Source organism: Coffea eugenioides, chromosome 3 (genome assembly GCF_003713205.1).
Source record: "Coffea eugenioides isolate CCC68of chromosome 3, Ceug_1.0, whole genome shotgun sequence".
Taxonomy (NCBI): Eukaryota; Viridiplantae; Streptophyta; class Magnoliopsida; order Gentianales; family Rubiaceae; genus Coffea; species Coffea eugenioides.
The window spans coordinates 43,751,441-43,823,529 of record NC_040037.1 but is presented as its reverse complement, the minus strand read 5'-3'; the positions used below and the strand labels follow the sequence as shown (position 1 = coordinate 43,823,529).

The 72,089-nt window shown below is 37.9% G+C and overlaps 4 protein-coding genes across 4 annotated transcripts; all 4 read left to right on the top strand.

Annotated features, from left to right (window-relative positions):
* The first annotated feature begins 19,702 nt into the window (after positions 1 to 19,702).
* Positions 19,703 to 20,131, top strand: LOC113766707. Its single transcript, XM_027310872.1, has one exon. The coding sequence runs from the start codon at positions 19,703 to 19,705 to the stop codon at positions 20,129 to 20,131; it is 429 nt and encodes a 142-aa protein (XP_027166673.1).
* A 1,659-nt stretch (positions 20,132 to 21,790) lies between these two features.
* LOC113766706 (uncharacterized mitochondrial protein AtMg00310-like) lies at positions 21,791 to 22,234 on the top strand. Its single transcript, XM_027310871.1, has one exon. The coding sequence runs from the start codon at positions 21,791 to 21,793 to the stop codon at positions 22,232 to 22,234; it is 444 nt and encodes a 147-aa protein (XP_027166672.1).
* Positions 22,235 to 35,658: 13,424 nt separating this feature from the next.
* Positions 35,659 to 36,228, top strand: LOC113766705. Its single transcript, XM_027310870.1, has one exon. It carries the CDS (start codon positions 35,659 to 35,661, stop codon positions 36,226 to 36,228), a length of 570 nt encoding a protein of 189 aa, XP_027166671.1.
* Positions 36,229 to 36,357: 129 nt separating this feature from the next.
* On the top strand, positions 36,358 to 36,717 carry LOC113766704. The gene has a single exon (XM_027310869.1). The coding sequence runs from the start codon at positions 36,358 to 36,360 to the stop codon at positions 36,715 to 36,717; it is 360 nt and encodes a 119-aa protein (XP_027166670.1).
* Positions 36,718 to 72,089: the final 35,372 nt, after the last annotated feature.

Sequence of the window (72,089 nt, the reverse complement as noted above, 5' to 3'; positions counted from 1 at the left end):
TTGTTATTTCGTATAAAATTTTTGCTATATCTCAGTATTGACAATGATACCTCTTGCGAAAACAATGGTTGGAGAAAAAGTAGCAACCATAGTCACAAAGCTTTTGGCAACTTTCTTGCAAGAAAATCATCTAGCTGCATTTGATGGTCTTTGGTGAGGGTTTGATGGCTTCTAATCAGAGAAGAAACTTTCCTAGCCAAAAATGTCTTATTGGTTTGGGGGATTGCAATTTTGTCAGAAGATTCCTTGCCAATTCTATATTATTGGTGAGGATGTGCTATCTTTCCTCGCCAAACACCTTGACCAGTTGCAAGGAATTGCTGATTTTTGTGAGGAGTTTTTGAGTTAAATGGAGAGAAAAGTTTTCCTCGCTATAGTATTCGAGCCATTAGCAAGGAGGTTCTACCCTTGCTATTGATCTGTTTCATTAGCGAGGAAGGTAGCAGCATCCTCGCTAATGACTTTTAGCGACGAGCCTTTAGCGAGAAACTTGGCGAGGAAGCATTTTTCTCGCTAAAACTAATTGGCGAGGAAATCAAAGCTTTTGGCGGGAACTTTTGTTCCTCGCCAAATCCCTTTTTTGTTGTAGTGACACCACCCATTCAATTTTTTCGTACATCTTATACCACATTCGCAGCCAACGTAAGAGCAAGAGTGGTGATTGGGAGACTGGTGAGCTAATTAGACATATTGTCAGGTAATACTTACAATTTCGAATTTAGGGTTTATGAAATGGATGCATTTAATTATTTTAAAAGAAAAAAAGCAAATCTGAGATGATTCTTTGGTGCTTATTGACAGAGGAAGATACCGTGCAAAGGGCAAGAATATTTGACAAAGCAAGAGATTCTGGAAAGAGGACTTACAAAAGCACGAGCAGCAATTAGAGAAGCCGCAACTTCTCATCGAAATTTTTCTGCAACCGCTTTCTCTGCCCATATTTACCACAATCTTGCTGCTTTTTTCCAGTGCGTTTCCTTTGCTTTTTTGTTTAACTTAAATGTATTAATTATTCATTTGCTAACCGGTGAATATATACAGTGGTTTCCTTTTCTTTTTTGTTTAACTTAAATGCATTAAAATGCATTAATTATTCCTTTATTAGCAATCCCATCGCAATCCTTTTCCCTATCATTGCTTTCCCGACCCCTTTACTTTAATCCAAATATATAAAATTATTATCATTTATTTCTTTCCTAACCAGTGGATATATACAAATTGAATGTAGTAACTAGCAATGAAGTTGGGGGATGATGTAATCCATGATCATACAATTAATTGCTTGGTAAATTATTCTAAAACATGGGGATTTTTTTTTTCAAAAAAAAGAATATGTTGAAGTATTCGGGCACATAGCATAAGCACTTTAAGCGAATTCAAAATCTAAAGTTTTAAAATATAGTTCCATATTAAATTGAAAAATATTTGGAAAGTTATACATATATATATATATATATATCCATATTAAGGTGGACAATATTTGCAAAAGTTAGAAGAGGAGCAGGGGATTTTCTTAATCAGTCCAACAACTTGCCTTCTAAGTCACCCACCAAAATCATACCTAGCAAAATACTACTGCTACTACGATGCAATGCAATACATATTGCATGTGTTGTGTGCATTCCGACTTAGATACATGCAAGACTTTAGATACAAAATGTAACAGCATATGACATTCAAGACTTTAGATACATGTATGTCTACTCTTTTTCAGTTATTGCTAGGTGGTTCTTGAAATCTTTTCTTATTCTTTATTGGTTGTTGGCGAATATGAATGCTGGATCTATAGATATTAATCTAAATTCATGTATGGTCATGTCAAAATGAAAAGAAATCAGAGATTGCTATAGACTTTTATTTTTGAAAGATTCTTTTACAGTATAGAACGTAATACCTGTGGGCAGCCTAGAAGTTTAGGAGTTACCTACACTTACAAGATATGACTGGTTTTAAAATATACTTTTTATTTATAGTATTTTTCATCATTCGAGATGAATTGACTGCAGTTTACATTGCATTTGAAGGCTTGTTAGCATATGTTTTAATGGATCTTCAACATCCATTGAAGCTTGCTTTATATTGGGATGGTCATATCCAATATTATCCTGAATTGGGATTTATCGGTCCAATTGGCAAGGTAGTTACGATCAACCACAGGATAAGATTTGGAGACTTACTAAGTAATATACACTCATATATTGGAGTGGATAAATTAACTGTAGATTTGAAGCTCATTTGCAAATATTCTGATCATGGGCCATTACTAATAATAAACGAAGAGGGAATGTATATGATATTTTCTTTAGCAGCTGAGTACCCAAATACTATGGTTCACATATATATGAAATTAGATGTGACATTATATCGCCTTATGACATATTTGAATATGCAAGTGTTTGCTTAACAGGTGATATAAATAGTTGAAAATGAGGGAAAATTCTGTCCATTTATTTATGTTTATTAAATGTGGTTTAATCCACAAATGATTATATTACTACAAAAATCAAATTACTTTTCCATAATACAATTGAAAACACTTTTGCTTAGATACGAAGCCTTTTTATTGACATATACAGGTTTTACATAATTATATTTTAACTTCTTATATCACTTTGTACCTTCATCCAACATCTATATTTCAATGTATATTCACCTCAATATTTGGATTAGGGATAATTGCAAAAACCTTCCCTAAGGTATCTAAAACTAGCACTCACCTCTTTTATGATTTAAGAAATAGCACTACCCTCCCCTAGAAGGAAATTGGGGCCTATTGCGAATAAAAGAATGTGAAAATTTACCTTTATACTCTAATTATTTGGAGAAACTTAATGAATAAATTTTGCAAAAGAAACTTGTTTCTTGTCAACAAATTAAGTAACTAATTAAATAATTAAATTACTTGTGAGTGTCACTTTCATATAATTAATTTATGTTAAATACAGTACCTATTAGTTTCCCTTTCGTAAAAATATGAGAGTAACACTTTTTGAATTTTACTTATAACCATTTGTATATTTAAGATAATTTAAATGATTCAGAATAAAATACTCATAAATAGCTAGTACTTTGTTCATGTAATAGAGGAAACCTCTAAAGAGCTGGTATGTTATGGGCAATTTCTTTTTTTTTTACTTTCACATATTTAATTTATGTTAAATACAAAACCTACTAGTTTTCCTTTCGTAAAAATGTTAATATAGCACTTTTTAAATTTTACTTACAAACATTTATATATTTAACATAAATTATATGATTCATAGTAAAATGCCTACCCCCATAGCTAGTACTTTATTCATGTAATAAAAGAAACCCGTAAAGAGCTGGTAAAAAGTGGGTAATTTCTTTTTTTACTTTCACGTATTTAATTTTTATTAAATATTAAACCTACTAGTTTCCCTTTCGTAATAATATTAGTGTAACACTTTTTGAAGTTTACTTTTAAATATTTATAAATTTAACATAAATTAAATGATTCAGAGTAAAATGCTTATAAATAGCTAGTACTTTATTCATATAATGGAAGAAACCAATAAAGAACTGGTATGTTGTGGGTAATTTTTTTTTCACTTTCAAATACTTAATTTATATTAAATACAAAAGCTACTAGCTTCCCTTTTGTAAAAATATTTGTGTAACGCATTTTTAATTTTATTTACAAATAGGTGAGTGCTAGTGTCAGCAACCTCAGAGGAGTTCCGCAATTTTCCCTTTGATTAAAATTTTCAAGATATGTGATTATTCTAACTCATTTTCGGCCATCATATTTTTACACTAAACATTTAGGATTAACTTTTTATGAATCGTAAAATTTTCTTTAGAAAAAGTGTTACGGTTTTTAAGACAAATTACCAACATTTAAGATATAAAATATGTGCATGCATATGTAAAATCCAAAGTTCAAAAACCTTTAAGCCTTTTGCAAACTTGAAATGAAATCTATACCAGATAAATTAATAACAACTATGAAATAACAAATTTTTTGGATCTTGACTTGTGTTAGTGAGCTAAATTAATAATAACTTCGATAAAATAATAATATAATATTTTTTTTTTTTTATAAAAACCTTACATAACCCAAGTCAAGATCAAAGAAATGAAAAAAAATGGTACATATTGATAAACGAAAAACGCATTCATCTAATGCATTTCTTAAACAATAGCGCATTGCCGAAATGCATTTGCTGGTGTATCAAAAAACGCATTCCAATAATGCATTATTTAACCAATTTTTCCTATTTAAAAAAATTTATGAAAATTAAAATAACGTATTTGAAGATTACGTTTTTATTTGAAAAAGCGCATTTCTTGGATGCGTTTTTCATCCTTTGGGAAGAGACTAAAAAATCGCCACCCTTTGGGAAGTTAGTTTAAAAAGTCCCTCTTTTGGGAATTTACTCTACATATTGATAAATGAAAAACGCATTTATCTAATGCATTTCTTAAACAATAGCGCATTGCCGAAATGCGTTTGCTGGTGTATCAAAAAACGCATTCCATTAATGCATTATTTAACCAATTTTTCCTATTTAAATAAATTTATGAAAATTAAAATAACGTATTTGAAGATTACGTTTTTATTTGAAAAAACGCATTTCTTGGATGCGTTTTTCATCCTTTGGGAAGAGACTAAAAAATCGCCACTCATTGGGAAGTTAGTTTAAAAAGTCCCTCTTTTTGGGAATTTACTTCTCTAAAAACTCCTCTAAACTTCCATCTTAATCTAGACTAACTAGATCATTGGAGGTAAATCGGGGGATTTTACTCCACCTCTGATAATTTGAGATAATTTGAGCAGGTGACTTCTAAGGAGCCGTACTCATCTCAGGAGGCTACTCCAGCAAGTTTGGTACTGCTAGTCTAACCAAAAATCACCTCTTCAGTGGTGTTGGTCAATCGTAGGAGGCCATTGTCGGTGACTTTGGCTAATCTATCCAGGCTTAGTTTGATGATTGAAATCCTTGAAAGATGAACCCAACATCTATAGAAGTTGCTGCACCAGTTGCGGTGTGAACTAGAAAATAGGCTAAGGTTGCTATTACTAGTTTGAAAGACATGACTGGATCATGCATGCTATAATGACCGAGTCGGAAACCTTTATGATAGGAAGCCTTTGACCCTTCCTACCGTAAGCAGCTCCTCAGAGCATGACACGTGTATTTGTGAAATGAGGAGTTCACGGACCATTATGTTGCAGTGGTAACGCGTGTGGAGATAAACCAAACAAGACATATCCGGATGCAGCCTTTTTTCCCCTCCAATTCCTCCGTTCACTGTGCATTGTTTCCCCACTGCTTTATTACATTTAAAAAATTGTGAAACTATAATTTTCTGCACCTAATATACCAAACAATTTAATAAAATTAATAACAACATACCAACAATATATACCCATGACATAAATGTACTAGCAATTATAAAAATTATTAGGATTATATAGTTACTTTAGAAGTTGCTCCCAAACACCGTGCAACTAAATTTTTCATTGAAACTAACGATAGTACGAAAAAAAGACTAATTAATGAAAATACGATCTCGAAAAATTTTTAATTCACAGTCACAATATGTGAAATCGTGATAAATACAAAAAAGTATGGTACTTTGATCATATAATGAAGGAAAGCCATAAGAGCAGGCCATTTACGGGAAAAGTTTTGATTAATAAAAATACTAGCTCTTCACGGCTTTCTTACCAGTCCTCCAACGTATGAGCAAAGTGCCAATAATTAAATTAGTAATTTTTTTTATTTATACATAATTAATTTTTTTTTGCATTTCCACAAAAAACTAATGAAAATTTTTAATTAGAAAGCACAAAAGTCAAAATGATTGGTCTAAAAGGGAAAGGAATAGCAGATATGTACAGTACTTGTATTTCACATTCGAAATGCTACAGTGTTGGTTTTGAAAACACCCCCAAAAACATCTAATCCAAACGGAACCAATCTTCATTATTTAAAATACCAAATTTGTGAATGTGTTTTAACTGTTATCCATTGGTACCTAAAGTATCATTTTTCCATCAAATACCAGCTCTTTAACACCCATTTTCCCATAAACAAATTTATTTATCCGATAAAATAAAAATATACCCGTTTTCCAATAAATAGTTTATTTCCAATAAATAGCTGGTGTTTTATTGAAAAACAGATTTATTTTTATTTTATCCGATAAATAAATTTGTTTATGGAAAAATGGGTACTCTGTTCTTATAATAAAGGAAAGCCATAAAGAACTAGTGTTTTATGAAAAAATGGGCACTCTGTTCTTATAATGGGGGAAAACCATAAAGAACTGGTATTTTATTGAAAAACGGGTTTATTTTTATTTTATCCGATAAATAAATTTTTTTTATGAAAAAATTGGTGTTAAAGAGCTAGTGTTTGATGGAAAATGATACTTTAGGATACCAATGGATAACAGTTAAAACACATTCACAGATTTGGTATTTTAAATCATAGTTTTCATTATTTAAAATACCAAATCTATGAATGTGTTTTGACTGTTATCCATTGGTATCCATTGGTATCCTAAAGTATTATTTTTCATCAAATACCAGCTATTTTCCCATAAACAAATTTATTTATCGGATAAAATAAAAATAAACCCGTTTTTCAATAAAACACCAGTTCTTTATGACTTTCCTCTATTATAAGAATAGAGTACCCATTTTTCCGTAAAACACCAACTTTTTATGGCTTTCCTCTATTATAAGAACAGAGTACCCATTTTTGCATAAACAAATTTATTTATCAGATAAAATAAAAATAAACCCGTTTTCTAATAAAACACCAGCTATTTATTGGAAAACGGGTACATTTTTATTTTATCCGATAAATAAATTTATTTATGCAAAAATGGGTGTTAAAGAGCTGGTATTTGATGGAAAAATGATACTTTAAGATACCAATGGATAACAGTTAAAACACATTCACAGATTTGGTATTTTAAATAAGGAAAAATCGTTCAAAACGTCCCTCACATTTTGCAAAATAACTTTTTTCGTCCCTCGCTTTTAAAAATGTAATTTTACATCCCTTACAAATTCACATTGGTCAAATTTGGTCCCTACTTAGGTTTCTAACTAGTTTTTTATCGAAATTCACCACGTGCCTTGAACGTGATCATATTTTAAGGGCAAATTTATCAAATCAAATTTTATATAATTCGATTCATAATCCCTCACATTTCATAAAATAAATTATTTCGTCCTTCACATTTTTCAAAATGAATTTTTTCATCTTTTATTGATCATGTGTGTGAATAATTTTTTTTTAAATCCATCTGTTGTGGGGTTGCCCAGCAGGAGGAGCAGCGAACAAAGGTGGAGCAACATGGCGGGGTGCTGTTGCAGATGGGTGATGGCCATAGGGTGGCTGCGGGTAACACACAGTTGGCAGTGCGGACACACCAGCCCCAGCAGGAGTCTCTCACCCCAGGTGGCCTTCCCAGGCAGCTTGTGGAGCAGGAGGAGCATCGTGCAAATGAGGTTCAGCAGGGTGGTACGTTGACAGAGTTGGGGGTTGGCCATGGGGTGGCTGTGGAGGCTGGCGCCGAGAAGGTGTGCGCTCAGCAGACCCAACAGGATACGCTTCTCCTGGAAGGGCTTCCCATGCAGGCTGTGGAGATGATGGTGGAGGAAGCTATTGCCTAGGCTGCTGAGGGTATTCTTGAAGAAATGGCGGATAGGGCTTTGATGGAGGAAGGGCGACAAGGGGAAGAGGGTGAGGGGCAGCAAGAGAATGCGCAGCTGGTGGAGTGTGCGCTAGGCGTGGGTGGTAGGCAGGTGCATGCCGAGGTGCAGGAGATGGAGAAGGGTGGGGGTGTAGATGAGGGGCAAGACAAGGAGAGGAAGCAGAGCATGGGTCTGGAGATGGACAGGGAGTTTAAGGAGGATCTTCGGGAGTTCCAGGGGAGGTTTGGAGATGTTTCTCCACGGGGTAACGGAGCGGAACAGCCCCTTAGAAGCAGGACATCGATATCAGATATGCTGCACCTTGATTCGATTTCGGTTGCAGGGAACTCCCTATGTTATGTGAATCTGGAAACAAGCCCCTCAGGAGCCGAGCAACCCAAGCCATGTGGTGTACGGGCTCGGTTCCCCTCGGACCGTACCTTATGCTCAAGTAAGTCAGGGTCACAAAATTCTTTCTCTCTCTTATCTGATGTTTAAAGCGCTCTTTTGGAATATACGTGGTGTTACCCGGGTCCCAAACCTAAGACGACTTAAAAAACTAGTTAAAATCCATTCTCTCCAGTTGGTGGCAATTTGTGAACCCAAGGTAGACTTAGGTAATATGGATAGTGTTCGGCTGAAGTTGGCTATGGACCTTAGTATCTCTAACCAATTGGGGACTATTTGGGTTTTCTATAAATTGCCACTTTCCTGTGTCAAAGTGGGCGAGTCGTGTCAGCATGTCTCGTTGAATTTTCATTGTCCTTTGTTTCCGTCTGCCGTTTGTTTCTTTTTCGTTCATGCCAGATGCACTATTCAAGAACGTGAGGGGTTATGGGTGAGCTTGGCGGCGGGCAAGCCAGTCGCCGTCCCTTGGTTCTTAGTTGGGGATTTTAATGTAATAGTTAATGAGGGTGAGAAGCGAGGGAGGCAGCCGTTCCGCTTGTCAGAAGGGATGGATTTTTTGCATTTCATGATGGAGTCTGGAGTTCTCGACGCAGGGTTCACTGGGTCAAACTTTACCTGGTGCAACAATAGGCAGGGGCGGGCTCGGATATGGAAGCGCCTAGATCGAATGCTCCTCAATTTGGAAGCGCTCCATACGGGTTCTGATATTCAGGCGCAGCACTTGGCGAGAGATCCTTCTGATCATGCCCCACTACTACTGACTGCTTCTACGAGGTTAAACAACAAGCCTAAGCCATTCCGTTTCTTAAATGTGTGGACCACCAGAGAGGGGTTGCTCGATGTCATCCGGAAGGGGTGGCCAAGCGAGTCGTCTGGGCCTCCCCTAGGGGTGCTGGCGTCTATGTTACGTGCGATCAAACAGGTTCTTAAGGGCTGGTCCAGGGGGTCCTTTGGTGATATATTTCAGGCAGTAAAAGAGGCGGAGAGGGCGGTGATGAAAGCAGAAGTGGTTCACGAGCAGGATCCGTCAAAACATGCCCTAGTTCGGTTGCATGAAGCCTGCGCGCGATTGAGGAACAAGCTAGCCGTTGAGGAAGGTTTTTTTGGAGACAGAAGGCGAGGATTAAAGTGGCTGAGGGACGGGGATCATAATTCCAAGTTTTTCCACGCGGTGGTGGCGGAGCGCAAGCACAGATCGATTATTCATCGGATCCGAGCCTCCAATGGAGAGTGGGTGGAGTCTGAAGAGCTCATTGGTAAGGAGGCAGTTTCCTTCTTCCAACAGCTCTTCACGGCAAAGTCAGATCCTTCTTGTTCGTATGGGTTCTTGGACGCTATTCCCAAGCTAGTGACGGACCTCGATAACTCTAAACTGATGGAACCCCCCATCATGGATGAGGTTAAAGAGGCGGTATTCTCCATGGACGGGGAGAGCGTGGCGGGGCCGGATGGGTTTACAGGCAGGTTCTTCATCTTTGCATGGGAAGTAGTGGCAGAGGATGTTCACAGGGCCGTTTTGTGCTTTTTCGCTGGGGCAGAGTTGCCCCATAGTATTACCGCAACGTCCATAGTCCTGATTCCTAAGGTGCCCGCGCCTCAGGATTTCACGCAGTTCCGACCGATTAGCCTGTGTAACTTTATCAATAAAGTGATTTCTCGGATTCTTTCGAGTCGACTAGCTCATCTCCTACCCCGAATCATCTCTCCCCAATAGAGTGGGTTAGTTAAAGGGCGTCAGATATCTGAGAATTTCCTACTTGCGTAGGAACTGGTGACGGACATCGGGAAAGCATCTCGTGGGGGGAATGTGGTCCTCAAGCTGGACATGATGAAGGCCTATGACAGGGTGTCCTGGTGTTTCCTCTTACAGGTGTTGAGGCATTTTGGATTTTCTGAGACCTGGATTGATGCTATATGGCGATTGGTCTCAAACGTCTGATTCTCTGTCTTGGTCAACGGAGCGCCTCAGGGCTTCTTCCACTCCACGCGGGGATTGCGGCAGGGGGATCCTCTTTCTCTGGCCTTATTCGTAATCGGTGCTGATGCTCTCTCTAGGACCTTGAATGCCTTAGTTGGTCAAGGCTGGTTCCAACCTTTCAAGGTTCCTCTTGGATGCCCGGCCGTTACTCATCTGTCTTTTATGGATGATGTGGTCATATTTACGAGTGGGTTGAAGTCTTCTTTGTGATCTATTATGGGGGCTCTAGAGAGATACTGTGCAGTGTCGGGACAAAAGATTAACCAACAGAAAAGTTGTTTCTTAGTGCACCCACGACTAGGGTCACATCGTTGTAGGATTATCGAGCAGGTGACAGGGTTTCGGAAGCAGGAGTTCCCAGTCAGGTACCTCGAGTGTCCATTAGTGTTAGGCAGATGGAAGAAGGAGCACTTTGTGGAGCTGTGTAAGAATGTGGTTCACAGGATCCTATCTTGGAAGCACCGTATCCTATCGCCAAGGGGAGGGTGGTCTTTCTCAAGCACGTTCTATCCTCCATGCCAATACACCTATTGGCAGCAGCGGCGCCCCCAAAGGGGGTCCTGTGGAAGCTGGAGAGATCTATGACGGATTTCTTGTGGGGCGAGTCAGAGCATGGTTCACAGTTTCATTGGATGAAGTGGGAGGCTTTGTGTCGGCCGCAAGAAGAAGGAGGTCTGGGCCTCCGGTCCCTGTCGGAGATGTTCTAGGCCTTTTCCATGAAGTTGTGGTGAAGGTTTAGGTAGGGGCTCTCCCTTTGGGCTTCGTTCATGGCTTCCAAATACTGTAAGGGTAGGCATCCTTGTTTGGCAGAGGAGAGATTGGGTCCTTCCTCCATATGAAGACGGATGTGTGAGGTCCAGGAGATCACGAAGGGTCACATTGGGTGGATTGTAAGGGCAGGAGCTATGGACTTCTGGCACTATAACTGGTTGGGGTCTGGCCCGCTTTGCAGAAGTGTGGAGGAATTTCAGGATCATCGGGTGGCGGATTTTGTGACGGGAGGGGAGTGGGACGGCCGATCTCTCTCACAGGTGTTGCAACCGGAGCTTGTACGGTTGGTTATGTCCTGTAGGCCGCCATCCCTGCTGGGGGAGGACAGGATGGTTTGGAGTTTAACCCCCAGTGGGGAGTTCATAGTTTCTTCAGCCATGGCGGTCGTTCGGGGCCACTCGCTTAGATCATTCGGGGTCGCCTCCGTTTGGCATGAGTCTCTGCCTATCATGATTTCGTTATTTATTCTCCAGTTGCTATCGAGTAGGTTGCCTCTAGTGGACCAATTGCGACGGTTAGGTATCCACGGGCCATCCCGATGCTTTTACTGCACGAATCCCCAGGAGGAACACTTGAATCACCTCTTTTGCACGGGGGATACCGCCCGGCAGGCATGGAGGATCTTTGAGATTCAAGCGGGGGCTTCGGACCGTATCAGCTCGGTCCGTCACATGGCGATGTCGTGGTGGAGGCAAGGTTTGTAAAATCGGGATCCTACGTAGGATCGATTTTAGTTTCACAGGATCGGATCGTAGGATCGGATCGTAGAATCGTAAGATCCTACCAAAAGCTCTTAATTGCAATTAAAGGTTGCAATTCTTTGATAAATTACAAATATACCACAAATATTTCCATTTATTTGCAAAATGGAGCTTCGTATTTCACAAATTTACAAAAAAATTGTAGGATCGTACGATCCTACGATCCTATACGATCCTGAACGATCCTGCACGATCCTGCTACGATTCTATGCGATCCTGCAAAAAATTAATATGATTTGCGACTCTGCATACGATCCGGATCGATTTTGGTTATCCGGATCGTAGGATCGTACGATCCTACGATCCGAATCGCGATTTTGACAACTATGGGTGGAGGCGGCCGGCACAGCAGCGGTATGTGTCCTTCGGGTATCGTGTGCTGCCTTCGGTCATCTGTTGGGAATTGTGGTGTGTAAGAAATAGGACACTAATGAATGAGGAAGGACAACAGGAGGAGGTGTGGCAGGCCGTGCTTTGGTCAGGATGCGGGAGTTACTCGAGGTTCAATTCCCAACTATAGCGTGGCCAGGTGGCTCGTGGGAGAGGTTGCACTCAGCCCTAGTGGCTCGTCCGACAACAGTCTCCGTTCTGCAAGTTAAGTGGGTGGCCTCGGGTGGGGGATATAAGCTCAATACCGATGGGTGTTTTCTGGGGAATCTAGGGGTGAGTGGAGGAGGGGGAGTGCTTCGGGATTCTCAGGGAGATTTTGTTCTGGCATTTTCGTGTTTCTTGGGGGTCATGACAAGCCTCCACGCAGAGTTGAAGGCGTTAGCTCATAGGGTGCAACAATGCATTGCTAGGGGGTATTTAGAGTTGCATCTGGAGATGGACTCGTTATCCTTGGTTTGAATCATATCAAGCGCTCAGGCATGTCCCTGGTGGATGCAGAGGGAAGTGGAGGATCTGATGCGGCATAGGCGGCTGTTCCGGTCGATTACACATTGCTATAGAGATGCTAACAAGCTTTTAGATAGGCTGGCCAAATTGGGGGCAGTCAGCGGAGCGGACTCTGTGTTTACATCCTTTGACATGGTACCTCCCTTGGTTCGTGGTGAAATACGTCTGGATAGATTAGGATTCCCTAGCTTCCGCAAGAGGCGATGCTAGCCCATGTGATTGTACGCATGAATTTTCCAAGATAAATAAAATTATTTGTTAAAAAAAAAAGAAAAAAAAATTATTTCACCTGAACAGTACGAATAGCACGTGAAATCAAATAGAGATATATTACACACTACTCGTATTGCTCAAGTGAAATCAAATAGATATATACATGGGTTTAAAAAATTTGTTAATTTTTTACTTATATTTATTTTCTTTTACTCGAAATTTGAAAATAAAGAATACATTTAATCCTAAATATTATCGAGTGTTTATATCGAATTAAATTTGGATAGAAAAAGTAAACAAAAGAAAAGTATGACAAAAAGAAATAAGTGATTGGCACTTTCAAATTTTAACACAATCACAAGGCAAGTAATTCAACTGTTGGTCTTAAAAGTGTCGAGTAGAAAATTTCAGATTTAAACTGAAATTTGTTAGCACAATTATAGAATTCGAATTAGGACCCATTAATTAGATGACCTTATTATACAACTCAATAAATAAATTATTACCAAAAAAGAAATGTCACAAATATTGAATAGGTTCAAATGGTGAAATCATATAAATATATACATGAGTTTCAAACAAAATTATTAGTTTAAAACCCCTATATATTATTCGTTTAAAACCCCTATTGAATAGCATGTGTATAACTACGATTAACATGTTTAGATAAAATCCAATAGAGATAAATTACATGTTATTCATACTGTTCAGATAAAATCAAATAGACATATACGTGGATTTATAGAAAAAAAAAACTATTCGTATACATGATCAATGAGGGATGAAAAAATTCATTTTAAAAAATATGAGGGATGGAAAAATTCATTTTTTGAAATATGAGGAACGAAGCAACTCATTTTGTAAAATGTTAGGGACGAAAAAATTCATTTTGTGAAATGTGAGGGACTATGAATCAGATTATGTAAAAATTTGATTTGACAATTTTGCCCTTAAAAATGATCACATGCAAGTCACGTAGTGGATTCCGGCAAAAACTAGTCGGAAACCTAGGTAGGGACCAAATTTGGCCAATGTGAATTTGTAAGGGACGTAAAATTACATTTTTAAAAGTGAGGGATGAAAAAAGTCATCTTGTAAAATGTGAGGGACGTTTTGAACGATTTTTCCTTTAAATAATGAAGATTGGTTCCATTTGGATTAGATGTTTTTGGGGGTGTTTTTCAAAAACAACATTGTAGCATTTCGAACGTGAAATACAAGTACTGTACATATCTGCTATTCCTTTCCCTTTTAAACCAATCATTTTGACTTTTGTGCTTTTTGATAAAAAATTTTCATTTGTTTTTTGTGGAAATGCAAAAAAAAAAATTAATTATCTATAAATCGAAAAAATTACTAATTTAATTATTGGCAGTTTGCTCATACGTTGGAGGACTAGTAAGAAAACAGTGAAGAACTGGTGTTTTTATTAATGAAAACTTTTCCCCTAAATGGCCTGCTCTTTATGGCTTTCCTTTATTATATGATCAAAGTACCATACTTTTTGTATTTATCACGAATTCACATATTGTGATTGTGAATTAAAAATTTTTCGAGATCGTATTTTCATTAATTAGTCTTTTTTTCGTACTATCGTTAGTTTGAATGAAAAATTTAGTTGCACGGTGTTTGGGAGCAACTTCTAAAGTAACTATATAATCCTAATAATTTTTATAATTGCTTAGTATATTTATGTCATGGGTATATATTGTTGATATGTTGTTATTAATTTTATTAAATTGTTTGGTATATTAGGTGCAGAAAATTATAGTTTCACAATTTTTTAAATGTAATAAAGCAGTGGGGAAACAATGCACAGTGAACGGAGGAATTAGAGGGGAAAAAAGACTGCATCCGGACATGTCTTGTTTGGTTTATCTCCACGCGCGTTACCACTGCAACATAACGGTCCGTGAGCTCCTCATTTTACAAATACACGTATCATACTTTGAGGAGTTGCCTATAGTAGGAAGGGTCAAAGGCTTCCTACCATAAAGGTTACCATGACGAGCCGCCCTTAGGTGACATGTTATTATGTTTCGAATAAAATACTGATACAGCTGTTCAATAGTGGCCCCCACAACATAAATTGATAACCTTTCGTGACCATTCTTTCATTGTTCATTCAGGTTTATGGTGGTTCAAACAGTTAGTGGTAACATAAAAACTCAACATGATAAGTTTAAGATTATTTTTTAAAAAAGAAAACACTAGGAGTTGTAGATCTTTTGGTTGTAGTACTAATATTTCTTGTCTACCGATCATAGTAGCAGAAGCAGCTTGTCGCATGATTGTGTGGGTTGGGTTTGCAAATGAGCTGAATCACCTGTCTGGTAGCGAGTAAGAAAAGCATTTCTACAGAAAAGGCCATTTTGACGTGAAAATTTTATTATAGTATTTTTTTATGTGATATGTGTGAAATAAAAAAATAATATTTTTTTGATATAATATATATATAAAAAAAATAATTCAAAATATATTAATGATGCAATTAAATAAATTGGACAGATAATCTCTATTCAAACAAAGTTATTGATTTTACTGTTCAATCCTTTCTTCTGCGCATGATTTGTTGTGAAGCTTTTTAAAAAATTAAATATTGCTCGGAGTTGATGGGAAAACACAATATGAGATAATCACTTCTAAATTATAGTGCTTTTGGCGATATATTTTATTAAGGAAAGGAAAATAGCAACATGATGGTCCGTAACTTGATGCTAACTTATGAACAAATGCTGATCATTCATCCATGTTGAAGGGAAAAAGGCTCTTAATCGAAAATGATATAAGCCACATACATCCGCAAGACATCCCCCGTGCCCTTAATCGAACTACTAGGGGCGAAACTAGGAGGCCAACTATTTAGATTCTAATTTTAGTAAAGGTAAGAAGGAACGGTATTGAAATCAGAATTTACCAAATTCCGAATTGGATTTGGAATTAAATTCAAAATCGGAACTGGTGAATTCGAAATCGAATTCGATCGGTAATTCTAATGCCAAAATTTCAAAAAACTCCAACTTCAAACTTCCAATTTACTGATTTCGAATTTTTTGCACACCCCTAACTACTCCTAAAAGAAATAAATGAATTCCAAAGATCTGAGGCAAATCCAAAAAAGGTTTTCCTGTACGTTCATCGCTTGGGGAGGCTTCCGATCGAAGCGATAATCACATTGTGTTGTTACTCTTCAAAGGAAGGTACAAGCTAAGCTTGCTTAGCAATCCCACTTTGAATAGATAGGCGAGAGGTGTAAGCACCGCGAGGTGTGAAGCGATCTCGTACTAAACGAAACGACTTCCTCACCCTAAGGCAGGAATTAGATAAAAGCTCAGTCCAATGCACGAATTTGGGACTTGCTTAGTAGTGGGGGAAGGGATATTTTAGTATACATCAATTGCCTTGATCAATCCAAGCTCGGCTCGTTTAGCTCGAGAAAAAATCCGATGAGCCCGACTTTTTAGTGAGTCAGTTGAGTTTGAACCTAAAAATTAGACCTGAGTTAAATATGAGCCGAGCTCAACTCTCATTAGACTCAAACCCGATATAGACCCGATGCTTAAATTACCTATATATAATATTTATATTTTGATATTATATATAATTATGTATCTAAATATGTTATTACTAAATACTAAATATATACAAATTACAAAATACAAAATTATATTTGAAGACTCCTCTACTAACTTTCTTAAGAGCCAATATTGATAATGCATAATTGAAATTCTAACTTTTCTTATTTGTTGAGTAAATTTTTGTGTTGGCATAATATTGGTTGATTTTTTTTGATCTAGAAACACAAATCATCAAGCATGTTTGGATTCAAGTTACAAAGTTATGAAGATGTTTCAATCTTTAAAGATGTATTGGTTTATAACTACATATTTTATTACTATTTTTATGTACTTTGAATGAATTAAATATAAATATTGTTGAAAAATTCTTGGTTTATATACTTTTTAAAAACTATTACTTGTTTATGTTTAGTTCTAATGTTGTAATCCTTTGAATGTTAAATTAGTTTTATAACTCAATAGTTATAGTAATTATATTAAAAAAATTGAGGAGTAGTTAGTGAGTTTGGACTAATCCCCTATAAGGCTCAAAAGCCGAATAATTTATGAGTTGAATATGATGATCGCATTTATTAATTCGAAACTCGTAATCCAAAGTTTAAAAGTGTTGCAAATTAAATGAATTGAATCTGAATTTATGAAAGTGCGCTAGCTAATATGACCCGATTGATAGGCCTAGCAATCCATCGTTGCATCACAAATCACAATCTCCTGCTCCGTGCTCACTCACTGGTCTCCCTTCAACATGGATGAATGGTCAAATCAGTCAAATTACACTTAAGCCTCTCCCTGCAACCCATCACATCATTCATCACCTCCCCTCCCCCTCCCCTTCTCCGTCATTCTTCAACAACCAATAAAATCCTCTGCCACATGAAAAAATTGAATGCTTAAAAAGAAGGTAACTAGGTAAGTTCTACAAAATGGTTAAGAAGTTTCTAACATTTTTGAGGTAAAGTTAAGACTAATCAATGATAAGACGACACATAGGAAAATATTGAAATTGAGAAGAGTTTGAATAGAAAGTCTCTCTCTTTGGGAGCTTCTCTCTCTAGAACAGAGAGCTTTCTCTCCTCAAGGTAGGAGCTTTTAAAAAATTTTCAAAACTGAACCAACCTCCAAACTGCTCCAAAGTTCCCGCTACACCAATTCTTATACTTTCACCGATCCAATAGTGAGGCACCATAGTTAAGAGGGATCACAAATTAGATCCATTTTTTTCATTAAATAATCTCTGAACACATAGGTAGTGTCGAAAGCATTGCGAGGAAACATTTGAGCTGCATTAAAGGAGAGTCATTTATAGGGCAACTCCAAAACTCGCTCGATCGGACAGCAAGCTTGGGCATTTATGGCTTGATAGCATTAATACTAAGTCTACCTCAATTTTTTAGGGTTATGCTGATAGTACTCTCTTATGCCTTTTCTTTCTCATGCAATGGGTTTCTCATCACTTTCTTTAGCTATTTTATTTCTTTTTCCTTCTAACTGTTATCTCTAGTTGTTAACTGAAAATCTATGATTTTTGACTATGTAATCCATAGGTTGGATTTCATCTTCAGACATTACTGGAAATTGGTGTGGAAACACCTAAAAGAGCTCAGCAATGGCGGACGATCTCACTTTTGCCTTCAAAAGATTTGACCTGAACCCAGAGGAAGAGGAAGGAGTTGATCTGAGCTTCGAGGATATCCAACAAAGTGTAGAGGAGTGCCAACTAAGTCTGCTGGGAAAAGTTATTGGGGAGAAGGTCATAAATTTCACAGGGATTAAGAACTTCACAGCTCATGTGTGAGGTTATCCAAAGAATTTGAAGGTCACGGAACTTAAAGCCAATCTTTTTCGGTTCTATTTTGAATCTGAACAAGAAATGGAAAAAGCTCTTTATGGTGGTCCATGGGTCATAGACAACCAATTACTGGTTATCAAGAAATGGGAAGCTGGGATAGAGAGGAAGATGGAAGTGTTTAATAGAGCATACTTGTGGGTCCAAATCTGGAACTTGCTGATCCACTGGATGAGTAAGGTTGTGGGTTTTAAGATAGGAGATGTCTTCAAATCTGTAAGCGAAGTCATTATCCCTTCCAGTGGGGGAAAAGCAAGAAGACACATGAAAATTTTGGCTGAAATAGACATAGCAAAACTGTTGGCAAGAGGCTGAATGGGGTACAGTAATGGATTGAATTTAAGTATGAAAAGTGTCCGGATTTTTGCTACAGGTGTGAAATTATTGGTCATGGTGATAAGAACTGTAATAATGAAGGATTAAATCAGTACAACTTAAGAGAAGACCAATATGGAGCTTGGATGAAGGCTGGGAATATTATGGCTTCACCTCTGAGGACCAGGACAATGGAGCCTAGGGAGAGAATTCATGTGAGTGGAACACAACTGATCCGAGGAAATAAGGAGACAAGAGCAAAGGAAGGAAACAATGACACTGAGGAAAATAGTAAGGAAGGGAATCAAGTTGCTGTTATACCAACATTGGGTAGAGGGAAACCTGAACTTGTTGATACCTGTGGAGTACGAAGTGCAGATACAAAAGCAACGGAAAAGGAAGGGAAAAAGTATAAAGAGGGCCAAATGGAAACCAGAAAGGACAGTGAAAAACAGGAAAGGGTAGGGGATAAATTTAAAATAGATTCAGAACCACAGGGGCAACATGAAGGGAAAGGGTTGGAAAGAACTGAGAAGATAGTCATGGATGTAACAGCATCTCTGGAGGGAAAGAAGGAAAGAGTAGGAAATCAGGAAATGATGAAGAATGTAGGAAATAAGGAAAACATGGGGATGTAGGAGCAGGTGATCAAGGGTGGACATGAGCCAAAAAAAAGAAAGTTCACAAGAAGGACAAGAGCACTATTGGGAAGTATAAACAACACACCTGTGGTTAAAATGTAGGAGGGAAAAGGAAAACCAGTGAGTGGAATGAAGATGTTGAAAAACAAAATACTAAGGGTAGAAGTGCACACCTGTGACCAGACGGGGAAATTGGAGGCTATTCCCTTAATAACTCCACAGTCTAAATGAAGGTAGCGGTGTGGAACTGCCGAGGTGCAGGAGGCATCTTGGCAGTTCCCCAACTGAATGAGGTAATCAACCTCCACTTTCCTAATTTAATTTTTCTCTGTGAAACCAAAAATAAAAAAAGGTCATGGAAAAGTTTAGTAAAAGAATAAACTATGAGAAATGCTTTGTTGTTGATGCTTTGGGCAAGGCCGGGGGTCTAACGTTAATGTGGAACAGTGAGTTGGATGTGGTGTATGTCAATAGTAGGGATTTTTATATTGAAGCTAAGATTTTGGATAAGGAGAAACAGATCAGTTGGTGGTTCATTGGTGTGTATGCAAGCACTAATGACAAAATAAGGAGGGAATAGTGGAGAATTATCAACCAAGTAAAAGGAAAGTGGGGAGAAATGTGGATGATGGCTGGAGATTTAAATGATATACCATCAAATGAGGAGAAATGGGGTGGGAGGAGTAGACCTGATAGCAGTTTCAAAGATTTTAGAGAGTTCATAGAAAGCAATGCACTGATAGACCTTGGGTTTGAAGGAGTGCCATGGACTTGGTCTAACCAATGGGAGGGAGGTGGACTGATTCAGCAAAGACTAGATCGATGCCTAGCAAATCAAGGATGGATCCAACAGTTCAAGGATGCAAGGTGTACACATGTGCATAAGGAAGCATCCGATCATTGTATTGTTCTAATGGATACTGAACCTGCTAAGAAGAAATACAAGAGGAGATTTCACTTTGACCAGAGGTGGACCTATGAGGAGGAAACTAATACTGTGATTTCGAATGCTTGGAAGGAACACCAGCAAGGATCTAGGTTTTTTTAAAGTGACAAGAAAGATCAAAGCATGCAGATTGGCATTGATGGAATGGAATAGAAAGAAAATGAACAACTCAGGAGAGGTAATACAGAGTTTGAAAAAACAAATCGAAGAAGCCAAGCAGACTAATGCTAGTCAAAGGAGGGACATTCTAGATGCACTGAAATGCAAATTGGGCCAGGCATATAGGGATGAGGAAATCTACTGGTCCCAAAAGGCACGAAGCAAATGGCTAATGCATGGTGATAAAAACACTGCCTTCTTTCATGCCTCCGTGTGAATAAGAAGAAGACATAAAAGGATTTCAGGTTTGCAAAGAGAGAATGGAAGCTGGTGTGAAACAAAGGAAGAATTGGTGGAAGAGATTGATAATCACTACAGCAACATCTTCAACACATCACAACTTGATAACATTGATGAGGTTCTCGATGTTGTCCCCCATACAATCTCTCAGCAGATGAATGAAAATTTGATCAAACCTGTGGAGGAAAAGGAAGTCAAAGCTGCTGTATTTTCTGCGCATCCAAATAAAGCGCCAGGTCCTGATGGTATGTCACCTCTTTTTTTTTCCAGAAATATTGGCATATCATAAATTTGGATGTAGTAAATGCTATAAAGAGTTTTTTTCATAGTGGGTATATGCTGAAGGCAGTCAATGAAACCCTGATAACTCTAATCCCAAAAGTGTCTGCTCCCACTAATATTAACCACTACAGGCCAATCAGTCTGTGTAATGTCCTCTTTAAAATTGTTTTCAAAATCCTGGCAAATAGGCTGAAAAAGTTCCTGTCTAAGTGCATTATTGAAGCTCAATCTGCCTTTGTTCCAGGCAGACAGATTCTAGACAATGTTTTCCTAGCTCATGAGGTTATGCATTTCCTAAAACATAAAAGAACATGTAGAATAGGTTATATGGCTATCAAGCTTGACATGTCCAAAGCTTATGACAGAGTGGAATGGCAATTTTTGGGAAGAATAATGCTAAAAATGGGATTTTTCCCCATTTGGGTTAGATGGATTATGAATTGCCTCTCTACTATATCCTATTCTTTTAATCTTAATGGAGAAAAAGTAGGATATGTCCAACCTAAGCGGGGTATAAGACAGGGAGACCCGTTATCCCCCTACCTATTTTTGTTGGTTGCGGAGGCACTCTCAAACTTGATAAACAAAGCTGCTGCTAGTAAGTTGTGGACAGGTGTCCAAGTGGGAAGAAAGTGCCCTCCCATTACACATCTTTTTTTTGTAGATGATGCCTTGCTATGCTGCAAGGCCACAAACCAGGAAGCGTGGAAGGTTAAAAAGCTGCTGAACAAATATGCAAGAGCATCTGGACAGCTAATCAACTTTGAAAAGTCTGCTATCTACTATAGCAAGAACACTAACTTGGACACAAGACAGGAAGTATGCAATATACTTGGAAATCTAAGAGAAGCATTCAGTGGGAAGTATCTTGGCCTTCCAATGGTGATAAGGAGAACAAAGAATAAAGTGTTTGGGGAAGTAAAAGCAAGTGTAACACAGAGACTATAAGGCTGGAAAAGAAATCTATTGAGCCTTGCTGGAAAGGAAGTATTGCTGAAATCAGTGATAATGGCACTCCCAAATTACACAATGTCGTGTTTTAGAATCCCAAAAGGAATGTGTAGAGACATTAGTAAACAAATGGCACGGTTCTGGTGGGGAGCAGATAAGAATCAAAGGAAAATACATTGGACCAATTGGAATGCACTAACTGAGGTTAAAGGAAAGGGAGGTTTAGGCTTTCGAGATCTGGAAATGTTCAACACAGCTTTGCTAGCAAAACAACTCTGGAGAATCATTGTTATGCCTAACAGGCTTGTTAGTAGAGTTATGAGAGCTAAATATATGAAAAGAGAATTGGACTGGATAAGGCAAGCCCCTACTTCAGCATCATACCTATGGAAGAGTCTTTTGAGTGCCAGATTCCTATTGATAAATGGAATAAGAAAACAAGTTGGGGATGGAAGTACCATCAAGGTGTGGCAAGACAAATGGATACCAGGTTCAAGAGATGGTAGAGTGGAAAAAGATAGAGCAGCATTGGGAAGCATCCAATATGTCAAAGACCTGATTAAACAAGGATAGTGGGATAAGGAGCTAATAAATCAAATTTTCATAAGAGAGACGGCCCAAATGATTGCAAGAATACCACTCAGTATATACCAAAGGAGAGACAGGCTCATCTGGCATCACTCAAAGAATGGAGTGTGACGCCCCCACTTCTCCCTAAGGCGCACCAAAGGGTATCCGCGGGACGCCTGCCTAACTCTCGCCAGGACTCAAGCAATAAATGTTCAAACTTAAAGTGATACTAGATACCACAATCAAATTAGTACAAATACATATAATGCGGAAGCGTTCATGCTTAACAATATCCATCCATTATCCAACCCGCACGTCGGGTGTTCATAATACAACTTAAATTCCAAAATATACATCACATATATCCGAATGATACATTAAACTTCCAAAAGTACAATCATAAAGGGGTCAAGCCAAAATACACTTGAAACCTTAAAACAAAATATATCCAAAAGGAGATTTCTCCGCGTTTACTCCATTTCCAGTCCTGTTAAGGAAAACAAATCTACAGGGTGAGCAAAACGCTCGTGAGGCCAAGGACACACATGCAAGCACGTAGTTCAAGTAACAATCCCAATTATAAGCCAAGCAATAATATGTTTCAATAATTAACAATTTACCGAAAAGTAAACGGAAACAATTTAAGGATATAGGAGCTCTCAGGAGCTATATTCCACTTGCACGATCAATAACCTTCACGAATTGACACTCCGTCAATCGGGTAGGTTTTGTCCGTAGAACTCCACTAACCTATCCCCTTTCACCTTACATACCCCTGTATCGGGCCCGCCTGTCATTTGTTTGTGGCGATACTACTCGAGTATGCCAAGCAAGACCTCTCATTAGGTCAAGCTTATATATCTCATGACTCGCCAAGGTTCCCGACCAAGCCCATGCCGGCTCGAGTCCAAGGTCGGCCAATGAGATGTGGGCGTCCCCATGTGCAATTGTGTGTCGAGAAGATTCACTCCAACGACGTATGCAGCCATAGCATACCATATCATGTATCAAGCATTGATAGGTACAAGCAATCGATGTATCCAAGCAATCGATATATTCAAGCAATTTGAGTATGAATTAAATCATTTCGAATGAGAACGAGTGAGATAAAGTACACACTCGGCTCCATTTCCCAAAATCTCAAGTATCAATAACAAGTAATCACGTATCGAATTCACAGGAGTTCAAGTGACACACACTTGACCCTCACCAAGAAAAACGAGAAGAAAAGGGCACTCAAAGTTTAAGCGTCCACCGTGGGATCCTCTTGAGGGTCCTCGTATGCGCCTGAGCAAATAATAGTGAAGCATCACTCATATATCCCAATTATCAAGGAAGATTGTACACTAGTACAATCTAAAGAAATTTCATGAAATCGAACCTCAATTACTCGTAAATCGAGGTTCAATTAGAGTTTCTTAAAGTACAAGAGCGATCGAGTTTTCATTTTGAAAAATCAAGTATAACACGTTCAAGTAATATCGAAGGAATAAGGAGTGCTTGAAAACTCCTTTCCTTTGGAATTTGGAAAATTTCAGTTTTGATACGATATTTTGAAAAATCGTATCTCACATTCTACATGTCAAAAATTGGAAAACTTGATACCGTTGGAAACCTCTTTGAAAGTACTAAAATTTCTTAGAAGACACTTTTCCATGAATCTAAGTGAAAGGTATTCAAAAATGGGCTTAAAGTTGCTGTTCCAGAACACTCAAAATTGAGTCGGGGTTGGTTTTTCGCTAACTTTGGAAATTCGGCAAGATTCATACGTTGCGAGCTAGCCTCTAAAATTTGTAACTCAATTAGAGTTGCAAGTAAGGTTTATAACAGAAAAAGCGGATCAAGGATCGGAGTTTCGAGCACCGAGATACGGTAGCTCGAAGTTTGGGAAAAATTCAAAACTGGTGAACAAATTTCCAGATTTGAGCTTCCAACTTTGGGACTTTAGTTAGGTATCAAAATGAACTTGGATTGGTACAAACTTTTGGTAGTATAATACTCCTATATAAAGAGTATCCCTCTATCAAATTTCATGAAAAAATACCTTCGGGAAGGTAGTCAATCAAACAACCAAAGTTTCGAAAATCCTAAGACAAAACTGCCTTGAGGCTTTTGTTTTCCATTCCAAACATTTGGCTAAGGAAAATCCTTCAAACATGGTTCAGTAGTGTAGGCAAAGCCTAAGGAACATTCATGAAACATTTGGTAGGTGTTTAACGCCAAGAAATTCAATTAGCAAGTCTACACCAAGCCTTGCATCAAATCTGTCCAAAAGTGAGGGTTTTCAAGAGCAGGGCAGGTTCTGTATTTTGATCACAAATCCCTCAAATTAACTCGGAATTGAGCATGGTTTATGGCGTTGGAAAATAAATTCATAGAGCTATAATTTCACAGAAGAAATCATTTTGAAATTCGGCACACAACTAGCTCGAATTCGAGCCACAAGTTGCAGCCTCAGCATTTTGTTCCAGGAAAATAGAGAAGCAGGACAGCCGACTTTAAGTGGTTGGTTCGGCTCACATACATGGAACCAGAATGTGAATTTTATACCGTCGGAAAGGTGGGAATGTCTAGTTTCAAATTCCACTGACAGAACTTGATTTCAACATTGGAGTACAGAGTTATGGCCAAAACACGAAATCTGGTCAGAGCATTATGGAAACAGTTCCAGATTTACTAGCTTTGTGAAATCGATTCATTTGACCAGCCAAACCTCAATATTTTTCAATGAAATTTTATACACCATCAATACAACATATAAACATCATATATAAGTCATTACAACCTCAAAATTCCACAGGAATAGGTACGTTCAAAGCAGGGGCAGAATCAGAACTTTTCACCCCATGCATTTCTTGAAATTCATACTACTAATACACCATTAATCTACCATTTTGAGCACTAAACTAACATTAAATTCATCATCAATCATCACATCAGCCATCAAGACAAGGGTGGGAGTTCATAGAGCCCACCTTCCAAATTTTCCAACAATAACAACCACCCATATGAATATTCAAGCTCATAAGTGTAAATTAACTTCCATAGGACAAGAATTTGAGAGTGGATCATTACCTACATTGGTTGATGAACCTAGCAGAATTTCAGCCCTTTTCTCAGCTCAGAAAAACCGTGGAAAGCTTCTTTTTTTTGAAGCTAAATGAACTTCCCAAGTGTTGAGATAAGTGTAGTTAAATTTTGGTTGAATTTGGTGAAGGTTTGAGCAAGATTTGGAGATGGAATTTGCAAAACTTTGAGTTGTTTTGTTACAGCTGATGGTTCAGCCAAATGAGAAGGAAAGAGGCGTGTGATATGCTGAAATAAAGCTTCTAAAGTAAGCTTAAATGTGTGGCCTCAATTCGCCGAAAGTCAACTCTTTCTCGCGCGTGTACGCTCGCATTTTGGGCTCGATTCCTTTCGAGTTTATTTTACTAGTGCACTAAACCTCTAATGCACTTATATTCATATAAATATTATTCACTCTTAATTATTCCAAAATAATGGTCTAAAGTCCCTCGATTAATCGCACTCGTGAAAACGCGTATTTCCAATTTAGGCGCGATAAAGTGAAACCTTCGAGAAATTCTTATAACGATCGTACCACTAACTTTCACTTGAGTATTTAAACCTAAATTTACCTATTTTAAGACCATTGTACATGTCTCCAATCTTCCAGACTTAATGTACTCCCAATTGGTTAAATTTTTCAAACGCGTTTTCACTTTTTCACTAAACAAACTTCTAAGAAAAATAATTTTTGAAACGAGACACTTTAAAAATATAACGAAACTATAATACCATGTACTTAAGTCTAATAAGGTTAGTAAAGAATAATCGGAGCAAATATTCAGATAAATAATTAAATAAGTAAAATAGGAGTCGAAAATAATAATTTTTACGAGTCCTCACATCCTCTCCCCCTTAAGAAAATTTCGTCCTCGAAATTTACCTTGATTGGTGAACAGGCCTGGATACTTTTCTCGAATTGCTTCTTCGACCTCCCAAGTTGCTTCCTCCAACCCATGGTTCTTCCAGAGGACTTTTACTAATGGTATCTGTTTATTCCTCAATTCCTTCACCTTCCTATCCAGAAATTTAACCGGTTTCTCCTCATAAGTTAAGGTCTCATCAATCTCAATACTCTCCAGTTGCAAGACATGTGAAGGGTCTGGGTGGTATTTCTTAAGTATAGACACATGGAATACATTATGGATTCGAGATAAACTCGGCGGCAATTCCAATTTGTATGCTACGTTCCCCACACGCTGAATAACCTTATAAGGTCCTACAAACCTTGGTTGTAACTTCTTTCCCTTTCCAGACAGCAAACTTGCTTTCAACGGTGTGATCTTGAGAAATACTAGATCTCCAACCGCGAATTCTAAATCCTTTCTCCGATTATCGGCATAGCTCTTTTGACGACTCTGGACAGTCTGGATTCTCTGGCGTACCAACTTTACCTTCTCATTAGCTTCCTCAATCCATGACACTGCGGTCGGATCTAAGATCTTCGCTCACCTACTTCCTCCCAACAAATCGGAGACCTACATTTTCGACCATAAAGCGCTTCATACGGTGCCATCTGAATAGAAGAGTGGAAACTATTGTTATAGGCAAATTCTACTAAAGTCAAAAACTTACTCCAATTCTCTCCAAAGTCCAGAACACAAGTCCTTAACATGTCCTCAAGGGTTTGAATTGTCCTTTCAGATTGTCCATCGGTCTGGGGATGATAAGTAGTACTAAAATTCAATTTAGTCCCTAACACTTCTTGCATCTTTTGCCAGAATCTCGAGACAAATCTTGGATCTCTATCAGACACAATACTGACAGGGATTCCATGTAACCTAATGATCTCATCCAAATACAACCTGGCCAGCTTCTCTAACGGGTATTTCATATTAATCGGTAGAAAATGGGTCGATTTGGTCAATCTATCCACTATTACCCAAATCGCATCATGGCCTCTCTGTGTCCTTGGTAATCCCGATACAAAATTCATGGTGATATTCTCCCATTTCCACTCAGGTATTTCTAGAGGTTGCAAAAGTCCTGATGGTTTCTGATGTTCGGTTTTAACCTGTTGACAAATTAAGCATGTTTGGACAAATTTAGCAATCTCCTTCTTCATGTTCTCCCACCAATACAGACTCTTTAAGTCTTGGTACATTTTATTCCTTTCTGGGTGTACCGTAAACTTTGATCGGTGTGCCTCTTCTAAAACTTCCTTTTTAAGCCCTTCATCCTTTGGCACAACTACCCGATTCCGAAATCTCAATACACCATTCGATCCCAAGTTAAAATCCGACTTGTCCCCCTTTTTAACCTTTTCCAACCACTTCTGCACTTCAGTGTCCTTTCCTTGAGATTCCTTGATACGTTCCATCAAAGTGGAATTCAATACAATATTCCCCAAAATTACTTTCCTCAGTTCCAGTCGAAGATTCCAATAACTAACTTCTTCCAACAATTGGAATTCCTTAATCATCAATCCAACCATCTGTACTTGACCACTCAAAGCGTCAGCCACTACATTAGTTTTCCCTGGATGGTACTTAATCGTACAATCATAATCTTCCAGAAATTCCATCCATCTACGTTGCCTCAAATTCAATTCCTTCTGGGAAAATAAGTACTTAAGGCTTTTGTGATCAGTAAAGACTTCAAACGTTACTCCATACAAGTAATGTCTCTATTTCTTCAAAGCAAAGACCACAGCAGTTAACTCCAAGTCATGAGTCGGGTAATTCCCTTCATGCGGTTTCAATTTTCTAGAGGCATATGCTATCACTTTGTCATTTTGCATCAACACACATCCCAAACCTTCTTTAGATGCATCTGTGTAAACCACAAAACTATCCTTCCTATTTGGTAGAGCTAATACTGGGGCTTTGGTTAAGCGTATTTTTAATTCCTGGAAACTCTCTTCGCACTTAGGACTCCAAATAAACTTCCCACTTTTCTTAGTCAGCTCGGTCATTGGTCCAGCAATTCTAGAAAAATCTTTGATAAATCTTCGGTAATACCCTGCTAATCCAATAAAACTCCGAATCTCGGTAGGATTTTCCGGTCGTTTCCATTTCAAAATAGCTTCAACTTTAGGTGGATCCACTTTAATTCCATCCTTAGAAATTATATGTCCCAAGAAAGTCACTTCTTTTAACCAGAACTCACACTTGCTAAACTTAACATATACTTGATGTTCCCTCAAAGATTGTAAAATGATTCTCAAATGCTTCTCATGATCTTTCACATTCTTAGAATACACCAAAATATCATCAATGAACAGTACCACAAATTAGTCCAAATAAGGCTTAAAAACCCTATGCATTAAATCCATAAAAGCAGCAGGAGAATTCGTTAATCCAAATGGCATCACGACAAACTCAAAATGCCCATATCTCGAATTAAAAGCAGTCTTGGGTATGTCTTTCTCCAGGATCCTCAATTGATAGTAACCCTGTCTCAAATCTAACTTCGAGAATACTACCGCCCCTTGCAATTGGTCAAACAACTCATCAATGTGGGGTAGTGGGTATTTATTCTTAATGGTGACCTCATTCAAGCCTCTATAGTCTATACATAGCCTCAAACTCCCGTCCTTTTTCTTAACGAACAAAACTGTGGCACCCCACGGAGAATCACTCTCTTTTATAAAACCCCTTTCCAGCAAGTCTTGCAGTTGCAATTTCAACTCCTTCAATTCTGCTGGAGCCATCCGATATGGCGTTTTAGAGATAGGGGTCACTCCCGGAGTTACATCAATTTTAAAAGATATTTCCCGTTCTGGAGGTAGAGACACTAACTCTTCGGGAAAAACATCTGAAAAGTCTTTCACTACAGGCATGTCCTTCAAATTCACCTTATCACTTGGGGTGTTAATAAGAAAAACCAAATACCCTTGAGCTCCTTTACTTAATAATTTTCTAGCCCGAATTTCTGAAATAAGTGCAGATGAAACCAATTTGCCCCTTACATCCACCTTCAGGGTTACCTCCCCTGGGATACACGATTCTACAACCTTGGTCCTACAATTCAACTGGGCATTATAATGGGCTAGTCAATCCATCCCTAGAATCACATCATATCCCTTAATCGCTAAGCTTATCAAGTTGGCCAACAGTTTTCGTTCCCCAACACAGATTTCACAATCCCTATACACCAGGTTAGTAATTAAACTTTTGTCTCCAGTGGGCATTTTAACCTCCAAGTCATACGATAATTTAATTGGTTTCAAGTCTATTTCACTCATGAAATTAGGATTTACAAAAGAATGGGTTGCACCCGGATCAATTAAAACCCTAGCTAAACGGTGAAAATTTGGAATTGTACCTTCTACCACCTCAGTTGCCTCAGGAACCTGTTGATAGTCCAGTGCATAAACCCTAGCCGGTACTTTCGATCGACTTCCTCCGGCACTGGTTTGCTTAGAGGTTGACTTTTCTGGCCTCTAAGGGTTTCCTCCTGTCTTTGGCGATTTTGGACAATTGGCGACTTGATGTTCAGTACTACCACAAAATAAACATTTCCCCAACTTTCTCCAGCAATCGTTCTCAGAGTGATTGGATTTACCACAGTATCCACATGTAACTTGAGGGGTCACAGCCGATCCAGTAGAAGGTGCTCCCCTAATTTGAATCGTCCTACTACGATCCCCTCTAGATAGAGCTCCCCTAGAAGCTCCAACAGACTTCATTCCTCCTGCTTCTCTTCCCATCTTGGAAGGTTGTGCACTCTTACTTGCTTGTCCAGAAGTATGGTTAGAAAAGTTTCTTTTCCTATTGTGGAAGTCTCTCACTTGCATCCTTGCATTTTCTACCCTTTGAGCTTTCTCTAGTGCCTCAGTAAATGTAGAGATTTGGGCTGCAGCCAAGCCCTCTTGTATCTCTATATTAAGTCCCTGAACAAACCGTCTAATCCTTTTTCGTTGATTGGCCACCAATTCGGGAGCGTACTTTGAAAGCTTAGTAAACTTTCCTTCATACTCAGCTACACTAAGAGCTCCCTGTTTCAGTTTGATAAATTCATCCTCCCTCTTCTCTTGGATTAAGGGCGGAAGAAACTTTTCGTTTAATTTCCTTGTGAAATTCTCCCAAGTCCAAGGGGTTTGAGTTCTCTCCCATTTTCCTTTCATCAAATCCCACCAAGCACGGGCTACTCCCTCAAATTGGAAAGCAGCGAAATTCACTCGCCTATCTTCAGTGTAGTCTAAAGCAGCGAATATGTTGGTCATCCTTTCTAACCAATTCTCCGCTACTTCAGGATCAGGTTCGCCAAGGAACTTAGGCGGATTAAATTTTAAGAACCTCTCTAGGGCTCTATCCTCTCCTCTTTCCTGACTCCCAGGTTGGTTGAACGGTCCAGAGCCTTGTCTATCAGCTAAGCGCTCTAGGATATCAGTCATCCTGTTAATGGCAGTAGCCACTTGATTACCCTCTATATTTTCCTGGTCCTGGGTCGGTCCAATTGCCGATCCCTGGTCATTCCCCTGAGGTTGGGCCGGTCTAGTCCCTCGCCCACGGCCTCGACCCCTTCTTAGCCCTTCCATAATCTAGGCGTGCCTAGTGTAAGAAATAAATAAATTATGTGATGCAAAGTGGAGAGCAGGAACCAATCAAGAAAACATTGGAAATAACAATAATTTACATTCATTAGCATATCAAGTTCATACAATCAGTAAGTCATGGGATAGTCGCAAAAATATAGCACACAAGTGCCACAAGAGTACTTTTAGTCACAGAAGACTAAAGTAAAGCAAGTGCCTCAAAAATAGACCACACAGTCATGCAAAATACAATTGCCTCAGCACTTAGCATCACCCCTGCTAATACTAGCTATACTAGTCAAAAGGGTCAAAAGAAAGGTCAATCAATCTAGACCTAGTCCGCAGCAGGACTATCAGGAGGAACCTCCTCCTCAGAGTCCTGAGCTACACCCATCGCCTCATCCACTAGCCTAGTGGCATCAGCTACGATATCGGAAGCCCGACTACGGACCTCCTCTCTCAACCTAGTAAGCTGAGCCCTAGCACTCTGAAGCTCATCACGAACCACTGCAGATGTGGCCACCTCACCCTCGATCACCTCCTCGAGCTCGGCAATCCGCTCACCCTGAGCGCTAACCATCTGCCTAAACTCGTTCACCTTTGTCTGAAGATCCCTGTTAAGATCCACTAGCTGACGACGCTCGTCGTCCACAGCAAGCACAAGGTGGTTCGGGTAAGCAAAGGTAACCCTACACGCACATTGGGGATATCTGTCAGATGGGAAATAGCGTACTCGATCTCCCCCAACTAGAGCTCGGTAGTATATAGGCCTAGGAGGCATTATATGGCCATTCGCATGGCCATTTCCGTCAGCTGCCGAAACTCCATTTCCGTTTTCCATCCCCACAAAATAATAGCACTTTTTGGGTTAGAAATTTAAATCACTATCTAGTTCGGATGTCGTTTATGCATGCCTAACCCAATCACTAGTATGCCCCAAATACCTCTTAAGGTAGAACTTAATTATCCAGTCTCAGGTGTTAAGGGTAGAGTATCTAATATGTCTCCCATATAGATCTCTAACCTAGCGCTAACCTAGCGCTCTGATACCAACTGTGACGCCTCCACTTCTCCCTAAGGCGCACCAAAGGGTATCCGCGGGACGCCTGCCTAACTCTCGCCAGGACTCAAGCAATAAACGTTCAAGCTTAAAGTGATACTAGATACCACAATCAAATTAGTACAAATACATATAGTGCGGAAACGTTCATGCTTAACAATATCCATCTATTATCCAACCCGCACGTCGGGTGTTCATAATACAACTTAAATTCCAAAATATACATCACATCTATCCGAATGATACATTAAACTTCCAAAAGTACAATCATAAAGGGGTCAAGCCAAAATACACTTGAAACCTTAAACAAAATATATCCAAAAGGAGATTTCTCCGCGTTTACTCCATTTCCAGTCCTGTTAAGGAAAACAAATCTACAGGGTGAGCAAAACGCTCGTGAGGCCAAGGACACACATGCAAGCACGTAGTTCAAGTAACAATCCCAATTATAAGCCAAGCAATAATATATTTCAATAATTAACAATTTACCGAAAAGTAAACGGAAACAATTCAAGGATATAGGAGCTCTCAGGAGCTATATTCCACTTACACGATCAATAACCTCCACGAATTGACACTCCGTCAATCGGGTAGGTTTTGTCCATAGAACTCCACTTAACCTGTCCCCTTTCACCTTACATACCCATGTATCGAGCCCGCCTGTCATTTGTTTGTGGGGATACTACTCGAGTATGCCAAGCAAGACCTTTCATTAGGTCAAGCTTATATATCTCATGGCTCGCCAAGGTTCCCGACCAAACCCATGCCGGCTCGAGTCCAAGGTCGGTCAATGAGATATGGGCGTCTCCATGTGCAATTGGTGTCGAGGAGATTCACTCCAATGACGTATGCAGCCATAGTATACCATATCATGTATCAAGCATTGATAGGTACAAGCAATCGATGTATCCAAGGAATCGATATATTCAAGCAATTTGAGCATGAATTAAATCATTTCGAATGAGAACGAGTACGATAAAGTACACACTCGGCTCCATTTCCCAAAATCTCAAGTATTAATAACAAGTAATCACGTATCGAATTCACAGGAGTTCAAGTAACACACACTTGACACTCACCAAGTAAAACGAGAAGAAAAGGGCACTCAAAGTTTAAGCGTCCACCGTGGGATCCTCTTGAGGGTCCTCGTGTGCGCCTGAGCAAATAATAGTGAAGCATCACTCATATATTCCAATTATCAAGGAAGATTGTACACTAGTACAATCTAAGGAAATTTCATGAAATCGAACCTCAATTACTCGTAAATCGAGATTCAATTAGAGTTTCTTAAAGTACAAGAGCGATCGAGTTTTTATTTTGAAAAATCAAGTATAACACATTCAAGTAATATCGAAGGAATAAGGAGTGCTTGAAAACTCCCTTCCTTTGGAATTCAGAAAATTTCAGTTTTGATACGATATTTTGAAAAATCGTATCTCACATTCTACATGTCAAAAATCAGAAAACTTGGTACCGTTGGAAACCTCTTTGAAAGTACTAAAATTTCTTAGAAGACACTTTTCCATGAATCTAAGTGGAACGTATTCAAAAATGGGCTTAAAGTTGCTGTTCCAGGACACTCAGAATTGAGCCGGGGTTGATTTTTCGCTAACTTTGGAAATTCGGCAAGATTCATACGTTGCGAGCTAGCCTCTGAAATTTGTAATTCAATTAGAGTTGAAAGTAAGGTTTATAACAGAAAAAGTGGATCAAGGATCGGAGTTTCGAGCACCGAGATACGGTAGCTCGAAGTTTGGGAAAAATTCAAAACTGGTGAACAAATTTCCAGATTTGAGCTTCCAACTTTGGGACTTTAGTTAGGTATCGAAATGAACTTGGATTGGTACAAAATTTGGTAGTATAATACTCCTATATAAATAGTATCCCTCTATCAAATTTCATGGAAAAATACCTTCGGGAAGGTAGTCAATCAGACAAACAAAGTTTCGAAAATCCTAAGACAAAACTGCCTTGAGCCTTTTGTTTTCCATTCCGAACATTTGGCTAAGGAAAATCCTTCAAACATGGTTCAGTAGTGTAGGCAAAGCCTAAGGAACATTCATGGAACATTTGGTAGGTGTTTAACGCCAAGAAATTCAATTAGCAAGTCTACACCAAGCCTTGCATCAAATCTGTCCAAAAGTGAGGGTTTTCAAGAGCAGGGCAGGTTCCGTATTTTGATCACAAATCCCTCAAATTAACTCGGAATTGAGCATGGTTTATGTAGTTGGAAAATACATTCATAGAGCTATAATTTCACAGAAGAAATCATTTTGAAATTCGGCACACAACTAGCTCGAATTCGAGCCACAAGTTGCAGCCTCAGCATTTCGTTCCAAGAAAACAGAGAAACCGGTCAGCCGACTTTAAGTGGTTGGTTCGGCTCACAAACATGGAACCAGAATATACATTTTATACCGTCGGAAAGGTGGGAATGTCTAGTTTCAAAACCCACTGACGGAACTTGATTTTGACGTTGGAATACAGAGTTATGGCCAAAACACGAAAGCTGGTCCGAGCATTACGGGAACAGTTCCAGATTTACTAGCTTTGTGAAATCGATTCATTTGACCAGCCAAACCTCAATATTTTTCAATGAAAATTTATACACCATCAATACAATATATAAACATCATATATAAGTCATTACAACCTCAAAATTCCATAGGAATAGGTACGTTCAAAGCAGGGGCAGAATCGGAACTTTTCACCCCATGCATTTCTTGAAGTTCATACTACTAATACACCATTAATCTACCATTTTGAGCACTAAACCAACATTAAATTCATCATCAATCATCACATCAGCCATCAAGACAAGGGTGGGAGTTCATAGAGCCCACCTTCCAAATTTTCCAACAATAACAACCACCCATATGAATATTCAAGCTCATAAGTGTAAATTAACTTCCATAGGACAAGAATTTGAGAGTGGATCATTACCTACATTGGTTGATGAACCTAGCAGAATTTCGGCCCTTTTCTCAGCTCAGAAAAACCGTGGAAAGCTCCTCTTTTTTGTAGCTAAATGAACTTCCCAAGTGTTGAGCTAAGTGTAGTTAAATTTTGGTTGAATTTGGTGAAGGTTTGAGCAAGATTTGGAGATGGAATTTGCAAAACTTGGAGTTGTTTTGTTGCAGCTGATGGTTCGGCCAAATGAGAAGGAAAGAGGCGTGTGATATGCTGAAATAATGCTTCTAAAGTAAGCTTAAATGTGTGGCCTCAATTCGCTGAAAGTCAACTCTCTCTCGCGCGTGTACGCACGCATTTTTGGGCTCGATTCCTTTCGAGTTTATTTCACTAGTGCACTAAACCTCTAATGCACTTATGTTCATATAAATATTATTCACTCTTAATTATCCCAAAATAATGATCTAAAGTCCCTCGATTAATCGTACGCGTGAAAACGCGTATTTTCAATTTAGGCGCAATAAAGTGAAACCTTCGAGAAATTTTTATAACGATCGTACCACTAACTATCACTTGAGTACTTAAACCTAAATTTACCTATTTTAAGACCATTGTACATGTCTCTAATCTTCCAGGCTTAATGTACTCCCAATTGGTTAAATTTTCCTAACGCGTTTTCACTTTTTCACTAAACAAGCTTCAAAGAAAAATAATTTTTGAAACGAGACACTTTAAAAATATAACGAAGCTATAATACCATGTACTTAAGTCTAATAAGGTTAGAAAATAATAATCGGAGCAAATATTCAGATAAATAATTAAATAAGCAAAATAGGAGTCGAAAATAATAATTTTTACGAGTCCTCACATGGAGAATATACAGTGGGGTCAGGGTATACTCTAGCAAAGGAAATGGAGGCACAGGCAACTAAAACAGTGCAGCTCAAGGAGAAGACAAGTAGCCATAATAGGAAGGAAAGTATGTGGAAAAAGGTGTGGGGAACAAATGTCAAGCACAAACTAAAGCATTTTATTTGGAGATGTCTACATAACTGTCTTCCAGTCAATAACTTGGCGCACGGCAGAAAAGGAAAGTGGAACAACATATGCAAAAGCTGTGGAGATGGGATTGAAACTATTGAGCATCTGTTCTTTGATTGTGAATATGCAAAGAAGATCTGGAAACTCAGTCCAATCAATTGGGATGGATTAATAGATCTGCAGGCTTGCTTTTGGAGATGGAGGGAAGGACTCTTAGAAGCAACTCAAAGAGTCAATGGCAAGGAGCATATAGCATTAACAATTAATCTCCTCTGGCAAATATGGAAGGCAAGGAACCAGATTGCTTTCAATAACGTAAAAGGGGAGGAAATTTCAGGGGTAAGGAAAGCTCAACGAGAATGGATGGAATTCAAGGAAGCTGTGGAACTAGAAAATAGAGCTGGCATTGATGAAGCGACTCCAAATCAGTATGATAGATGATGGAAACCTCCAATGGAAGGTGTGTACAAGATAAACACTGATGCTGCAATCTCAGCACAGTCGATCAGAACGGGTAAAGGAATTGTGGCTAGGAACTGGAAATGAGAGGTGCTGAAAGTTTGGGCCATAATGGAGGAGAAGTTGGGGGAACCAGAACTTGAGGAAGCTGCAGCAATTAGAGCAGCAATGCAATTGGGAAAGGCAGCAGGCTGGAGAAGAATCGAAATACAATCAAATTGCAAGAATGTGATAGACTGCATCCTAATAGTCTCATGCAACAACTACAACTGTGCTGTGATACTGGAGGACATACAAAAGCTGAGAGAGTTTTTTTATCAATGCAACTTCTCTTTTATACATAGGGAAGGAAATGAAGTGTGTCATAGGCTAGCAAAGTTTGCCTTGAAGCTAGTTAATGATGTATATTGGGAATCATGTTTCCCTGGTTGGATTAAAGATCTAGCAAGAATAGATTGTGAGGGCAATTAGCTCCTTTTGTAAAGTATTCTTGTATTATCAAGTTTAAATCAATACAAATGTTATCGTTTTGACAAAAAAAAAAAGAATAGAAACTTGATGATAGAAGTTGCCGGTGGGCTGGTGGGTAAGTATAGGTTACTTGAAATTGTGGGGTCCATGTTTAAATAAATATTTTTAAAAAAAAAGTATAAATCAATAGGACAAGACATGTATTGAATGTTCCAAAAGCAAGGGTCAGTCCAAGAATAGGGATTTAATACTTAGGAGCTACAAAATGGACCCTTATAAAATGTGACTACAAAGAGGGGATCTTTGAAACGGTATGGTAGTTCAAGGCATTAATGGAGGCATTAAAATTGTGTTAATAATGCTATCAACCAGAAGGGAAAGGGGAAGCAAATGCTTGGTATCCCATTCCAATAGGCCAAGAAATAAAACCGATAAAGACCCCATAGGCATTGTATATTGCAATGCAATTTGTTAAAAAAAAAAAACCATAGGATATGGATAGGGACGGGGGAGGTGCAAAGAAGCGAAAGAATTGAATTGAATGAGAGCAAATCAGAAGGGATAGAACGAATTTGAAGATGAAAGCACTTGTTTCCTCAAATGCAATGTGACAATGGTATGCAATTGGTGGTTGTAAATGTGGGAAAAAATTGGTTTATGTGTTTGTAGTAATGTGCATGAAAGTGTCTTAGAAATGATATATACGTGGAATGGAATATTACGGAGAGCGAAAAATGACAATACGTATATTTCCATGTAGCTTGGACATTATATGCAATACCCCTAAAAAGTTTGTAGGTGGGATATGACTAGATACATATTGGTTAAATAGGCCCATATTTATTTATGTTTCAAGCCTTTTTCTTTTTGGATATCATAGTTTGAATTGGTTGTAAGGGACATCTGCACAACCCTTGAGAAGATTGTGGGTCACACATGTCTAGAAACACGCTGATAAACTTGGCCCATTTTTATTTGTGTTTGAAGCCTTTTTCTTTTTGGGTTTCGTAATTTGATGGGATATTCTTTGTCACAGGTTTAGAAGTGCTACTACAATATTAAAGATCACTAGTTGAGATTCGCTGTGCTACGCGCAACCAGTGCCTACCCAAAAGCATTTAATTACGATCATATTTTTGGGACAATATAATGAACTATTTGTGACCTTTTATTTTTACATTTAGCATATAAATAGTTTTATAATTTTGGAGTTGATAATATAGTTAGTGTTTATAAGTAAAAAGAACAATGCGTATAATCCAATGATGAAAATGGCCAAACTATTCTGATTTGTTAGAAGTTAGAATAAAAATTTTAAATTAACTTTTTGCATTCTTGATAGGTGCCATTTAATATTTGGAAATAGATATCCGTTAAAGATTCAACAATAAGTTATGGTTGTTCAGAGAAACTTAGAAAATAAAGTAAAGTGCTTCTTCTAAAATATCTCCAAGAAAAAAGGTGAAAAAACGTTTAAATTCCATGTTAAGAAGAAAAAAGAATATAATTCAGAAAAGTAGTACTACCTTTGGTTGGGCTCACATATTCCTCACCTCAAAGGATCGAATATAGAAGTAAATTTTGTGTCTATTTCAAATTGAAAATTTTGTATAATTGTTAAAAGTGAAAAATCAAATTAAAAAAATGTACTGAGTTGAATGTTCAACTCATGATGTTATGAAATAGAAAATAATCCAACTCCTTTCAGAAACCTTGTCGATTATAACTTGCACAAAAACCTGCAATTGAGGGGAAAAAAAGATATCCAGTATATTCATGGCCAAAATTTGTCGCACTCATAAGGAAAATACAAATACATATACCCACAATTTATAAAAAAAAAAGAAAGAAATTTGTATCAATTTCTATGATGGCTGAAGAAATTGCAAGCTAACCAGAGCTACTTTTTTTGTCCATTAATAAGAACTACTCTTTTTTTTTTCCCATTAAGAGCTAGACTACCATTTGAAGACATTCTATGATGCCTAGAGCAAAATATATCGAAGCAAAGTAATTTCTAGTTGGAAAAAAATTATAGAAAGAATTTCACCAGAGAGATGGAGACATGCATGACAAGAATCGAGCGAAGAAGGTGAGTTGCAATGGTTGCAATTCCTGCATCAATCTATTTCTTAGCTACAGGCAAGTAGGTGGTTCAAACTGAAACAACAACTAATAACTAAAGAATTAAAAAACAACAGAGAGAGAAAGAAAACAGTAGGCATAGCTATCTCAAAATCATAAAAAATCAACTCATCTACGAAAATAAATAAATAAAAGACCCAACTTATAGAGCAATTTGGTAGAAATCAAATATAAGAATGTCATAAAAGAAAACAATTTTGTTGTTTCACATAAAAATCACAAAAAGGAAAAACCAAAAAAGGGAAAGATATCACAACAAATCTGATTCCTCAAGCATGCAAATAAAAGAGTTAAACATAAAATATATGTCAATTACTTCTTTAGTTTCAAAATAAGAAAAAGCAGGAAGACTGAGAGCTTACTGAAACAAAAGCACTAAGAAGAACCAAATCACTCAAATAATTGGGCATTCTCTCTTATATATAAGAAATATTTTGAATAAAAAAAGTAAACATCACATCATGATGAATTTTTGGAAAAAAAATGGATGGCTTGAGACAATTGAGACACAAAGTCGTCCATGACCATGCTGGTTAGATAGACAAACATGGGTTTAGGTAGAGAAAACATGTGGAAACAATAAACTACACTATTCCCGTCCCTACATAAAACTTGAATTGTGTCTCCTCAGACAATAATTCAGGACTTCACCTACCCTTTACGTTGTAGCCCACTTGCATTTCCATCCGTTCCCATCCATAATAAGGGAACAACATTCAAGATAGCAAAACAAACGCAAGCTTCTCTTTCCAACAGCCACGTGGCAGCATGGAAGGCAACTACAGCAACAAGCAGATATGCCATCTTCCTTATGCTTTGTTAATGTTGAAGCATCCATTTATTATGAACTTAATTCTTGATTTTAAATTTTGTCATACATTAAATTTAAAAATGTTGTTACCTTACAAAATATTATAATTTTTTTTATGTGTGAGACCATAAAATTGCAAGTGAATCAAATATTCCTATGAAAATTTGATCTTGCACTTTAATGAAAATCCTATATATATGGAAATGCATATCATGTAATGTAAAACTAAAATTATTACACAAATTTGTCGAGCATTTAAATTTCAAAGAATTGGCATTCAAAGATGATTAAGTAATGCAAATGAGCATTTAAATTGACAAACAATTTTTCATGTATTTGGTGGAACAAGAAGACTTGGCGTTCAAAGATGATTAAATAATGCAAGTATGTATTGTAGAATTGTAAGCAACGTTTTATTTAAGTGTTGTAACGAGTGCCATATTTGTACTTTAAGGGTTTGTTTGATTCATAAAATGGCATGGGATTGGATTAATCATTCTGTGTCCATACCATATTTGGTTGCATTTTGTATATGGGATGACACATCCCAACTAACCGAATTAATTTTCTACTCATGAGATAAATTAATCCCATGAGGGACGTGGTATTAGTCATCTGGGGATGACTAATAGATAGAATAATAAAATTTCAGACTAACTTATCCTTATAAATGTGATAATAAATGGACTAATTAGCCCCTACTAATTATATTAAAATTGTTGATTAATTTGTCCCTATTCATTATTTTAAAATTTTTGACTAATTTTCCCGTTTTACTACTGTAATCTTATTAATATCATAATAATGCAACTACATTGCCCTTGGACTAAATTACCCTTCCTAAACTTATTTTGTCAACCAAATTCTAAATAAATACACAATCCTATCAATTGGGTTGTGTGAATGACGACTTCAATAAGTTTATATATTAAAACCCTTGATTTACTTTATAATTCTAACGTTTAAACTACTCTATTTTAATAAAAGTTATAAATATTAATTTTTTATTAAATTATTTTATTAATACTTTATAAAAATATTAAAATATTTTATTAAAAAGAAACTACAAATTAAGGGGTACTTTGGTCATTATTATAGTAATCCTATTTTATTCAATTCTCAACCAAACATATTGTAGAATTTTTTCCCAATATATCCTATCTAACTCAGAACCAGCCAAATACTAGAAAACTTAGATTATTAATCCGGAATGACTGAACCCAAGATTAATTAGCAGAAGGATGAGTTATCTTATTTTATTCAGTCCGTGAACTAGATTGATCCAAAATTCAAACAAATAGGGTCCAAAAAATATAAAATTCAAAATTTTTGACTAACACTATTTTTATTTTGGCCATTATACCAAATCTGTTATACTTAATCTCCTTTATAGACGGCAAGATAATACTCTGCCTGTTTGCAAGCTCTACTTTACACCAACAAAAGCCCTTTGCTCTTTTTTCTTTTGCACTACCTCCTCCACACGTGACCTTGCTTCTATCAGCCAGTTGTCTGTTTTTTCTACCCTATTTTTTTCTTTCTTTATTTTCTCCTGACATTGTATGAAAGTGATTTGACAAGTTCCTGGTTTTCCAAGCGCTTTTGTTAGTCTAATGACATTTTGTGGTAAAGACCACTCTTAACATACTACATAACCATACTTAAAAGGAAAAGTTGGTTGTCCGTATTAATTTAATTCCATCAGTGGCTAATAGGGACTAGAGGATGAAAGGAATATGTGAAGAGAGAGAGTGCAAGATTAATAACAAAGCCTCAAAATTAAGTTAAAATGTAGGCAAAGACAGAGGTTGAATTAAACATGAGAAGACAGTGGATTTGTAGGTGGGGGCAGTGGAAGGGAGGAAAGGAATTAGGTGGGTGAGATGATGGAGTGAAATTGGGAAGTATCAGCAAGTCCACCAGCATAGGGGCTGAATTGGATGTGCAAGGTTCGTAACATAGTTTGTTATGTTGGTGCATTCTGTGATTAATGAATATTATAATGCCTCTTCCTAAATATTAAGGAAACCTATAGAACAGGCATCAGTGTCTGTAACTCAACCATTGTCCTTGACATGGTTGTCAAAATTGCGATCCGGATCATAGGATCATACAATCTTACGATTCGGACCTCCAAAGTCGATCTGGATCGTGCATAGAATCAAAAATTGTCTTAAAATATATAGGATCATTAGAATCATTCATGAAATCATAAGATCGTATGATTCTATGATCCCATTGCGATCCTATGGATTTTTGAGAATTTTGTAAATATGGGGATAAATTTTGAAACTAAATGAAAATATTTCGGGTAGGCTTGTAACTTATCAAGGAATTGGATCATTTATTTATAATTTTACAACAATTTTTATCTCAAAAACAAAAGTTACAAAAAAAGGCTTCGGGAAGTCAAGAACAAATGAATGAAACAAATAGAGAGAATCAAAATCACAAAGGACGAAGAGAGAGAAAGCTTCTTGGTTCTTCCCCATTTCCATTCCAACCTTCTTCCCTATCTAGATTCCAAAAAATGTCACAAAATTTTGCCAAACTCCCATTTCTAATTGTTGATCTTGATCCCTATCTTTTGATGTTTACAAAACAAATGGATGATACTAATATTTCTTCAAGATATACTTTCTGTTTTGAAGTTGTTTGATTCCATGAACAAGTGCAATTGAAAGGGGACTAAGTATGCTGAAGCTGTCGGACGCTCAAATAGTCAGGATCGGACGTCCGAAAGGATGAAGAACATCAAGAAGGAAACTCTGTCGGACGCTCGTAAGGAAGCATCAGACGTCCTGAAGGATCGGACGCATGCTTCGGACGCACATCAATCTCATCGGACGTCCTAAAAATTCCACGAAGATTTGATAACTCTCTGGACGACGTTCGGACACAGAAGCTCAGACGATAAAATCCCATCGGACGTCCGAACGACAACTTGGCTGATTTTCGGACGATGGGATCGGACGGTGATTAATCTGTCGGACGTCCGACGTCCCCAACGGTTAGTTGACTATTCAGCTATTTTCTATCCGTTGGATGCTTTAATGAGGCACTTTCTTGGTCCTATATAAATAGTGGTTGGTCAGATACTTCAGATAACTTTTGCACACTTTGTTTACAAGATCTCAAAAGATATTTTAGCTAGAAAATAGTCTCCAAAGCTAGATTTGTAGTCTTAGTGGTGTGAGGTTCATTATAAGCTTTTCATTTGTGAGTGAATATTTCATGAGTGTAGCTCTGTGAGGGTTGTCCTGAGGGATAGTAAAACGTCCTGGCTTGACCGAGTGGAGTTCGGGGCAAGGAGGAGGTGAACCTTCCTTTGTACACAAGAGTGATTATAATTCATCAACTTGAAGTAGGTTGTCTCAATTAATCTACAAGCTCAAGAGGAGTTGGGTAGTTAATTGGTTTGCAACTCTTTCCTTTTTATTTACTTATTGTTACGTTTATGATCTTTAATTTGTTTATCTCTTCTACTCACAAGCACTTGTGCTTTCTTATCAACTGTCTCATTGGTTGTCTTCGGGCCTTACACTAATTCTCTATTGTCTTTGTGCCTTTGTCTAAGCTCAAGAAATTTTTGGCAGAAGAAGTCACCCAATGAAAACAACTGTAAGTACCCGTAAGCCCTAATTTGATTGTTTCTTTTAATCATGCCTATTAGCTATAGATGTGTACTAAATTCTTTTACTATCAAGTATTAAGATGGGTTATATTCTTATTTCTGATTAGGCAAGATGCTAGGATGATATAGAGTCATACACTAAGTTGCAAGTTTGAGTTCCTAGGCACTTTAGTTGGTTGAGTTGTTCATTTGGAATTAGTCTAGTAGTGTTAGTTTCTCAATGAAGCTCATGTTGAGCATTGATTGATTGGTTGGTTTATTAGATAGTAGTAATGTTGTTTGTTTCCCTAGTTTCTTTAGGAATTTGGGTTCGGCCAGCACTAACTTTAGTTAAGGCCATGAATTAACTTCTTACTTTCTTAGTTATTTTAGGTTTTGTTTTGTAAGGTATATAAAAGGCTTAAGTCTTATTCAATAGAGGGAGGAAGATGTTATTTTTTTCAAAAATTGAGAGTTAATTCTCCAACCTTCTTCATGAGCTTTTCTTGAGCACTTTACAAGGACATAGGAGTTCATTTTTATTTTATCAATCAAGGAACACATTTGGTTGTGGTGTCTTCTACTGTCTAAATGTTATTGAGCAGTCCAAGTTCGTATCTATTCTTCCATCCCAAACTTGATACCAAAAATCTAGATCTTGTGGGCATGTTACGATTCAAGTTTCATTAGAAATAGGATGAGATTTGTATCATCTGATATCAAAGCTAGTTGAAGGTATCTTGTTATATCATGTGTTTTTTTTTTCTTAAATTCATTTCTAGGGTTTCAAAAAAAAAAAGAAATGATCCGTTAGGGTTTCTTTCCTTTGAGTAATTAATTATCATTGTACTTCTTGCTATCCATGTTTATTGGTCTTGTTCATGTGTTTAAGTCTAGCAAATCTATTGTTTAGTTGTTTATTTGGTGTCTTGTGTTGTCCTTGAGTCATTAAAATCAGGTAAAAAAATGGTGTCTGTCGTACCTATTTTTTTGTTCTTATTGTTGTGGAAATTTATTGCCGTTGTTGGAAATTTTTCAAGAAGCTGTCTAAAACTTGTTCTTGAGATCCTTGCATATAATCTTGAAGTTGTTAGCTTCTTGAACAAATCTTGAAGCTCTTGGATCAATTTCAAGGTTTCTTGAACATTTTTAGTCACCTCTTCAAGTTCTTGAAATTTCTTGCTAAAACAGTTTGAGTTCTTGAACTTCCTTGGAATAATTTTGGAAATCTTGGCTGTCTTGAATTGTGTGAACCGATCTTGGTTGTTTCTTGGATTATCAAATCAAAATCAAGGTTTCTTGAGGTTCTTGATTGAGTAAATATCAATCTTGGAAGTCTTGATTAACCTTGACAAGAACTAATTTGGAAATCGAGGTCCTTTTGTGTTCAACTAATTCTTGAAAATTTTCTGGAATCTGATCCTTCAAATCAGCCATTTAAATCTTCACCAAATTGGTAACCACATGCTGAAGAAGAATCCTTGAAGGAAACGGATTCAAACAGCCTTGTTTCCTTTTTCATTTCCAAATAGCTTTCAGATTTCCTAGAATGTGGCTAGATTTGATCTTTCTCGTCTGGCCAAGAAAAAAATTAAAACAACCTTGTTTCCTTTTTCTTTTACAAACAACTTTTAGATTTCCTAGAATGTGACCAAATTTGATCTTGCTTGTCCAAAATCCAATTGGACCTGGGAAAAAGGGTTCCCCAACGTGTTTCCTAAAGAAAAAACACCTTTACTATTTCCAGAATTCAAAAGATGCAAATCTTCCAGGTCAGCCGTGCAACTTACAAATTAAACAAAGTTGCCTGCTCATTCTTGAAACTGCAACCTTTTCTTTGTTTTTATCTGAAATTTTTTTTCCAGCAATTCCTAAGGTTAATTTTGTGAGTTCATAGAAAATTTTAGGGTTATTTGAGTTGTCTAATTGAATCAAATAGATCTGACTAGTGTCAGAAAGAATTCTTGATCCTAAGGTTCTCTAAATTCCGCTGCTTGAATTTTACTTGTCCCAGCCTTAAAACTTTCTGTCCAGACTTTCGTTTGTTTGTTTAATTGAGTCTTTAAGCTCTAAATAATCCATTATTTATTCTTAAAACTTGCTGCACTTGCGTGTTCTATTGACAAGTTGAACGTTCACTTGAATACCTCTAATTTTCTCAACGAGAGTGATCGGGAACTTAGAGAATTGTGGTGAGATTAATAGAGTGACTTTATCGAGTGATACGCGAGAGCGGAGTGTATATACATAAGAGAGTGAAGTGAGGATATATTTCTTTTCTACTCTAACCCTTTTGTAGGATTGTTCCACCATGGCAAGTGGCGAAGAAGGCTCTTAACAATCCTATGATTTTAAGCTCTTCGCTGAAGCACTAAGGGTGACATTAAATGCATGGTTGACCAATCCTTAGAATCCATGCAAGAGAGACTTGATCACATGGAAAATTCATGAAGCTGTTCAAGGTCCAGTAGAAAGAAAACTCCTACCATGAGTTTGAAGATTCCATTAGTGAAGAGGAGATCATTAGAAGGCCGAGGCGAGAACATTGGAGCAATACACGTGACAATGATCCAATCAAAGGGGTCAAACTCAAAATTCCCACTTTCCAAGGAAAGATAAATCTAAAAGCTTGTTTGGCAAGGAAGAATTGAGATGGTCTTCGATTGTCACAATTACACCGAGAAGCAGAAGGTAAAGCTTGCTACATGGAGTTCATAGATTATGCCCTATTTTGGTGGGATCAACTTCGTTCTAGCCGGAGGAGAAATGGTGAACGAGCAATTGAGACATGGGGTGAACTTAAGAGTATTATGAGGAGGAGATTTGTGCCAAACCACTATCATAGGGAGCTGCACCAACGATTGCAATCTCTCACTCAAGGTAACAAGAGTGTAGAAGATTATTACAAGGACATGGAGATACTTATGATGAGGGCTAATATACATGAAGGTGCTGAGACTACCATGGCTTGTTTTCTCAATGGTTTAAAGTTAGAAACTGCAGAAGTTGTTAAGTTGCAACACTACGTTGAACTAAGTGATATGCTAGACAAGGCAATCAAGGTTATGTAACGGCTCAAGAGAAAGGGTGCTTCATGGGCTAGAACCATTACACCTACTTGTAGACACCAAATTTTAAATTATTTTATTTTATTTTTATTAATAATTACTATCTATTTTTATTTTATCAATCTCATGATTTTATTTTAGATTTTTTTTAGCATTTAGATACCAAATCTTTTTAATTTAGCTTTATTTATTTCTCATTATTGATATATTTTTGCTCATTAGTCTCTTAATTTTTATTTTAAGATATTTTTTTAGCATAAAAAAAAGAAAGAAAAAAGAGAGAAAATGAGCTCACGCACCCTGAGATGCACACGATCCAAGCCTTTCCTCAGTTTCATATAAGAAACACACGCGGAAGTACAGAAAAATGCAGCTCGGTTCCATTTTCTTTTCCGCTATTTTTTCCCGTTGTTTGTCCTTCACCATTGGATCCTTTAAATCCCTAACCACTTGGTCTGCATCAAGGAAACAAGAGAAATCTAGAAGGAAAACAATCCAAGGGCCGTGAGGTAAGGATCAAAGTGAGATTCTATCGGAGCCCTTGAGCGGAGGGTTTTGGGAGTTGTGGTTTGCTATAAAAGGCTAGGAAAAGGAAAGGAGCAACGGCGGTTAGGATTTTTTAGAAAAGAAACCAAGCAAGAGAAGAGGGGATAGACTGAGTGGGAGGAGCGAACAACTGAGGGAAATAGCAGAAAAGAAAAGGAAACGGCAGCTAAAAAAGAGAGGGTTTTCCGGCTGAAAGGAAAAGAAAAAACAGGGGGTGACGGCGGAAAAGAAAGAAAAATTTAGAGGACGGCTAATGAAAATAAGGGGGCGGCTGAGTTGGCGAGATAGAGGGAGCTTGAGAGAATCAAGAGAGGAGTGTGCGACGGCTGAAAGAGTGAGAGTGAGTGAGAAAGAGACCGAGAGGAACCAGCGGAGAGTTTTGGAGGAAGAACAACCGAGAGATAGAGCGAGAGAGAGCTGGGGTTGACGGGCTTGAGGAGAGAAAAACTGGAAGAGAAAAAGGAAGCAAGGGTCTTGGGCAGTAGAGAGCTGGAAGGGAACGAAGCAAGAAAAGGGGTTTCTGGGCAAAAGCGTTAAAGGAGAAGTAGAGTAGCAACGAAAACAAGAAAGAATAGGGCGGCGGACGAAGAGGTCTGGGGCTGGAAGAAAATACCGAGGGCAAGGAAAGAGAGAGTAGAAAAAGGACTTGGCGGCGCGCGGTGGCCGGACAAAAGGGTCTACGGCTGAAGGTGAGACATGAAATGGCGGCTGATAGAGGAAAAGGGAGATTTTCGTGAAGGCAAAACGAGATTGAGAGATAGAGTGAAGGATAGAAGGAGAAACAACCAGAAAAAGGAGAGGAGCAACGGAGTAAGGGAAACTAGAGAGGCTATGAGCTGAGGAGAAACGAAGCCAAGGCAAGAGAGGAGAAGGAGGCTTCGGCTGAAATTGGAAATAGAGGAGGAAAGGAATTGCGAGCAAGGAACCAGAGAAACAGAGAAAAAGGAGAGCAAGAACCGGAACCGCCGCCACCACCTCACCAAATCCACCATCATCACCTGTGAAATTTCACCAAGCAAGAGCACGATAAGCTGTTTTTTCTCCCTCTTTAAATTTCAGTTTTTTTTTAAGCTTTTGAAACGGGTCTGCCGTGACTTTGTTATTGCAATTTTCCTGTTGATTGTTCATGATTTTAGATGGTATATGCCTTCTGTGTCAATTAGACCGAAGTCCTTTGTTTTCTGAATATTTTTGGGGTTGATTATAACCTTAATTGAGCAAAAAATTCGGTGAAATTGTAATACCCATTTGTTGTTCGATGGAATGCCCCGCTAAGAATTCTAATTGAAAGTTGACTTTGTTACATTTTGTGTGTGAAAAAATGACACGGTCAACAAGTTCCATGCTTGTCAAGATAGTGGATTTTCATGGAAGAAAGTAGAGTTTTTGAAAGGTTCGGACGGGCTTGTTTTGCATTCCTATTTCTCTTTTTCTTAGTTTTCCTTGTGTATGAACTCGAATTATTTTGGAGATTGATGTGAGCAGTGGTTGCTGGATTTGCTTGAATTTTTGCATAACACTATCTGCGTGAGTATGAGATGCAATGTTTGCAGCAGAACAAAAAGCTTTTACATTCTCTTTGCTGTTTCCTTTCCTGCAACTGCTCACCAAAGTTTCGGCCATCCAATTTGCTGGTTGATCTTATGTTGCAAAGAGAAATTGGATAAGAGGTGTTGGGTTTGCATGTTTGGGGTCTGAAATACTTGAATCATGTTCGAATACTTGCCGGAAAAATAAACAACCAAGTTGCCGAACCATTTTTGCATGTTTTCCAGAATTTTACATGATATCTTTCTAAGTTTTCTGCTTGTTTGGATGGTGGTGATTATGTAGTTTGTTGCTTAGTCTAAAGTTGTGATGTTGGGTTAAAAAATATCTAATCAAAGCTGTGAATAAGAAATCTGAGTTTGAAAAGAAAGTGCAGCAGGTTTTCATTTCGGTTGCTAGAGTATAGAAAGTAGTTGCAGAAACTTGTTTTCCTTCGTGAATTGCATGGTTTGCATGAAAAGCTTCCAATAATTGCAATCTAACCCCTTGCTTCTTGTCTAATTCTACTATAGCCCAAACAATTGGAAAAATCAATCAAATTGACCCCTTGAACTTTCTTTTTCCTTTCAATTGGATCCTAATTTTGTGAACATGGACTGTTTAGTTATTTAAAGGCTTTTAATGATTCAATTTCATATTTATGTGGTTATTTGTGATGCCTGGACCTTTTCTTTTATTTTGGAGGGTAAATAAGTAATTTCACTCCATTAAGGCCCCAACTCAAGGGAGGTACACCCTATCCCTTATTTCTTACGTTATTTGACGTGTCATATGTGACTTTACGTGTTTAATTGCATGCCTCTTGGATGTTTATTTATTTATTTATTTGCTTTATTGGCTTTAGTTTTGTATATTTATTTTAGTTCAATTTTGATCATTTGAAAGGCACTTGAATGCCAAATTTGTAATAGTTAGGAATTTATTTTTATTATTTATTTTATTTCCCCTTTTAGATTGTAGTAGGGCCCCTCCCCCCAATGTAATAGATAGGGCTTCCTTTACTTTATTTGCCTTGCGTGATTTGCATGCTTACTTGCTATGTGTTACCGCTTTCCTAGGATTTAGCATCTAGATATGCATGCATTTGTGTTATGTGCATTACGTGCTCACATGCCTACTTGCTTTAACTATGCCCATTTACTTGTATATATATATGGTGAATGCAAATGTACGATTTAACCGTGGCTAGTCCAATGCTAGTCATGGTTACTTATTCCCGATCGCTCACAAGTCCAATGCTTGTGAGAGAGCGTTAGTAAAGGGTTAGTCCAATGCTAGACCCAATAGGGTCGTCCCTCGCTAGTACATACTCGCATGCCTTCACTACATTTTCATGCATTTTTCTTAGTATTTTTTTTACGTTTTTGCATGATCCTTTACCCTTTTCCCACATTCAAAGTATGATCTTTAAGATTTTGCATTTCTAGTCATTAGGGTCATTTGCCTGATTAGGTTAGGGAGTTACTCTTTTGGTAAGGGGGATGGACGAGTTTGGCTATGCATAGCCTTAGCACGCTCATTCTTTTTCTAACCAAAAGGCAAATCAAAAGTCACGATTTAGGGTCTCCCCGTATCCGTCTTGCTTGCATTCCTCTAGGGCTCATGCATTTCCAAAGCACATTACACATTTTCACTTTTCACACTACCACTTTTCACATTTTCACTTCACACACTATTACTTTATACATTCTCACTCTTCACACTATCACTTTACACTCTCTCACATTTGCACCTTTGCACTTTACACACCCATTTGCGCATTTGCACTTTGCATACTTGCACCTGGCACTTATTTTTACACTCAAAGACATTTTTCGCACACACTCATTTTTCCTCATTATTACTTGAGCATTCATTTGCATTTATTCGTGACCACTTTGAGGGTTCACCATTGGCTATCACAATTCATGTGATAAGGACCAATCGAGCCTCTAAAGAGACATTTTATCCCTTTCAAACCACTGACTAGATTTAGGTTGGCATTCATATTAGACGCATCCAAAATGCAATACATCTTTTGGGTAGAAAATAGGAAAATTGTCACTAAATCACGCAACTAGCTTAGGCTAGGGTAAAAGGGTGCCTTAGACTTCGTCTTTGCCTTCCCTTTTATCAACTGTGACCCCCGAACTCGTCTCTTTAATTTTCGTAGACTAGGAATCATCTAAAAAGGTTTTTACTTCATTTTTTCAACACTACTTTTTGGGTGACTTGGTACACCCCAACTCAATACCAAGTGGCGACTCCTACTTTTATGTTTAAAAACCTTTTTAGATTATCATTTTGGCCAAACCGCCGCATTTAAAAAATCCCATGGCCTTTCCCTTTATCTCTCACATTCACACACTTCACACATTTTATGCACACTACACATTTTGACTTCAAACAATACTTTTTCCTTTTTCTCAAAAAATGGGGCGCGACAGCTTGGCGACTCCACTGGGGACTTCCTAAGTGGGTCCGAGCATTTGATTTAGTTATTCTTTTCTTCTTTTATCATTTTCATGTATCGCATTTGGATGTTTAGAGTTGCATTTTCTCTTTTTTAGGATTTTTGCATTTCGCGCGTGTCAACTCACTCTCTCACCCGTTTGTGTACGATTGATTTGATGGATGGATAGTTTATTTATGTTATCCCGCGCTTTGCATTGCATTGGGATGGGGGGACATTACCCTAGAGCCTCACGTTAGTTTTCGATCCCTCCCCTCCAAATCGAGTACTAGTATACGTGCATACGCTTTATTTATTATCCCTCATTTATTTTTCTTTTAGTGGCTTATCACGCCACTCTTCCCTATTAGTATTAGGCGACCCACTTGGACGTGTGACCGCGACATGACGTGTGCGTAGCATGGTCCGAGGGGTCACTCAATCTTCCATTTTAGCTTTTGGATTGATATCCTTCAGCTTTTAGTTGAAAATTGAGGATTTTTGATAGATTCACTCAAACATGTGGCCGTGGTACGACGTGTGCGTAGCAGTGTTTGGGGAATCGCTCGAGCCACCGACAAAGAACCTTGGGATTGATGACCTTTGGTTTCCAAGTCTGAAGGCTCAGGGACCTAAAACCTATCTGTTATTCTTGATTTTGATGATCACAAAAGCACTTTGAAATGTTTATCTAATTCTCTTCAAATATAAGTGTTTTGCTTTTTAGAGAATCAGATACAAAGGTGTCAAGGAAAGAAAATCAACCAAAAGAAGAAGCAAAAACAGGGCACTCATGTCGGACGTCCGAAAGAAAGCTGTAGAACGTCCGAAAGGATGAAGAACATCAAGAAGGAAACTTCTTCGGACGCTCGTGAGGAAGCATCGGACGTTCAGGAGGATCGGACGCACTCTTCGGACGCATATCGATCGCGTTGGACGTCCGAAAAATTTCACAAAGTTTTGATGACTCTCTGGATGACATTCGGACGCAGATGCTTTCGGACGATAAAATCCCATCGGACGTCCGAACGACAACTTGGTGAGTTTCGGACGATGGGATCGAACGATGATTAATCTGTCGGACGTCCGACAGCCCCAACGGCTAGCTGACTCTTCATCTGCCTTCTATCCGTTGGAAGCATTAATGAAGCCCATTTTTAGTCCCCTTCAAATACAAACGACTCTGAATGAGAAAGCAACTTTTGTACACTTTGACTACAAGATCTAAAGAGATATTTTAGCTAGAAAATAGTCTTCCAAGCAAGATTTGTTCTCCTAGTTGTATGAAGTTCTTGTAAGCTCTTCTCTTGTGTTTGAAATTTTCAATAGTGTAGCTTTGTTGAGGGTTATCTGAGTGATAGTAAAACTTCCTAACTTGACTAAGTGAGGCTTGGGGCAAGGAGGAAGTGATCCCTCCATTGTACATTGAGTTGATTATTGTTCATCAAAGAGAAGGTGCTCATCTTTGTGATTGGTCTTCAAGTTTGAGGAAAGCTTGGTAGACAATCGGTTTGATACTCTATCTTATTCTTTTTTGTTTAATAAAATTCTCATTGCTTATATATATTCTTATTTCTGATCAACATTGTTCTCTTCTTTAAATTTACTTGATTGATCTCTACTAGAAAAGAAGGTAAATTTTTTATTAAGTAAAAAGTGCCTAAACTCAATTAAGTTTTAATCAACCTAATTCACCCCCCCTCTTAGGTTGTCTTTGGGCCTTACAATTGGTATCAGAGCTTGGTCTCCTAGAGATTAAGCTCAAGCGGCTTGAAGTAAAGATGACAACTAATCATGCCATGTTTGTTGAGGGGCAATCTGTCACTAGGCCTCCCATGTTTAATGGTTCTAATTATGTTAGTTGGAAAGAAAGAATGATTATCTTTTTGCAATCCATTGATATTGAGTTATGGTTTATTGTGAATGAAGGACCGCATGATGCTAACATTCTTGATGCAGATACAGGTTTGTTTCGGCCTAAAACAAGAGCTGAGTTGAATGCTCAAGATAGAACCAATCTCACTTTGAATGCCAAAGCCATGAATGTTCTTTATAGTGCCTTAGACTCAAATGAATCGATTAGAGTAAAAGGATGTAAATCTGCTAAAGAAATGTGGGATAAGCTAAGAGAAATTCATGAGGGTAGTGACAACGTGAGAGAACAGAAAAAGTCTATCTTGGTCACAAAGTATGAATCATTTAAAATAGAACCCCTTGAGAATATTGACAAAATGTATTGCAGGTTCAATGACTTGATTAAAGATCTCGAGGTGTTGGGCAAAGAGTACATCTTGAGAGAGAAAAACAGGAAAATTCTCAATGCGTTGGGCAAAGAATGGGAAAGTAAAGTGACTGCAATAGAGGGGGCTAAGGATTTGAATTCTGTGCCTATTGAATCTCTAATTAACTCACTATCCTCCTATGAGTTGAAGTTGAAAACTAAAGTGCAGGAGGAAGAGGACGCGAGAGCTAAGAGAAACATAGCTCTGAAGGCAGTTCAAGGTGAAGATGATCCAGCTCAGTTGGATGATGAAGACTCGGATGGTGATGACAACGATCTTGCTCTCATCACAAAAAGCTTCAAGAGAATCTTGAATAAAAGGAAGTTTAGAAGGGGAGGACCTAGCAATCAATTCCAGAATCAGTCTTCAAACGCAAGGAACAAAGGAAGACAAGAATTCAACAAGAAACAATTGGACAAATGCTACGAATGTGGACAGCCTGGACACTACGCAAACGAATGCTCCCTGAAGAAAAAGAAAGATGGAAAAGCTGATCGAAAGCCAAGGTTCAACAACTTCCAGATTACATGGAATGAATGTAATTCCGAAGGCGAAGTTGAAGAAGAAGAAGAATCAGCTCAAATGGCCTTCATGGCTATTGGAGATAATGAGGTAACTTCCATACATTCTCAATCCGATAGTGATGATGAAGATGATGATGATCTTGAATCCTTTGTTGAAAAATTGCATAATGCCTTGAAGGAATCTTATGATAAAAATAAGCAGCTAAAACATAAAATTGTCTTTCTCATTCAAAATAATACAAGGCTGACAATGAGTGCCTTTTAAGAGCCGGATTTGATGTTCAAAATGAACTTGATAGAAAGACAAGTGTTTGTGAAATGCTAAAGGAAAGACATGCTGATTTGAATAAAAGGATGGATAATTTGGATGAGACTTTAAAAGCTAGAAAACAAGATTATCTCAAAAAGAACATGTCAACCACCTTTCTTACTGCTCATGAAAGAACATTAGCACACAACAAAAATGCACATGATTTCACAACATATAGAAGGAGTGGATTGAGATTTATCAAACCATTACATGTTAAAGACTCTTCCATTATGTGTAGTTTTTGCTGTCAAAGAGGGCATTTGAAAGGAGATTGTTATGTGAAAAGAAATCTGAACAGAGGAATGAGATGCATGTGATTAGTTAGACACAATTCTAACTATTGTGGACACCACACTTTTTACTAAGCAAGTGTTAAATGATCTTCTTATTGTGCAAATATATGTAGATGATATTTTTTTTGGCGCTACTAATGAATATCTATGCAAGGATTTTTTCACTATTATGCAAAGTGAATTTGAAATGAGTATGATGGGAGAATTAAATTTCTTCCTTGGACTTCAAATACATCAAGCACTAGAGGGAATTTTTATAAATCAAGTAAAATACACCAAGGAATTGCTGAAAAATTTGGCATGGAGGACTCAAAGCAAGTTGGAACTCCAATGTGTACTTCTACAAAACTTGACAAAGATGAAGAAGGTAAACATGTGGATGAAAAGCACTATAGAGGTATGATTGGAAGCCTACTCTATTTAACCGCAAGTAGACCCGATATTATGTTTGCTGTTTGCTTGTGTGCTAGATTTCAATCTTGTCCAAAAGAATCACATTTGAACGCTGTTAAAAGGATTTTTAGGTATTTGAAAGGTACATTAGACTATGGTCTTTGGTATGCTAGATCTTGTGAATTTGCTCTATATGGATATTCGGATGCGGATTTTGGTGGTTGTCGTGTGGACAGAAAAAGTACTAGTGGAACTTGTCACTTTCTTGGTAATTGCTTAGTTTCTTGGTTTAGCAAAAAACAAAATGCAATCTCTTTGTCTACAACCGAAGCGGAATATATTGCCGCTAGTGCATGTTGTGCTCAACTTTTATGGATGAAGCATACCTTGAATGATTTTGGATTGTTATATGACTGCATGCCTATATTCTGTGATAATACTAGTGCTATCAATTTGACCAAAAATCCAATTCAGCATTCTAGGACAAAACATATAGATATAAAGCACCACTTTATTCGCGATCTTGTTCAAAAAGGTGAAGTTTGTGTGAATTATGTTTGTTCTAAAGATCAAATTGCTGATATTTTTACAAAAGCTTTGCCATTGGATCAATTCATTCATCTAAGATCAAAACTAGGGATAATCGAAAAATCATCTTAAAAATTTTTTTTTGTTCAAAGCTTTCGGACGTCCGAAAGCAGATGAACGGACGTCCGATAATGTTCTTCAGCTATTTTCTCAGAAAGCACCTGTTCGGACGAAACTGTCGGACGCACGACTTCGTTCGGCCGTCCGACAGTGCAACGGTACACTTTTTAAAGTAACTTCCCTCCTTATTTGCTTCAGACCCTTCTTCTTTTCTTCTCTCTTGGACGAAAAACTGTCTTCCCTTTTCACTCTCAATTCCTGCTATTCTGAAGCACTTATTCCAAAATTGATTCAACCAAAAACCTTTCGGATCATTGCGAGTTCATTTTCCTGATTCTTTCACCAAATCTCATCACATTTCGACAGTTCCCAAATTTCTCTCAAAACCCTATTTTCTCCTAGCCATTCTGTTCAATCATCTTCAAGGCTCGTTTATCCCAAAATTCTTGTGTGATTCACTCCCATACTACTGTGTGCATCATTAGCATCATACATCTCACGCATTTCACACAATGGTGAAACTAAGAGGAGGAAAGGTAACTGCCGGACGCAAACACACACTCAGGGATAAAGATGCTGATTCTCCTAGGGCCAAAAGATCATCCAAACGTGTCAAAAAGGGGGCAGTAAAGGCTCAAATTTCACAGCCTTCCGCTCAGCCAGAATCCGGACAAGGAACTTCTTCTCAACCGCCCTCCAAATCAACCACTGTCTCCCCATTCTTTGATGATGCTGCCAAAGAAAAACACTCCTGGATATCCCAAAAAGGTTTCATTCCTCAACGTACCGTAAATCCCTCTGAGTTTCGCAAAATAGGTTTAGAGTCCATTCTGCGTCTCTTTGAATTTCAGAAATGGTCACATATCATTTCCATGCCTAACGTTTATTACCCTGAAATGCTATATCAATTCTTTGCCAATCTTAGGAAAGGCACTGATCACACTGAAATTATGTCCAGGGTAAATGGGGTAGATTTAGTGTTTGATCCTGAGATTGTGAATGCTGTTTTAAATACTGTTATTGAACCAGGATGCAAAAGTAAAATTGCCAATTTCTTTTCTTATGAAGAGCATCCCACTGCTGATAATCACTTTGATAGTGCTAAGATGATGTCTTATTTTCAAAAGAAGTTTTCTGCCCCTGCTGATGCAAAACTGAATGACCTTGCTCCTGTGAATCTAATTGCTTTCTCAATCATTTCAAATTTTCTTGTACCTACTGATGGTCATAGGACAGATGCCAATAAAATGGCGCTGTATTTTTTTATTGTTTTCGAGAAAAAAAAAATTTGCATTGACTTTGGCTTTGTCATGTGCAAGTTTTTACTTCGCTTCACCACTGATTCTCATAGAAAACTGTCTTATGGAAAATTTCTTCAGAAGATCTTTGAGTTTTACAAAGTACCCATCCTTGGTGTTTGTCCCAAAGAAACGTTTTCTTCTGCCTTTACTAAGGCTTATTTTGAGCGCAAGAATCTTGTCTTTAGAGATAATTTGTGGGCTTATAAGGGGGCTATGACTAATGAACCTAGATCTAAGGCTGCACATGATCCCCTTCACACTCTATCCTCTGTTGCACTGACTTCTATTCATCCTAGGAAGACTGCCACTAAGGCATCTTCTTCTTCAAATTCTGAAGTGGTTGAGCTCCTTCGTGATCTTAAACAACATGTTCTACTTCTTGAACATGGTCTCATGCTCACCATGTCATCTGAGCAACAAGCAGACTTTCTGGATAAAAAGAGTCTTCTCTTTCCCCCACCTGTGGGTGAAGAAGTTCCTCATGGCAAAGAGCCACGCTCTAATGATCCAAGTTCATCAGCTCCTATTCGCTCCATGAGTCCTGCTCCCATCGATCTCACCTCTACTCCGGTGGCACCTCAAGATCCTTCCACATCTGACAAAGGCAAGAAACCAGTTGGTGAACATGTTGAAGATGATGAAGACACTGAGGAGGAGGATCTCTCTCAGTATCTGCTTACTCGAAGGACGCCTGGGTCCACTTAGTTTACCATTTAGGATCACTAGCCATATTAGGATCATTTGCATTCTGTTTGACTGTTTTCTATTTGCTAGGTGTTAGATGGTTGTCTTGGATTTTTTTTTGTTGTTTTCTTTGATTCTGGTGCTTGTAATGTTCAAAACTGGATATGTGGATGTAATGGTGCTTGTAATGTTTTGTGATGCTCGTAAGCTATTTTGTTAAGAATGTTTAGTTCTTTTTTATGTTACTGATTCTTGACATGTCTTTTTACTTTTGTGATTCTTGACATGTCTCTTTACTTTTGACTTTTGTGATGACAAAAAGGGGGAGAAAAGATATGAATTGACTGGATATGTGGATAAATCTGTGAAGTAGCCAAGTGAGGGGGAGTTTCTCAATTGCTTAACTGTTTTTGGATAAATCAGTGAATAAATTGCTTAACTAAGTGAGGGGGAGTTTTTTCAATTGCTTAACTATTTTTGGATGATTGAATAAATCTGTGAAGTAGCCAAGTGAGGGGGAGTTTTTCAATTTTTGTTCTTCGATTGACTGAGAAAGGGGGAGCCTATTTGTAATCATCAAATTTCATTTCAAATCATTGTTTTGTCATCATCAAAAAGGGGAAGAATGTTATTCTTGATTTTGATGATCACAAAAGTACTTTGAAATGTTTATCTAATTCTCTTCAAATATAAGTGTTTTACTTTTTAGAGAATCAGGTACAAAGGTGTCAAGGAAAGAAAATCAACCAAAAGAAGAAGCAAAAACAGGGCACTCATGTCGGACGTCCGAAAGGAAGCTGTAGGACGTCCGAAAGGATGAAGAACATCAAGAAGAAAACTCCTTCGGACGCTCGTGAGGAAGCATCGGACATCCGGGAGGATCGGACGCACTCTTCGGACGCATATCGATCGCGTTGGACGTCTGAAAAATTTTCAAAGTTTTGATGACTCTCTGGACGACATTCGGACGCAGATGCTTTCGAACGATAAAATCCCATCGGACGTCCGAACGACAACTTGGTGAGTTTCGGACGATGGGATCGGACGATGATTAATCTGTCGGACGTCCGACAGCCCCAACGGCTAGCTGACTCTTCATCTGCCTTCTATCCGTTGGAAGTATTAATGAAACCCATTTTTAGTCCCCTTCAAATACAAACGACTCTGAACGAGAAAGCAACTTTTGCACACTTTGACTACAAGATCTAAAGAGATATTTTAGCTAGAAAATAGTCTCCCAAGCAAGATTTGTTCTCCTAGTTGTGTGAAGTTCTTGTAAGCTCTTCTCTTGTGTTTGAAATTTTCAATAGTGTAGCTTTGTTGAGGGTTATCTGAGTGATAGTAAAACTTCCTAACTTGACTAAGTGAGGCTTGGGGCAAGGAGGAAGTGATCCCTCCATTGTACATTGAGTTGATTATTGTTCATCAAAGAGAAGGTGCTCATCTTTGTGATTGGTCTTCAAGTTTGAGGAAAGCTTGGTAGACAATCGGTTTGATACTCTATCTTATTTTTTTTGTTTAATAAAATTCTCATTGCTTATATATATTCTTATGTCTGATCAACATTGTTCTCTTCTTTAAATTTACTTGATTGATCTCTACTAGAAAAGAAGGTAAATTTTTTAGTAAGTAAAAAGTCTAAACTCAATTAAGTTTTAATCAACCTAATTAACCCCCTTTTAGATTGTCTTTGGGCCTTACACTATCGAGTCTAGATGCATTAGTGAGCCAATACCGCATACATCCATGATAGTTTACCTAGGATAGAGTCTGTCTTACCCTATTAGGGATACTATTCACGATGGGAGGGATCCAACCCCTCTTTTCCTTTTATTGTTTTATCTCTTTGTATTGCTATGCTACAACGTGTTAAGTGTATTGATCTGATTGAACTAACTCTTCTTGGTTTTGTCTCCGTTGTATTCATAAGCTCTAAAAAATAAGAGTTCTGGCATGGTACTCTCTAGGAGTTTACCCTATTTGATGTGACACGTTTAAATTCAATATTTCGCATTTGCAGCATGAATACATTTCATTTTAGGCTCACCCCGACATACAAAAGGGGGTTACTTTAGGTCATGTTTCATTTGTGTACTGCACATTTATTCGTTGTGATAAATGGCGTCATGCATAAACCCTTGAAAGGGAATGCCATTTAGGGGATCCCACATTAGGAATAAACCGCCCTGTGTCTCAGATATTTAATCCAAGGAGACTTGCACGTTTATATTTTTGTACCATCCAAAGGGGTAGTGCACAAGGTAAGGTAGGATCCGATCCTTTCCATGACCCTGGAGCGATCTTTGGTACATTAGAATATGAATATCTAACAATCATCTTTTGGCCATTTTATCAGAATTGGTAAAAATCCCTTGCTTAAAGGACATTAATTTTAAGAAATTCACAAATAATTCTTCATTGATTGAGACAATATATCAAGGCCAAATTTTGATTTTAGAAGGGTCATAGACTAATGCATCGCAATGATTCTTTGAAACTACCAATGGGTAGACAATTCATTTGATTTTCAAATAAACCATCCAATTTCATCCAATCCATTTTTTTAAAAAAAAAGTAAATCATTAACTCAATTCATCATCAAGTTCATTCAATTCATTTGATTAGTTTATTCATTTTTAGGGGGGTGCATTCAATTTTGAATAAATTATCGATTCATTTAATTAGTTTACTCGATTTTAATTCAATTCATTCGATCATTTGCACATTTTTTAGGGCGATTCAATCATTTTTGAATAAATTATCAATTTCAATTCTTTTGACCAATTTGCCCTTTTTAGGGTGATCAAGTCAATTTTTGAATAAGTTATCAAATTTCATTCAATTCATTTGACCAGTTTACCTTTTTTAGGGTGATCTAGTCATTTTTGAATAAATCTTCAAATTCATTCAATCCATTTGATCAAACGTATCTATTTTTTTTAAGGCAATCCAGTAAAATTCATCAATTTCGTCCGATCCATTGGACCCGTCTATCCTCTTTTAGGATTTTGATCTAAAAGTTCACTGAAAACCTAGTCAAGACATAGCTCTATCACATCAGTATATGTCTTAATCAAAATAATTAATCTATTCGGACTTGGTCCTAGTTCTGTTGAAAAAAATGTCTCTTCTCACTCTAATTGGCCAATTTTTCAAATTATTTTTACTCAAATATCAATGAGTTGATCGGATCCATCAGGTATGGTATAGTGCCTGCTCTGAAGGATTGCATTTTCATGCTAGGCCAACTCTTGGCATAAAAGAGTTCCCCCATAGGACATGCATACCGATTTTATAATTTTGCTTACTAATTCTGGGTATTTTTTCTTTTATTTTTCCCCTCCCCTGCATTTATAGAAAAGGTTTCAATAAGGTGAAAATATTTCTCTATATCTGATAACAGTTTTGGTCTAATGAATTTTGAAAATTACAAGTATTACTTGATTCTTGGGCAGACTCTACAATGTAAATTTGAAGAATTCATCTGAAAACGCTCGTGTAAAACATTTAAAAGATTTCATGATTCAGTTGCTAAAAAAAAAGAGCTATTAAGAGAGAAAAGTGTGTATACATGTGTAAAGGAGTTCTTTAGAATTTTTCTTTTCTCATATGTATTATATTTGAAAGAAAATTTTTTAAACATTTGCAATAATGAAGCTTTTATCGTTTTGTATATATTCATGTACATTTTATTCTTTTGCTCATTGAGAGATTTCATAATGAATTTTAAGAAATAAGATCAAATTGAGATTTTTCAACCTCTTGCCTGAAAATTCACACTAGATTGGTGATCTGAGCTATACAATAAGAGTGTTCGAAATTAAAAGAGATCACTCCAACTGACTGGTCTGTCTCGAAAGACCTAATGGAATACCTTTTCTCTTTCACTATACAATTCATATTTTGTCCACTTCTATTCCCCAAAATCAGTCACATTGATTGACAAACCGCAAATTGGGGCAATCTTTGCTTGGAAAAATGCTCACTGGTCTAACCAGATTCAATCACATCTAAGTGAAAGCAAAAATGTATATTATTCTTATTTGTTCTAAAAATTTGGAATGATACTTCGAGCATTCGTTTCTCTATCTATACAGATTTTATCATTTACTCTCTCATTTGAGCCTTTACAAGAATAATTTTATTTCAAATAAGAGCATTAATGATCACTACCCTACATTTGAAAAATTTTCAAATATCAAAAGAAAATGGATTCTTAATGTGCTATTCTTTACCTTGGTTGTCATGAGGCGTAAGAATGATACTTTGGCCATCGTTTCTACAAGCTAAACACTGTTTACCCCTTGCGTCCTCATTTGAGCTAAAATGGGTGGTTCTTTTCAAAAGCACTTATGATCGCACCCCACACTGGGGAAGGAAATTGGAGAATTAGAAAAAATAATGCTAAAATTCAAGAAGAAAAGAGGGAATTGCAAATTGGGGAAATTTGATTCTATCTAGGTTTCAATTTTGAAAAAGAAAAGAGAGAGAGGCAGAGAAAAGAAAAGGAAGAGTATTGTCCGGCGGATCACTTATGTTCCACAGATATGGATGAACAGGAGTCTTCCTCAATCAATTAATTCAGATGCATGCAAAAAAAATTCGCATTAATGAAAGTTTCCTTTCAGAGTTATTGTAAGGAACGGAATAAAAAGTCAAACCCACTTCTTTTTCAATCAAACATTCTATCCCTAGTTATCCCTTTTGAACCTTCAGAATGATCATTTCGTTTGGCAACCCCTGGGAATCGCAAACCCACACTGGGGCAAGTTTGAGTTGCAAAGGAAAGAAAAGTTTCAAGAGGTGAAAAGTGATAAAGTAACAAAAGAAAAAGAAAAAAAATGAAAGAAAAGAGAACCTCGGTTAAGCATAAATTGGGGCAAATTTTGAAAGGTTCAAAAGAATGGCAGAAGGCCAAAAAGAAAAGAGAGAGAAGAAAATGAAAGAGAAAAGAGTCTCAGTTGAGAATAAATTGGGCAGGTTTTGATTTAACCCTAAAAATAGGGTTGGCGCAACAATGCGATTTCAGATCATTTAAACCATTTTTGAAATCTGCTTTCAATCCTTAACTTTTCTAAGCACCCCACCAGACCCTATTACAAAAGCCGAAAGTCCTGACTTCTGTTCTTTGCAATATCTCTGTCAAGAAATTTTCTAATTGGTAAGTGATACTCATATACTGATGCCAAGAAATTTTTTAAATATATTTGAATTGATTAGGTGTGAGGTTGACACTGCTCTTCATGTGAAAACCCGCAAGGGCACTTTTAAAAAAAAAGAAAAAGGAAAAAGCGAGAGAAATAAATGCAAAAAGAAAAATGCAAAAAGATTCGGTGTTAAAAGTCCCTGTTGAGTGATTATAAAAGTCAAACAAAGGTCGAGATCTTTGAGTCCAAAATTGGGGCAATTTTTGGGAGGAAATGCGATCTTCAGTGCAATGTCCTTAAAAATCTTATTTATTTAACTATCGTTTTCAAGTCACATTACAAACTCATAAAGTCCATCGCTGACTTATCCTTCATGACGACTCGAAGTGAGGATTATGCTTCTAAGGAATCCATCAATCATTCGAGATCATAAGGCCATAACCGGTTTCCACATGCTTAGCTGTCATTTCTACCCATATGTTACAAACTTATAAAGCTTATATCTTGACCAAGTTTTCTTAAGAAATAAGGGTGACAAACTATTTGCTTTCACCAAGATGTGATATTGAAGGGATTACATACAATTTGGGCACAAGAATAAGACAAATCTTGACCTCTCATTTCCCTTAGCCCCCGCAAAATCAGAAATAAAATAACTTGATTGGTCCTGAAAGACGAGCTAACAAGAAGTGGTGACCCATTACCCTATCGATGCTAAAGTGAGGAAGAAATCTTCTGTAATTTGGTATTATTTTGAAAAATTCATTATGAAATTTTCTGTATGAGTTTAAGCAAGACGTTTAATTTTCTTCACATTATATGTTAGGAAACATAGTTTTTTACTTTGTTTAAATAAATGGAGAGTCATCCGAACAAAATTTTTACAATCGAATGGGCCCACATTAGGGCAAATTTTTATTTGTGAGATTTTACAAAATAGGCCCACACTGGGGCAAATTCTTATAACACATTTGAGGATTTCGTCCAAGAGTCAAATAAGATATTTTTGAATCAATCATACTGTTCTTTACATGAGTAGTAGGTGCATCAATTCAAAAAAAAATAAATAAACGCATATTGTACTTTGGTAAGCCCCCTGTGTAGGCATTCATGGCTGAAATCGACGAAAGAACATCTAGTGATGTGGAAGGCCGATGCCGAAAAAAGAAAAGAAAGAAGGAAAAAGGGCCCTACGTTGGGGCAAATTATGTTTGAAAAGATTCTTTCGAAACTCAAAAAATCCAAATCAAAAAAAATTCAAAAAATCAAAAAAATCTGAAAAAAATTCAAAAAGTCAAAAATCAAAAATCAAGTTTAAATTCTTATTTCTTGGAAAATCAAATTTAATTTCTTGTTTCTTGACAAATCAAATTTAATTTTTTGTTGAAAGATTCTCACGGCAGGCTCGGGATTAATCCCACTGACCAATTCTCACGGCAGGCTCGGGTTTAATTCCACTGACCGATCATCAAGGCAAGCTCGGTGTTATCCCACTGACCAATTCTCAAGGCAGGCTCGGGTTTAATCCCACTGACCAATTCTCAAGACAGGCTCGGGTAGCATCCCACTGACCAATTTGCCAAGTGATGGCAGGCTCGGGTGTTGATCCCACTGACCAAGTGAAGGCAGGTTTGGGTATTAATCCCACTGACCAATTAACCAATTGAAGGCAGGCTCGGGTGTTGATCCCACTGACCAAGTGAATGATCAAGTGAATGGCAAGTTCGGGTAGTATCCCACTGACCAATTTGCCAAGTGATTGCAGGCTCGAGTGTTGATCCCACTGACCAAGTGAAGGCAAGTTTGGGTGTTAATCCCACTGACCAATTAACCAATTGAAGGCAGACTCGGGTGTTGATCCCACTGACCAAGTGAATGATCAAGTGAATGGCAGGTTCGGGTAGTACCCCACTGACCAATTTACCAAATGAATGATCAAGTAAATGGCAGGTTCGAGTAGTATCCCAATGACCAATTTGCCAAGTGATGGCAGGCTCGGGTGTTGATCCCACTGATCAAGTGAAGGCAGGTTTGGGTGTTAATCCCACTGACCAATTAACCAATTGAAGGCAGGCTCGGGTTTAATCCCACTGACCAATTCTTAAGACAGGCTCGGGTAGCATCCCACTGACCAATTTGCCAAGTGATGACAGGTTCGGGTGTTGATCCCACTGACCAAGTGAAGGCAGGTTTGGGTGTTAATCCCACTGACCAATTAACCAATTGAAGGCAGGTTTGGGTGTTGATCCCACTGATCAAGTGAATGATCAAGTGAATGGCAGGTTCGGGTAGTATTCCACTGACCAATTTGTCAAGTGATGGCAGGCTCGGGTGCTAATCCCACTGACCAAGTGAAGGCAGGGAGGGTGTTGATCCCACTGACCAATTAACCAATTGAAGGCAGACTCGGGTGTTTATCCCACTGACCAAGTGAATGACCAAGTGAAGGCAGGTTCGGGTTTAATCCCACTGACTGATTCTTACGGCAGGCTCGGGTTTACTCCCACTGACCAATTCTCAAGGCAGGCTCGGGTAGCATCCCACTGACCAATTTGCCAAGTGATGGCAGGCTCGGGTGTTGATCTCACTGATCAAGTGAAGGCAGGGTTGGATGTTGATCCCACTGACCAATTAACCAATTGAAAGCAGGATTGGGTATTTATTCCACTGACCAAGTGAATGACCAAGTGAATGTAGGCTCGAGTGTTGATCCCACTAACCAATTAACCGATTGTCAAGATAGGCTTGGATAGTATCCCGCTGACCATCTTATCATGATTGGATTTGGAGTTACGGCAGGTTTGCGATTGTATTCCACTGACCATTTTATCTTGTTAGGTTTTATCAATTTCGGCAGGCTTGGGTTGCATCCCACTGACCCTTTTAATATGTTGTTTTCTCCTTTCACCGTTAGCATTGGGTCTAACCCACTAACGTGTCTTTTGTATATCATAATAGGACCGGATTTTATCCCGCCAATCTCGGCAGGACCGGGTTTTATCCCGCTGACCGCTAACATCACAAATATCCCGTTGGGTTTGGATTTTATGCCACCAACATCACAAACATCACGTTGGGTTTGGGTTGTATCCCACTGACTGATGTCATGGCAGGTTCGGGTCTTATCCCGTTACCCTTTTTATGCTTACAGGTTTTAGTTCAAGGCAGAATAACCACAGGTAAGTATTTGGTATTTACGTTTTTGTCTCGAATTTCTTCGAAACTCAGACAAAGAGGGGCAAACTGTAGACACCAAATTTTTAAATTATTTTATTTTATTTTTATTTTATTTTAGATTTTTTTAGCATTTAGATACCAAATTTTTTTAATTTAGCTTTATTTATTTCTCATTATTGATATATTTTTGCTCATTAGTTTCTTAATTTTTATTTTAAGATATTTTTTAGCATAAAAAAAGAAAAAAAAAAGAAAAAAAGAGAAAAAACGAGGTCACGCACTCTGAGATGCACACGATCCAAGCCTTTCCTCAGTTTCATATAAGAAACACACGCGGAAGTACAGAAAAATGCAACTTGGTTCTATTTTCTTTTTCGCTATTTTTTCCTGTCATTTTTCCTTCACCATTGGATCCTTTAAATCCCTAACCACTTGGCCTGCATCAAGGAAACAAGAGAAATCTAGAAGGAAAACAATCCAAGGGCCGTGAGGTAAGGATCAAAGTGATATTCTATCGGAGCCCTTGAGCGGAGGGTTTTGGGAGTTGTGGTTTGCTATAAAAGGCTAGGAAAAGGGTAGGAGCAACGGCGGCTAGGGTTTTTTAGAAAAGAAAACCAAGCAAGAGAAGAGGAGACGGACTGAGTGGGAGGAGCGAACAGCTGAGGGAAATAGCAAAAAAGAAAAGGAAACGGCGGCTAAAAAAGAGAGGGTTTTCCGGCTGAGAGGAAAAGAAAAAACAGGGGGTGACGGTGGAAAAGAAAGAAAAATCTAGAGGACGGCTGATGAAAATAAGGGGGCGGCTGAGTTGGCGAGATAGAGGGAGCTTGAGAGAATCAGGAGAGGAGTGTGCGACGGCTGAAAGAGTGAGAGTGAGTGAGAAAGAGACCGAGAGGAACCAGCGGAGAGTTTTGGAGGAAGAACAACCGAGAGATAGAGCGAGAGAGAGGTGGGGTTGACGGGCTTGAGGAGAGAAAAACTGGAAGAGAAAAAGGAAGCAAGGGTCTTGGGCAATAGAGAGCTGGAAGGGAACGAAGCAAGAAAAGGGGTTTCTGGGCAAAAACGTTAAAGGAGAAGTAGAGTAGCAACGGAAAAAAGAAAGAACAGGGCGGCGGACGAAGAGGTCTGGGGCTGGAAGAAAATACCGAGGGCAAGGGAAGAGAGAGTAGAAAAAGGACTTGGCGGCGCGCGGTGGCCGGACAAAAGGGTCTACGGCTGAAGATGAGACATGAAATGGCGGCTAATAGAGGAAAAGGGAGATTTTCGTGAAGGCAAAACGAGATTGAGAGATAGAGTGAAGGATAGAAGGAGAAACAACCAGAAAAAAGAGAGGAGCAGCGGAGTAAGGGAAACTAGAGAGGCTATGAGCTGAGGAGAAACAAAGCCAAGGCAAGAGAGGAGAATGAGGCTTCGGCTGAAATTGGAAATAGAGGATGAATGGAATTGCGGGCAAGGAACCAGAGAAACAGAGGAAAAGGAGAGCAAGAACCGGAACCGCCGCCGCTCATAGCCGCCACCACCTCACCGAATCCACCATTATCACCTGTGAAATTTCACCAAGCAAGAGCACGGTAAGCTGTTTTTTCTCCCTCTTTAAATTTCAGTTTTTTTTCAAGCTTTTGAATCGAGTCTGCCGTAACTTTGTTGTAGCAATTTTTCTGTTGATTGTTCATGATTTTAGATGGTATATGCCTTCTGTGTCAATTAGACCGAAGTCCTTTGTTTTCTGAATATTTTTGGGGTTGATTATAACCTTAATTGAGCAAAAAATTTGATGAAATTGTAATACCCATTTGCTGTTCGATGGAATGTCCCGTTAAGAATTCTAATTCAATGATGACTTTGTTGCATTTTGTGTGTGAGAAAAATGACACGGTCAACAGGTTCCATGCTTGTCAAGATAGTGGATTTTCATGGAAGAAAGCAGAGTTTTTGAAAGGTTCGGACGGGCTTGTTTTGCATCCTTCCTATTTCTCTTTTTCTTAGTTTTCCTTGTGTATGAACTCAAATTATTTTGGAGATTGATGTGAGCATTGGTTGCTGGATTTACTTGAATTTTTGCATAACACTGTCTGCGTGAGTATGAGCTGCAATGTTTGCAGCAGAACAAAAAGCTTTTGCATTCTCTTTGCTATTTTCTTTCCTGCAACTACTCACCAAAGTTTCGGCCATCCAATTTGCTGGTTGATCTTATGTTGCAAAGAGGAATTGGATAAGAGGTGTTGGGTTTGCATGTTTGGGGTCTGAAATACTTGAATCATATTCGAATACTTGCTGCAAAAATAAACAACCAAGTTGCCGAACCATTTTTGCATGTTTTTCAGAATTTTTCATGATATCTTTCTAAGTTTTCTGCTTGTTTGGATGGTGGTGATTATGTAGTTTGTTGCTTAGTCTAAAGTTGTGATGTTGGGTTAAAAAATATCTAATCAAAGCTGTAATTAAGAAATCTGAGTTTGAAAAGAAAGTGCAGCAGGTTTCATTTCGGTTGCTAGAGTATAGAAAGTAGTTGCAGAAGCTTGTTTTCCTTCATGGATTGCATGGTTTGCATGAAAAGCTTCCAATAATTGCAATCTAACCCCTTGCTTCTTGTCTAATGCTACTATAGCCCAAACAATTGAAAAAATTAATCAAATTGACCCCTTGAACTTTCTTTTTCCTTTCAATTGGATCCTAATTTTGTGAACAAGGACTGTTTAGTTATTTAAAGACTTTTAATGATTCAATTTCATATTTATGTGGTTATTTGTGATGCCTTGACCTTTTCTTTTATTTTGGAGGATAAATAAGTAATTTCACTCTATTAGAGCCCCAACTCAAGGGAGGTACACCCTATCCCTTATTTCTTACTTTATTTGACGTGCCCTATGTGACTTTATGTGTTTAATTGCATACCTCTTGGATGTTTATTTATTTATTTCATTTATTTATTTATTTGCTTTATTGGCTTTAGTTTTGTATATTTATTTTAGTTCAATTTTGATCATTTGAAAGGCACTTGAATGCCAAATTTGTAATAGTTAGGAATTTATTTTTATTATTTATTTTATTTCCCCTTTTAGATTGTAGTAGGGCCCCTCCCCCCAATGTAATAGATAGGGCTTCCTTTACTTTATTTGTCTTGCGTGATTTGCATGCTTACTTGCTATGTGTTACCGCTTTCTTAGGATTTAGCATCTAGATATGCATGCTTATGTGTTATGTGCATTACGTGCTCACATGTCTACTTGCTTTAACTATGCCCATTTACTTGTGTATATATATGGTGAATGCAAATGTACGATTTAACCGTGGCTTGTCTAATGCTAGTCGTGGTTACTTATTCCCGATCGCTCACAAGTCCAATGCTTGTGAGAGAGCGTTAGTAAAGGGCTAGTCCAATGCTAGACCTAATAGGGTCGTCCCTCGCTAGTACATACTCGCATGCCTTCACTACATTTTCATGCATTTTTCTTAGTATTTTTTTTACGTTTTTGCATGATCCTTTACCCTTTTCCCACATTCAAAATATGATCTTTAGGATTTTGCATTTCTAGTCATTAGGGTCATTTGCCTGATTAGGTTAGGGAGTTACTCTTTTGGTAAGGGGGATGGACGAGTTTCGCTATACATAGCCTTAGCACGCTCATTCTTTTTTTAACCAAAAGGCAAATCAAAAGTCACGATTTAGGGTCTCCCCGTACCCGTCTTGCTTGCATTCCTCTAGGGCTCATGCATTTCCAAAGCACATTACACATTTTCACTTTTCACACTACCACTTTTCACATTTTCACTTCACACACTATTACTTTATACATTCTCACTCTTCACACTATCACTTTATACTCTCTCACATTTGTACACGTGCACTTTTACATACTAATTTGTACCCTTGCACTTTACACACCCATTTGCGCGTTTGCACTTTGCACACTTGCACCTGGCACTCATTTTTACACTCAAAGACATTTTTCGCGCACACTCATTTTTCCTCATTATTACTCGAGCATTCATTTGCATTTATTCGTGATCTCTTTGAGGGTTCACCATTGGCTATCACAATTCATGTGATTAGGACCAATCGAGCCTCTAAAGAGATATTTTATCCCTTTCAAACCACTCATTAGATTTAGGTTTACATTCATATTAGACGCATCCAAAATGCAATACATCTTTTGGGTAGAAAATAAGAAAATTATCACTAAATCACGCAACTAGCTTAGGCTAGGGTAAAAGGGCGCCTTAAAGTTCGTCTTTGCCTTCCCTTTTATCAACTGTGACCCCCGAACTCGTCTTTTTGATTTTCGTAGACTAGGAGTCATCTAAAAAGGTTTTTACTTCAGTTTTTCAACACTACTTTTTGGGTGACTTGGTACACCCCAACTCAATACCAAGTGGCGAATCCTACTTTTGGCCAAACCGTCGCATTTAAAAAGTCCCATGGCCTTTCCCTTTATCTCTCACATTCACACACTTCACACATTTTATGGACACTACACAATATGATTTCAAACAATACTTTTTTCTTTTTCTCAAAAAATGGGGCACGACACTACTCAAAGTTGGATCAAATCCACTCTTCAAGGGAGAAGAGAAGCCGCCTTCTTCTACCCCACATGCTAAGCCACGAAATGATCAACAAAAAGGAGGGCTGTGAGCAGAAGCAAGCAAAGGAGGAGCTATGCCATTCAATGATGTTTCTAGGTCACGTAACCGAGACTATAAGTTTTCAAATACCAAGGATTTGGGCATATTCGATCACAATGACCTAACCAACGGATTATGATCTTGACGGACAACGGTGAAATGGTGATCCATGATGAGACTGCCTATGAAGGAATGCTACCCTTGGTGGAAAAGAATGAATAGGGAGAGGAAATTGCACCACTGGAGGCTGCTATATGGTGCTTGGTGTCACACAAAGCTTTAACCATCCGTGTTAAGGATGATGAGGATGTGCAAAGAGAAAATATATTCTACACATATTGCTATGTCAAAGATAAAGTTTGTAGTATGATTATCGATGGGGGGAGCTGGACAAATGTCATGAGTTTGCTTATGGTGAAGAATTTGGCTCTTCCAACCATTAAGCATCCACGACCATATTGACTACAATGGTTGATAGCTGATGGGGATGTGTATGTGTATTGTCAAGTGTGTGTTCCTACTCGCATTGGACAGTATGAAGATGAGTTCTTATGTGACATTGTTCCCTGCAAGCCATTCACATTATCTTGGGGAGTCCATGTCAGTTTGACAAGAGGGTATCTTTTGATGGCTGTACAAACAAGTATTCTTTTATCTATGATGGCAATAAGTTCATTCTTGCTCCGTTAGTCCCTAATCAAGTTCATGACAATCAACAACAGTTGCAAAAGGAGAGCGAGTTAACTCGAGAGAGGAAAAATAATAGTGCATCCATGGCATATGGGTGTGAGAAACCCATTGTTGAGTTGGCTGAGGGACAATATGAGAGAAAGCAAAACTTCCTTGTCAAATTTCAATGGGAGTTACGAGGGATGATTTGTTTTTCTAACCACTTAACCTTTGCTTTGTTTAGTGTTTCTTCTTTCGTGCAGGTTAAACAAGGTACCATCAACATGATCTTGAATTGTTCCATTCCTACACCTATTGGAAAATTTCAGAGCTTCCAAGAAGTGTGTGCCTTAAGTGTTGTTGCTCTTTGTCATCGACTAGCGCTTCACTTCGAGTATAGGGCTGGTTTCCTTGTCAAGAGAATTAATCTCCTTTCGACAGGAGTAACTGCACTTGATATTTGCCCTATACATCCTTCCTACTTTTTTAATAATGTTCCACCCTTTATTCATCAATTTTGGGGTTCTTGACTATCTGATTTTGATCTCTTGCTTATGGGAAGCAAAGTTGTCCAACAATTTCTAGATTCACCTAGAGGGATACCGCTGGATTTGTTGCTTCATTTGTGCTGATTGCAGCTGATCTTGAGGACTTTATATGTTTCATCCAACTTACATCAACTTGGTACTCATTGCTCCATTCAGTTACATCAACCCTTTCACAAGTACATGAAGTCATTGTTGCAAAATACTTCATGTTGCTGCCTAGACGGTTTGGAGCCTTCTATTTTAATGCTAATCAAGATTCCTTGGGAGTTACTCACTTGCTGATCCACACTGTTTTATGTGCACAATGACATTGGCTCCATGTTTCATTCATGCTCAAATATCTATTGCAATTGTGCAAGCGACATGAAATGTGGTATATATGCATGAAAGTGTTGCCAGGACTGCTGTAATCATTCCAAACCATCAATTTGGTATAAATCTCCTTCAAGAGAAGGGAAATGATACAAAAGTCATACCCTAAGTTGCAAGCTCGAGCTCCTAGGCACTTTAGCCGGTTGAGCTATTTATTTGGAATTAGTCTAGTAGTGTTAGTTTCTCAATTAAGCTCATGTTAAGCATTAGATAGTAGTAATGTTGTTCGTTTCCCTAGT

Bases quoted from the DNA above. Each gene is read 5' to 3' on its own strand.
- LOC113766706 (XM_027310871.1), top strand. From the start codon at position 21,791: ATGGCACGGTTCTGGTGGGGAGCAGATAAGAATCAAAGGAAAATACAT.
- LOC113766707 (XM_027310872.1), top strand. From the start codon at position 19,703: ATGTGGATGATGGCTGGAGATTTAAATGATATACCATCAAATGAGGAG.
- LOC113766705 (XM_027310870.1), top strand. From the start codon at position 35,659: ATGGAGGCACAGGCAACTAAAACAGTGCAGCTCAAGGAGAAGACAAGT.
- LOC113766704 (XM_027310869.1), top strand. From the start codon at position 36,358: ATGGAGGAGAAGTTGGGGGAACCAGAACTTGAGGAAGCTGCAGCAATT.